Genomic DNA, 72089 nt, shown 5'->3' on the forward strand with positions numbered 1-72089 from the left:
GAAGTAAACAAAAGGGAAGGGCAGTCACCTATTGTGGGGAACAGTGCTACAAGGTAGTGAGTTTGTCTCCCAAATAAAAATGGTGTCAACAGATCATTTGGATCCATTTTCCCTAACTGACATGTAGAGCAGCTGGAAAAGAAGTGCATCTAGTGGGTATGACCATGTAATCTAGTTTTTAGAACCCCTATTCCTGTGTCTAGTCATTTAGATGAACATTCTATTAGGCCAGAAAGGGCTGATCTTTTATATACACTCATACCTCATCAACAAAATGCAGGTTGGGATTTTGAAGAGTGCCTATACGAGGAAAGTTCTCTTTAACAAAAATGGTCACAACAGCTATTTAGCTCTCCATGTCTCCATTTATAATCTGTAGAGTGCTGCTTTGTTAATTTGGTTACAAGTGTATTTTCTGTGTAAATATTCACAGCAAATAATGCTTTGCATAGAAATTCCTATTATTATCACTCTCCAACTCTAAAAAAAGTGCCTAATGGCAGACTTATATGTTGAGTGCATATAAGTACCAGTTGTTGGTGACCCTCTTTCCATTGTTAGATCTAAACGAGCAATTTTCGAACAGAATCTTTTATTCTGAAAAGAAATCTATCTGTAACAAGGCACCCTTAATTCCCTCAAACATGGTCACCTTAAATAGTTATGAACATCCAGTCTAAAAAAACTCCATCTCTAATGCCCTTTTTCCTCCTTTCCCCATCCCCATCTTCCCAACCCCCAAAACAGACGTTTGGAGCCTGGAGGAGAAAGAAGAAATTAATTTGTTTATCGGGTAGTGTTGGAAAGTAAATGGCTTTCCTTTGAGGGTTTCTTTCCTTCTTTTCAGTGCATTGAATTTAGAGTCCTTCCTCCCCTACCTCTTTTCCCACTTGTTAATGCACTGCCTCCTCCCAGGGCAGCATCAATAAAGAGACCTGGAGATCCTGTTTTGAGTTTGTTTACTCTCAGCCACAACTGGGAATATGATTTCTAGCAGTATACAATGAAATCTTGCTGTTGTAGGAGGAAGAAAAGGAGATGAAAACTGAAATGTCCTGTGGAGTTCACTGAATAAGAAGGGACTGCACCCATGTAAATGAATGCTACACCAATTTGTGTATTTATAAACTATTTTCTATATGTCCATATGGGAAGTGGGTTCAATAACATGCACAACCAATGTACTGTAGGTAAGGATAACTATAGGGATGACAATGCTAATATATTTTTGTACACACCACAACTGCTCATAGGTACTAAACTGGCATGTCTATTTTATTTTATGCACATGTTTTTCAGTGACTCATCGCTGAAAGTCAGTCAGTGAGATAAATGTTTTAGACCTACCTACAACTAACTCCTAGCTCTTTGGAAAACAAAAGACAAAAACCCTCTAAACATACTGTCTTTTCTTTTCTCTTTTTTTCTTTTTCTTTTTTCTCTCCAAGTTCATTTATTTTGAGAGGAAGAGAGAGGGAGGGGCAGAGAGAGAGGGAGAGAGAAAATCCCAAACAGACTGCATGCTTGTCAGCACAAAGCCCAATGTGGGGCTCAAACTCACAAACCATGAGATCATGACCTGAGCCATGGTTGGATACTTAATCAACAGAGCCACCCAGGAACCCTATTTCTTCTAATTAAGGCCATCAAATCACAGCTATTTTGGGGTAGATCTGGAAAGGTAAGAGATCTGATTGGTTTATACAGAACGTTTGAGGTGTCTACATGATGATTATATTCTGAATTGTCTATCTTCATCAACTAATACTCAGAATATCTAAATATTTCTAAGAGAACTACAGTTAAATTGTTTTTCAGATTTGCAGACATTATGAACTTAGCAAATCATTTCTGGAAACCTTAAAACATTAAAATATGAATATTGTAAAACTTAATACTTGGAAATCTTTTTGGAAACTTGAGAAATGTAAAAAAAATCCTCTTATGTTTCAAATTTTTATGATGATATAATAATAATACCGCTTACTGCTCTATTCCTTCTAAACCAAGGTAAAGAAGATATACCATTGTCCAAATTTCCTGTTTCCCAATCTAGTTGTAGTATCATATGTTTATAAACAGTATTCACAGAAGCTAGAATTTCTGATCTAAATGTTTTAATTTTTCTCATCAGAAATGACCCCAAGGTTATTTTAAATTAACTATTCAGAATGCATATAGCTTTAAAATGAAATTAACAGTTTTATTTAAATGCTATGAGAAAAAATACATAAGTTCAAAATATATATATATAAGTTCACACATTCTATATTAAATAAAATTCATAGAAACAAATTAACCCAGACACTCTCCAGGTATTTAAAAAAAGATACCAATATTCAGAGATAGAAACTTATAAACCTATCTATATAGATAGATAGATAGATATATATAGTCATCTATAGATATAAACATAAAACAATGCTTTATGAGAACTAATGAGAACTTTAGTTTCTTCAGTTCCTAAGAAATTATTCTTCTTAGTTTTATTCCAAATAGAAATTTCCCTTAATGGTGGCATTTAGTAAAAAACAATTCTCATCCTTTAGTCTACTAGGACATTAGTTAAAACTTTCTTTCCGTACATAGACTATGATAGACTTTCCATAGACTATCTTTCCATATTCCATAGAACTCATAATATGCTGGAAATCTTAGGTTGTTTGGCTTCTAGACTATTACATTGTTTTCAAGATATGCGATCAGAAAGAATATTTCCTATCGTTTTGTCCATAGACCACTCTAGCAGTGCAGCTTTAAAGCAACTACCAGAGCAAGATACTAACTTAATGTCAAAAACAATTGGCATGGCTATTGGTATTAGTCTGTTTATTACACTGGACATTCTAATACTCATCTATGGTAAAAACATTTAGCATGGTGATCAATAGGATTATTACGAGTTATGAAAAGTACAGAAGAAAACTTGGAAGTTCTCTCCAATTCATCTTTGGTATTTTCTGTTGTAACAATTATATTTGTTAAAATGAGATTCACTCCTGACTGCCACACTTACTTTAAAATACATCCTGTAAGGTGTGCCAGCATTTTCCCCATGCAGTTTTTTGCTTTGTTTTGTTTTGTTGGGTTTTGTTTTCTTAATTTTTCTTTTAATAATGCTCTTCCCCTGTTGGTACACTTGGCAAAACCTACTCATCCTTCAAGAACCCAGCTTTTTGTGGCCTATTGTATAAAGCCATTGTCTCTTTATGCAAATTAGCCCGCTTCCTTTTAGGTTCCACAGACCTTTGTCCCCAGTTCCCATAGAACCATGATTCTGTTGTGTATGAATTGTCTCTCTTCCAGTCTGTGTTCCTGACTAGAATATGTGCTTTGTGAGGGCAGGGATTATGTCTCAAACCATATCTGCCATATGGTAAAATGCTCCAAGGACATAGTGGTAAAGTGATAGGGAAGTTTTTATTTAAATGTGCTTTCAAGCTCTTCTTTTGTTTAGAGAGCAGTGGAGTTTCCCTGGGTGGACGTGGGGCAGGGAGGAATAAATTGCAAGCATCTGCAGGGCAAGGGACTTGCTTTTTGTCTTCTCAGAGCCTGGAATGTAAATGCTGTCTATAGTGGGTCTTTGGTGAGTGCTGTAACGAGTCACTTATCTTTAAAGCAGGTCATGTTCTCAACTGAAAATACCTTAGGCCTGTCAGTTATAAGTGTTATAATAAAGATACTCTTTATAAGTAAATTCAGTCTGATGTTAGAAAAGTAATTAAACATTATTTAAAAATGCTTTTGCTGAATTACTGGGACCTTATGAAGATAAAAATCTTCTGCACAGCAAAGGAAACAACCAACAAAACTAAAAGGCAACCAACGGAATGGGAAAAGATATTTGCAAATGACACATCGGACAAAGGGCTAGTATCCAAAATCTATAAAGAGCTCATCAAACTCCACACCCGAAAAACAAATAACCCAGTGAAGAAATGGGCAGAAAACATGAATAGACACTTCTCTAAAGAAGACATCCGGATGGCCAACAGGCACATGAAAAGATGTTCAACGTCGCTCCTTATCAGGGAAATACAAATCAAAACCACACTCAGATACCACCTCACGCCAGTCAGAGTGGCCAAAATGAAGAAATCAGGAGACTATAGATGCTGGAGAGGATGTGGAGAAACAGGAACCCTCTTGCACTGTTGGTGGGAATGCAAATTGGTGCAGCCGCTCTGGAAAGCAGTGTGGAGGTTCCTCAGAAAATTAAAAATAGACCTACCCTATGACCCAGCAATAGCACTGCTAGGAATTTATCCAAGGGATACAGGAGTACTGATGCATAGGGGCACCTGTACCCCAATGTTTATAGCGGCACTCTCAACAATAGCCAAATTATGGAAAGAGCCTAAATGTCCATCAACTGATGAATGGATAAAGAAATTGTGGTTTATATACACAATGGAATACTACGTGGCAATGAGAAAAAATGAAATATGGCCTTTTGTAGCAACATGGATGGAACTGGAGAGTGTGATGCTAAGTGAAATAAGCCATACAGAGAAAGACAGATACCATATGGTTTCACTCTTATGTGGATCCTGAGAAACATAACAGAAACCCATGGGGGAGGGGAAGGAAAAAAAAAAAAAAAGAGGTTAGAGTGGGAGAGAGCCAAAGCATAAGAGACTGTTAAAAACTGAGAACAAACTGAGGGTTGATGGGGGGTGGGAGGGAGGGCAGGGTAGGAGGGAGGGCAGGGTGGGTGATGGGTATTGAGGAGGGCACCTTTTGGGATGAGCACTGGGTGTTGTATGGAAACCAATTTGACAGTAAATTTCATATATTAAAAAATAAAAAAAATATATATATAAAAAAAAATGCTTTTGCTATAGATACTCCACAATTAAAACAAACACAGACACTAACAAAAGTAGTGTGTCTTTATTGTCTTCAGGACATTCACTTACTCATTTATATGTCCATTCATTTATTTTCTCATTCATTCAGTGATTATTGATTATATGCTATCTAGTATGTGTACACAGTACTAGTTTTCATGTGGTTTACAGGATGGCATTGAAGACAGATGTTAAAGAGGTAATCACACAAATAATGATAAAATACAACCATGAAAAGTGCTCCTTGCTACTAGAGAGGTTGTAAAGGAACCTTAATCTTGTAAGGGATGGAGGAGGTTTGGGAGGATGAAGGAAGGAATCTGAGGAAATGTCATTTAACTAAATCCAGAAGTAGGAGAGATTGCTGGTCAAAGGGCTGAAGGGAGGGAAGAAAGAAGTGAGCCTTTAAGGTAAAAGGAATGTTGAGGTAAAGTTCTAATGCATGAAGGTGTATTTTAACAGGCAAGAATAAAGTGAGTGGGGAGAGACAAGGGAAGAGTCAGGAGACAGAAATTGAGAATTCGATAGGAGTCAAAGGAAAACAAGTGTTTGTGAAGTTGTCAGTTCTTGTTTTTATTATTTTATTTTTTAAAATGGTTTTATTTATTTTTGAGAGAGAGAATCAGAGACAGAGCCCAAGTGGTGGGGGGGTGGGGCAGAGAGAGAGAGAGGGAGACACCAAATCCAAAGCAGACTCCAGACTCTGAGCTGTCAGCACAGAGTCCACTGTGGGGCTTGAACTCAAAACCCATGAGATCATGACCTGAGCCGAGGTTGGGCGCTTAACTGACTGAGCCACTCAGGCGCCTCTGTCAGTTCTTCTTTTAAACCAATATTTATATTTTTAGTATTCTGAAGGTATTTTAGGCAAGCATGAAAAATTTCTAATTTCAATGTAAAATACTTTTTAAATAATTATTCTTTATTTATATGGATTGCCAATAACTCATATTTAAGGGACATGAAATTGGAAAATATAGGAGCTGATTATGGGAGTTTGTGACTAATTGAATAGTTCTGGCTCTCATGAATAGGAAGAAAAGAGTGGGTGTGATGAACATTTAAGGAGGTAGAGCCAGGTTTAAACACTAGCTACCCCCCAGAGCACTCAGTTTTCCAGACAAAAACCATGTCTTAGATTTGCTGTTAGAAGAAAAGAATAGCTCAACCAGCTCTGGGCAAGCAGTGGTAAGGAACCCTAAGGAACCAAACGGACTGTGCAGTAAGGTTCCCAAAATAGGAATTTTCACATAAACTCTGATCCCTAGCATCTCTATGTAAATCACATAGATGACAAGCTATTGTGTTTTGCTATACTGAAATGCACAGAGACCTGTGTATCAACAGAGTCTAAAGCAGGATGTATCACTATGGCAACTATACGTCCAATCTCAAACCAGAAAATGGACATTCTATGATATGCAGAATTTTTTTGAGATAGTAGTCTCACGCAGTTCCTAGGGGTCTGCTAGCAGAGACGAGATAGGAGTAAGAAGTCAGTACATACTGTTATGTAGCTTAACAGGCAGCATCTCTCTACAGCTCATTTCCTCCAGTTTGTCCTGCCATTATTCAGAGATTGTTATCTGTCTCAAAGTATGACTTTGGCATTGTGAGGAAGAGGTTGGCCACTGACAAATGTTTCCTCGTGGCTTTGACTTTCTGTATTACCCTGAATTGATTGTAGGTGGTTTTGTACAGATTGCTAGGCATTATCATGTATTTTCTTTTCAATGTTATTCTTGAAACACTTCAGGTAAGAGATACTAAATTTTCATCTGTTCATGTTTGTCTGTATATTTGCTTATAAATAATATACTGTAGGAAATTTAAAATACCTAGAAACTAATTGTGGTATATCCCCATGCCATATTAATATGTTTACTGTGTTTGATGGATTAATGTAGAGATGATCAATACAGAACTCATATTTGTAAGTGATATGTTACTCGGAATCTTTTGGGATAAGGATTAAAGGATTAAGAGTTATACTGCTAATTACACAGCCTTCTGAAGAAGTTTATTTTTTAAAAATCTTCTGTCAAATTCAAACAAAAAATTTATGAAAAAAGAATTCTTCACTTTGAATTAGTGAATTGAATGTATCAAGACACTCGTAGCTAGAAAGCAATATTATTTTAAACCTTTCTTACATTGATAGAAAATATCAACTCTTTTTGATAGGAGAGCTTCTAAGTTGAAAAATGTGACTTTTTAATATATTCATGAACACTAATATTTTATTATTTAAAACTTGAAAGTTCTGGTCAAGCATATCAAACAGTAAGTGAGGATATTAACAACTTGGATATTCACAACAATTTAAGCATGCCCGGTTTTGTTTCTCTTTCTTTTCACATGCTTGTAGACACAAAATATCTTCAATATCAATGATTTATTCTCTCAACAACTCTGTTAAGGAGAGAAAGAAAGGTTGACACGATCAAGTTAATTCTTAAGGAAAAATGAGGGAAGAGAAATAAATCACTTTCAAATATTTTTCATGACTAGAAGGCCTCCCTTTTATTTACATTCATTTTGCACTTGACTCCTCATTAACATATGCCCTTATTCATCTTTTCATTAGCAGGGATTCATAGCAACCTAGAAAGAGACAGACAGACATTGTAAGCTTTCTTGCATGATAGGGTGGAGGACAAAGTTGTCTTGTTTGTATAACTTTAGCCTCTTTGATATTACTGAGGAGTAATAGAGCAACCTCACAAGAGCAACCCTGAATTATAGACGTTGGGATGATGAATGAGCAATTCATCCAGAGCTTCCTTTGGATAGGCAAACAGTCTTAGACCTGTGTGTGAACTACTCTCCAGGCAGCTGGGGAATAGGTCAAGTCAATGTCATTATTCCCCTGAAAGTACTTTCTGTTCTAGGCATGGGGTCTTTTCAAGGCAGCAAGAAGTATCACATAGATGACTCAGCGTCATGCACAGGTGCTGGTTGGATTCAACCCTTGGACCTGAGATTACAGCCTATCCAGATCATCAGTGAGATGTTAAAGAATTCTAGTCCAGGATCAAAAACAAAGCAACAAAGCAAGCATTCTCCTGTTTTTTTGTTCTTTTTTGTTTTTTCCCCAGTTGGTTTCCCGTGATCCTTTTTAAGTATAAATTCTATTTATTTTCCTAAAATTCATAGATTACTGCCTTAGATGATTTATTAACTGTTTAATTTTTCTTTGTGACATTACTCAACCATTTTTTTTCCGGCTTTACTCTCTTCATCCATAAAACTGAGGATACTATAACCTAATTCACAGTGCTATTTCCAGGATTATAAAGAGATAACGCATGGAAAACTCAGGCAAAAGCTTCGGTACATAGAAAGTCAGTCCTCTTCCAAACATATAAATCAGAGATTTAGCCCTCCTAAGTATCTTGTTCTCATTCTTCAACTGTTTCTGGTAGTTAGCTACTAAAGGTAAACATGTAAAACCTTAACTAATATGTCTATATGGAAAACTGGAACTCTGTTAAGGAGTTTTAGACCAGATTTTATGGTCTGATCCAGCAGTTTCCTAGTATTATATTGTGGTCCTGTCTTAGATTGGTTACCTATACATATCCTTACAAGAATGCATCAGAAACTGGAGAAGTTAGAGGCAAAGTGAAATCTCCAATTCTTTAAGTTGGAGCCTCTCTCTGTCCTTGTAGAGTTCAACTAGATTGTCCTGATTCCCTTTGACTTTTTAAAGAAAGACAATAAATGAAGTTAAGGCACTATTTCCAAATTCCTTCATGATGATGGGGAATCATTTAAAGGTGGAACAAAATGCTTTTCCATGTATTAACTCATAGTCTGTTTTAGAAATCTATAGGGAAAAAAAAACATAAAACAAATGTTTTGATTAGATAAAAGTTAGAATGTATTAGATATCTTAAAAGATTGATTTTAATTTTTTCACATAGTTAGATATTTTTTTTAAATATTTATTTTTGAGAGAGAGAGCTCCAGTGGAGAAGGGGCTGCAGGGAGGGGGACAGAGGATCTGAAGACGGCTCCACACTGACAGCAGTGAGCTTGATGCGGGGTCGAACTCATGAACTGCATGTAACATGAAGCAGAGTGTGGTCAAAATCCTTATCTCAAAACTTATCTTGAAAAATATAGCCAATAAGTTCATTTTAAAGTAGGAATAATGTTTTGATTACTATTAATAGAATATTTATTATTATTATTATTATTATTATTATTATTAAACTTAATGCTTCCTAAAATTCCACTATATCAGAAAACCCAGTATAACTTAATTTTCTCTTAATGGTTACTAGGGGTCTTGTATATCTAAATGAAATTTCATATCTAAATAGTCTATTGTAATAAAGAATGTATCAATATAATTTTAGTCGACAATATAATTTTAGAATAATCATTCTAAGATCTGGTTTAAGTTTATCCATATTGAAAGAGCAAAAAATGTACATAATAACCAAAGCATGAAAACCTTTGGTAGAGGTTTGTAGAAACAAATCTTACTTTCATATCCTAATGATTACCCAAATGCGCATATGAATCAAATTCTATTCCTTCTAATTTTTTAGTAAGTCCCAAATTTTTGTTACAATTAGTTAAATTACAGCCAAGGTTGACTCTGGACATGAAATTATAAATCATGGGGAAAATACTCTGGTTCTTTATCAAACATTGCAATGAAACAAATCATCTTAATTTCCAAGAATACATTATTATTTTTATTTTCTCTCTAATAAGATTCTCACTTCCTGAGTACAACATGTTTTGGGCAAGTAACTTTAGAGTGTACACTCTAAGACTTATTTTGGGGTTGGTTTGGGAGGAAGCTGATTAAAATTTAACTGAATCAACTTGTCATAGCATACAAAGAAAAAGGGATAAATGAGAAAACATTCTGAAAATAAAGCTTAACTTGGTAATCTTCTATATAATATCTTGCTAAAATTTCAGCTATCAAGTAATATTTAGCCAATGAAATGAATACAACATCAGCTAGATATTTCATTAATGTATAGGGTGCTATCTTAGTAACTATTATTTATTATTCATTCAACAAACATTTACCAAGCATTATAGGGTGCATTGTATCTTTTTAAAAATTTTTTTACTTAAAAAATTTGTCCTTTTTTTTAAATTTAAATTTTAGTTAGTTAACATACAATGTAATATTGGTTTCAGGAGTAGAATTCAGTGATTCATCAATTACATCCAATACCCAGTGCTCATCACAAGTGCCCTCCTTAATGCCCATCACCCAGCTAGTCCATCTCCCTCCTACCTCCCTCCATCAACCCATGGTTTGTTCTCTATTATTAGGAGTGTTTTATGATTTGTTTCCCTCTCTTCTCTTCTCCCTCCTTCCCATATGTTCATCTATTTTTAATTCCACATATGAGTGAAATCATATGGTATTTGTCTTTCTCTGATTGACTGATTTTGCTAGCTCCATCCACGTCATTGTAAATGTGTGTGTGTGTGAGTATACACACACATGTATACACACACACACACACACACACACACACACACACACACGATCTTCTTTATTCATCAGTCAATGGACATTTGGGCTTTTTCCATAGTTTGGCTATTGTTGATAATGTTGCTATAAATAGTGTGGTGCATGTATCCTTTCAAATCTGTATTTTTGTATCATTTGAGTAAATACTTAATAGTGCAATTGATGGATTGTAGGGTAGTTCTATTTTTAGTTTCTTGAGGAACCTCCGTACTGTTCTCCAGAGTGGCTGCACCACTTTGCATTCCCACCAACAGTGCAAGAGGGTTACCCTTTCTCTGAATCCCCGCCAATACCTGTTGTTTCTTGTGTTGTTGATTTTAGCCATTCTGACACGTATTTCATCATGGTTTTGATTTGTATTTCCAAGATTATGAGTGATGCTGAGCATCTTTTCATGTGTCTGTTAACCATCTGATGTCTTCTTTGCAAAAGTGTCTATTCATGTCTTCTGCCCATTTCTTAACTGGGTTACATTTTTTTTGGGTGTTGAGTTTGATAAGTCTTTACAGATTTTGGGTACTAACCCTTTATCAGATATGTTGTTTTCAGGTACCTTCTACAGTCTGTAGGATGCCTTGTAGTTTTGTTGATTGTTTCCTTCAATGTGCAGAAGTTTTTTATCTTGATGAAGTCACAGCAGTTCCTGTTTGCTTTTGTTTCCCTTGCCTTCAGCGATGTGTCTAGTGAGAAGTTGTTCCCGCCAAGGTCAAAGAGGTTGCTGCCTGTGTTCTTCTGTAGGATTTTGATGGTTTCCTGTCTCACATTTAGGTGTGTCACCCATTTTGAATTTATTCTTGTGTATGGTGTAAAATAAGTGGTCCAGTTTTATTCTTCTGCATGTCACTGTCCGGTTTTCCCAATACCATTTGTTGAAGACACTGTCTTTTTTCCATTGGATATTCTTTCCTGCTTTGTCAAAGATTCATTGACCATTGTGGGTCTGATGCATAGTGTCTTGTTAAATGTTTAAACACTTGAAATAAAATTGTGTCGGTAAAAATTTATACAAACTGGGGGGCTAGGTGGCTTAGTTAGTTAAGCATCTGACTTCGGCTCAGGTCATGATCTCATGGTTTATGAATTCGACCCCCATGTCGGTCTCTGTGCTGCCAGTTCAGAGCTGGAGCCTGCTACGGATTCTGTGTCTCATTCTCTCTCTGCCCCTCCCTCACTTGTACTCTGTCTCTCTCTATCTCTCAAAAATAAATAAATGTAAAAAAAAATAAGAAAAATTTATACAAACTGATTCACAATTCAAATCAAAGTAAAAGTACTTGATAATGACACAGGACTTCAGAGAAAGGGGAAAGTGATTTCTGAGGGAAATCCAATTAAAGATGTGCCATATAAGCAAGCAAGTGTTGAGGAGAATGGGCATGATTTGTATAGATAGACAGAGGAAGAAGATAAAAAAGCATTCTGAAATAAAGGTAACATAAATAGAAGCCTGAGATAAAAAAGGAGCATATTGTATTTAAGAGACAGGAAACTATAAAGGTCTCAATGGAATATTTATAGTAGTGTGAAATAAGGTTAGAGAAAATTTTGAAAGTGAAGCTGAGGTTTTAAAATTTATAAAATGAGCACTAGGAAATTATGAGAAGTTTTGGAAGAACAAGAACTTTGGAAAAAACCCTACCCCTGATGATGGTATTTCAGAATATTTCTGAGAATTTTCATATTCTTTGACCGAACAATGACAGTTCTAGGAATTTATCCTGAGGGGGGAAAATCAGAGGTGACTTAAAAATGAATGTTCTAGAATGCTATTAATAACATTGAGAAACTGAATTTTGCCTATATGTCCAACAACAGGAACATGGTTAAATGAATTACGATACCTCTTGGAATATGACACGCTCGTTAAACCCCAAGTTTTAAAAGAAAATCTATCACACAAAAATGTAATACTACTGAGTAAATTAGGCTAAAAAACAGATTCTGGTAATACTTAAAAGTACACAAAAATATTAACTCTGGTTATCAATGGATGAGGAATACCCTGGGTGATTATTTTGTCCTTTTTTGGATTTACAAACTTTGTACCATGGAGTTTCCATAATTTTGTAATTTTCCAAAAACATAACAATCATAAAGCAGTATGTAATAAGATACTGACATAAAGACTTATATACTTTGGAAAAAGCAATGTGTGAGAGTATAGTGGTGAGATATGGGGAGGCAGGAGGCATATATAACTGTATATGCTTGAAAGGATGATTGGAATGGAAAGAATAGGTGGGTGAAAGAAACACGATCAGGATTTGTTATCTGCTTGGATATAAGGTATGAAGGAAAAATATTGTCAAAATTTCAAGCCTGAAAATTGATTGAAATGAAAACCAGTACTTTCACTGATAAAAATCAATGATTACTTTAGTATGGAATTATGACATTTTAGGATAATAAGTACCCAGAATTTGAGGATAGAGTTTATGTGAAAAAGAAGAAGCTAAGAATATGCATTTAAAGATCACCAAGTAGTATCTTAAACTGTTAGAGATGATCAGCTAGAAAATGAAAAGACAGCAGAAAGAATGGAAGCCCCACTTGAGCCTTGGAGAATAAAATCCATAATTAGAGGAAGATAAAAAGCAAATAACCTAGGAAAAGTGCTCGATGAGCATGAAGTTGGAGAACAGAGTAATCCACAATGTCACTGGAAAACAAAGGGAGAGTGAGTGTTTCAATATGACAGTTGTTAGTGTTGTCAAATATGGTAGTGTTCTGAAAAAAATGTGTTGCAAACATAATTCACCAACATAGAACAATAAGGGGTTGGACAGAGAAAAGGCTTATGTGAGTCCTTAGCAACTGCAGAATTAAAGTTGGATTAGAAACTGTGCTGTCTAAAAATTTGGTACCAAATGGAGAAGGTGTGACTATTTGGGAGTTGTCTTTTGCTACCTGCCTATAGTCTATGTGCACAATGGTGTCCATGAATGAAGTGCATAGTGCTTTCTCTATTATTTTTGTATCAGGCAAATACTTTAGATACAATCGAGAATTTCACAACGTGTTTTCCTAAAGTTCCAATTCCATAGGATATTACTAGTGTGAGAGTTGCATAAATAAAGTTCTGGAGTAAAGTGATTTGGGGAAATACTGAATTATACAAAGCTAAGGTTTCTTTAAAGAAAGGCTTCAATAACTTTTACCATTTTTATATGTACTGTGAATTTCCAAAGAGGGGCTTTGTAAGAAAACAATTTCCAAAATTAATGGAGCATAGAATTCTTTTTTTCATGGAGCACCTCCTAGACTAGTTTTCTGTGGACTTGGTGGTTGGCAATAATGACAGATTACTATTATGAGAAGTTTGGCCTCTCTCCACCCTCAGGGATCACCTATCCTACAACTTCAGTTTTGATCCCTTTAAGCTCAGAGAAGCAGAGATGCTAATTTACTGTACATTTATGGAAATCCTCCTCATCTTTCACAGTTTTTATTTTGATTTACTTAGTAAAGGGACACCTGGTTGGTTCAGTCGGTCGAGTGTCCGACTTAGGCCTACGTCATGATCTTGCTATTCCTGAGTTCAAACCCCACATGGGGCTCTGTGCTGACAGCCCAGAGCCTGGAGCCTGCTTCAGATTCTGTGTCTCCCTCTCTCTTTACCCTCCCCCCCCTGCTCATGCTCTATCTCTCTCAAAAATAAATATTAAAAAAAATAATAATTCTAGAATAAATGAATTAATTAATGGTTCTTTCATGCATGTGTGAATTCTGAAACTATAGAAAGTGTTTGGTTATAGGAGGTTATAGAAACCTGAAATGATTTTGAAATTCAGTGTGTATTTTCACTTATTGAATCACTTCCTTTGGATTTTTCTCCACACTAGTAAGTATTCCAGAATTCAAGAGTTTTTATTTAAAGCTCTATTTTACAAATATTAAACAAGAAACTTCTCCCAATACTTCATCTCCCTTCTTCCTCCTTTTTTTTTTTTTTTCTAATTACCTTCCTTTCCTTCATCATTTAAAATGAACAGATGGGCTATTCCAAAGTTTTTGCAAATCTACTTGCTAAACATTCTTACAGACTAAGCAACAATTGAAAATGAAATCCAACAGTTGTTTTACTGCTCTTCCATCAACTGGAGCAATAAAATGATTCCACGGGAGCATTTCTGCCACTAGAAAACGCGATACTGTCATTTTCCTTTTCCTTTTCCTTTCATAAGTGATAATAGATGATTTCTTCTTGTTTCTCCCTCTCTTCTCTCTTGTCTTCTGCATATGGCCAGTGCTTTCAAATTCTTTTAGCTGCAGAAATTTTCTTTAAAAATATCTTATGTATGTTTCTAGTTACAGAAAAGTAGAATCTGTATGGCAATTGGGGAAATGTAGTAGGAGGTGAACTCCCACCTTGTTTTAAGCTTCTGCTGTGGCCTCTGTGATGTATCCATGGAACATAAATGCAAAACTCGTGGGCCAAAAGTTTAGCTTTTTTTCTAAAGAATGCAGGACTGTATAGTTGACATTTTAATCTAAAGCTTGCCCTTCTATAGCAGAACTTCCTAGGCCTCATAGTTATGGCCAATTCTTTAATACTAATAATCAATGATAGAATTTTTAAAAGTCATTCAATAAACTGAAAACACAGAATCATACTTTGACTTGTTTGTCTGTTTTATGGAGGATCATAAGCTGTGTTTTTGTCTGAAAATAAATAAATAAATAAATAAATATGGAAGAGGAAATAATAGGGGTGTAGATGATTTAGAGCATTAATCCAAATGAGACATAAAGAAATTTACCTCTAGGCTAGTAATCTGAATCTTTCCCGGAACAATAACAACTAAAAATTGTCAACCTCTGACAGCTGTTGGATGGTTGATAGAAAATGTGGTAGGACTCTCCATCTTGTTCACATTATGCAGGTGTCCACATTTAAAAAAAAAATCATAATTGGCACTAATTAAGACTATTGTTGGCAGCTTCAGCAAGAAGGCCAGACACTGAGTGGGCAGGAAGATCTGCCTGGCTTCTCAGCCCCAGACTTCCCAGGCAGGTCACTGCTGAATTGCATTAACAAAGCGAAGTTATTCTTATTCTTCTAATTCTGTAGAAAGAAAAACCTCAATTTGCTGTTACTAGCAAAATAAACAATTCCAGTACATTTATTACTACACATTTATTACATATATTGGAAGATCCAGGCTCAGGATTATCTTTGGTAATAAGAATGGGTGCCCATATCATACACCGTCCTGTATGAGAAAGCAGTGTAGCCAGACCCCTGGCACAAGATCTGCACAGTTAACATCTGCACGATTGACAGGAGAGGTGATTCTTATTAAGTGTGAGATGGGCCTGTATCAGCCGATGTCCATGAGTGTTGCTTTTAGGACTTGCTGCAGACGCCTTTGTTATGGCCTTTGTATATCAACGTACTGTGTGACTCATATTTGCCACCGAACACGTGTGACTTTTGTCTTGTTTACACATGAAAATAAAATTGGCAATTAAACGTATTGTCTTGGGATTCCCATCCTGAAGAGTATTTTTATATTTTCAGTGATGCTGAGATTGTAAGCATAGAAGATTCTTCCTTGGTTGAGGAAGAGAGTAAGGGCGCATCTCTTTGTGGGCCAATCAATGTGAAAAATGTGCTTGGGGTTGGTGTTTTGTTAAGTGTATTTACAGATTATTCAGTCTTCCAGACCCACACTCAGTTTTACATTCAGATGCAGGCCTGGGTTGGGGATGGGAGGGAAATGAGGCTCTGAAGTGGGGTACCTAATCATATGAAGGTTTGCAATTTTGTTAGGAATAATAGAGAAGCAATATTGAGAGAGCTGTGGGGTTAATGAACACGGATGTGGCTTTCATGTGCAAATTTCTTTTGATTAGATGAAACAACAATTCCCAGAGTTGAGACTGGTGTCCACACACCCAGGCCTGCATCTGCATGTAAATGGCTTCATTAGAGGCCAGATCTGTGTGCACTGATGAACTGTACAAGGCACTCACAGAGTCTTCGCTTCACGGGCTGCTTTCTTGCTGTGTCTGTTTCCTGTTCAGAAAATAAGTGATATATTTCTCCTTTCTGCCAAGCTGCTGAGGAAAGGGATAGATTGAGAACATGAAGGGGTGAGGGTAGTGTACTGTTAGCATATTTGTTCTTTTTCTTATTCGTACAGACTGCCAGTTGGAAACGTATCCTTTCATATTTCCAAGTAAAATTAAACTTCCTCAAATTTACCCGGCAGTTATCAAGGTTAGAGTTTTTGTGGTTTGCCATTCAATGCTGACAGGAGAATGGCCCTTGTGTCGAACAAGGGTATCACTGAATATACAAAGAACTTGGCTGTCTGCTCATTCTACCTAGGTTGAACCAGACCTCTAAAATGTCCTGGGTTTTTCCTTTATGATTCAGGGCTTACTGCTAAGGAGAACAGTCTCCTTTGTGAGAGAAAAGGATACAAGATGTTTTCAATGTTTGGTTAATGAAATTCTGAAGCATCATTAGTTTGGAATATTTCTAGGTAATTTTCATCAATAATCAATTAATTTATAAATTGAACTAGTTTGCTTTCAGCTATAGTCCATTGATTTTAGATGGAGCTCATTGGTACCTGTGCTTGGGTAGTGCTTTGTGGACTATGAAGTAATAAGACCTATATTCTATAATAAAAATAGTTGCCATGTTAGGGCACCAGGGTGGCTCAGTCAGGTGAGCGTCTGACTTCGGCTTAGGTCATGATCTCACAGTTGGTGAGTTCGAGCCCCCCACTGGGCTCTCTGCTCTCAGCACAGAGCCCACTTCAGATCCTCTGTCCCCCTCTCTGCCTCTCCCCCACTCATGCTCTCTCTCTCAAAATAAATAAACTTAAAAAAATAGTTGCCTTGTTATTTCTGTTCAAAAATTTTAGGGGAGCAGTTTTAATAACTTTACTGAGGTTTATTTTACAAATTATAAAATGCATAGATTTTTAAGTGCAGTGAGGAATTTTACTAAATCTGTACACAATAATCAAGATATAGAACATTTTCTGACCCCAGCAGATTTCCTTGTGCCCCTTCCTAATCCACTTTCCCCTATCCCCCTGCCTTTGATGACATTGATCTGCTTTTGATAAATGTTTTAGATTTTCTTCCCTGTAGCTTTAAATAAATGGCACCACGTGTATTCTTTTGTATCTGACTTTTTTTCTCAGCATAATGTTTTAAATATGTACCCACATCATTGTCTGTATTTGTAACTTATTCCTTTTTACTGCTGAGTAGTATTCATGTGGATACACCATGATTTGTTTACCCATTTACCTGCTGATGTTCTTTTGAGCTGTTTCCAGTTGTGGGCTGTAATGAATAAACCTGCTGTAAACATTTGTGTACAAATCTTTATTTGGACTTACATTTTTATTTCTTTTGAGTAAATACCTGTGATTGCTGGTTCATATGGTAAGATTATGCTGAACTTTATTAGAAACTTCCAAACTGTGCTAATGTGGCTATATACCATTTCGCCTTCCCACTAGCAATGTGTAAGAATTCCAGTTCCATATTCTAGCCAAAATTCAATATTGACAATCTTTTAAATTTTAGTACTTCTAGTGACTATTAAATGGTATTTCACTGTCATTTAAATTTTCATTTCCCTGGGAATCAATAACGTTGAACATTTTTTTTCCTGTTTATGTTGGCCTTGAATGTGTCTTCTTTTGTGAAGTTCGGTTCCAATTTTTGATACTTTTGCATTCTCTGTATTGATACATATGAGTTCTTTAAATATTCTGGATAGAAGCTCATTTTCAGTAATATGGATTGCAAATATTTTCTCCTGGTTAGTGTCATGCCTTTGCATTTTCCTGATCATGTCTTTCCAAGAGAATTTTTTAAATCATGAAGCTCAATTTATCGTTTATGTTATTACTTTTTATGAACTCTCTAAAAAATTGTCTTCTGTAAGGTCACAAAGAGTTGCTTCCTAGAAATTTTATAGTTTTGACTTTTATGTTTAATTCTAGGTCCATTTCAGGCTAGTTTTTGTGTATGGTGTAGGGTAAGATTTGAAAGTATTGGTCCTTTTTCTCTGATAATGATATTCAGTTATCATATCACTGGTTTTTAAAAAACACTTACCTTTTCACCATTGAATTGCTGTAGCAACTTTTCTAAAATCAAGTAGATATATATTTGTGGGTTCATTTCTGGAATCTTTCTTCTGTTTCATTGATCTGCATCTCTGTCTTATAGCCAATACCACATTGTTTTGATTATTATAGCTTTAGATTAAATCTTGAAATCAAGTGAAAATTCTTTCACTTTTGTTCTTCATCTTCAGTTTTGATTATTCTTGATCCCTTGAATTTTCACATAAATGTTCAAGTCAGCTTACTAATTCCTACCAAAAAAGAAAAAAAAAAAAACTGCTCAAGTTTTTACCATAATTGAGTAAAATCTAGAGCTCGGTTTGTATTTTAACCACACTGGATATTCATATTCATCAATATAGTATATTTATCCCTTTACTTAGATCTTAGATTTTTCTCAGAAATCTTTTAGAGTTTTCAGTGTGCAGATCTTATAAAAACTGCTAATTTATCCATAAATGTTTTATGGTTTTGGATACTGTTCTAAATGTTGATTGCTTTAATTTTGGTTTCCTTTTTTTTTCTAGGCTATAGAAATATAAATAATTTCTGCATATTGACCTAATATTCTGCAAACTGGCTAAAGTCATTTATTAGTTATTTTTTATTGAAAATATTTTATTTTTTTATCATATTGTGTGATTTTTGAATGATTATCCTTTGCCAGATACCGGGCTAAGCATAGAGCAAACATTAGTTCAGTCAATAATTAAACAATTCTTGAGATGGATTCTAGTATTATTTTTAACAGCTTCATTGAGGTATAACTGATGTACAAAAGTACTGCATGTATTTAATGTGTAGAATTTGATGAATTTTTACGTATGCAAACACTTGTAATGCAGTCCCCATAATTGAGATAACAGACCTATCCAACACCTCCTAGAGTTTTCTTGTATTCTGTTTTTTGGGGGACAGGGGTAGGAGCACAATATGACTGCTCTATTTTAAACAAATTTTGAAGTGCACAAAACTGTGTTATTAACTCTAGGCACTACTATGTGGTACAGCTGATCTCTAGAACTTACTCATATAGCGTAAGTGAAATTTTATGCCCTTTGAATAACACGTCTCCATTTCCTTCATCCCCCAGCCCTTGACAGCCACCGCTGTATTCTCTGCTTCTATGAGTTTGACTATTTTTTTTAAGTTTATTTATTTATTTTTGAGGAGAAAGCATGATCAGGGGAGGGGCAGAGAGAGAGAGGCAGAGAGAGAATCCCAAGCAGACTCCACTCTGTTGGCGCAGAGCCCAAACTCAAGATCATGACCTGAACCAAAACCAAGAGCTGGTCACTTAAATGACTGAGGCACCCAGGCACCCCTAGTTTGACTATTTTAAATACTTCATAGAAGTGAGTCATGCAGTATTTATCCTTCTGTGACTGGTTTATTTCACTAAGCATAAGAAATGTTAGAGAGGTTGTGGAGAAATTGGAACCCTTGTTTGTGGGAATGTAAAATGGTACAGCAACAGTGAAAAAATAGTGTGGATGACTCTCAAAAAATTAGAACCTGAACTATTATATGATCTAGCAATTCCCCTCTGGATATATACAGAAAATAATTAAAATCAGGATCTCAAAGAGATGTTCATTGGAACACTATTAACAATACTGAAAGAGGGAAACAACCCAAGTGCTCCTCAAAAGATGAAGTGATACAGACAACTATGGTATATACACACCATGGAATATTATTAGATGCTTAAAAAATAAGGAAATTCTGCTATTTGCAGCACCATTTATTAATTCTTGAATGGCATTTTTGCTCTTAAACCACACTTGCATTCTTGAAATACACTTCATGATGTAATATCCTTTTTATACATTGCTGGTTTTCATTTGCTAATATTTTGTGAAGGCTTTTCACATCTATGTCCATGAAGGTATTATTTTCTTATAATGTCTGCTTGATTTGGTATCTGGATAATGCTTTCTTTGTAAAATTCACCAACAACTTTTCCTTTCTTCTCAATTATTTGATAGAGTTTGTGAAAGACTGACATTAATTCTTCCTTAAACGCTTGATGAAATTGTTTAATATGGACAACCAAGCCCTGTTTTTTCTTTGTGGGAAAGTTCTTAACTAAAATTCAATTTCTTTAGTAGATATAGGAATACTCAGATTTTCAGGTTATGTCTGAATCAGTTTTGTAATATGTCTTTTAGTGAAATAGTCTATTTCATCTGAGTTTTAAAATTTATCAGCAGAGTTTTCATATAATCCTTCTATTATCCTTTTAATATCTGTAAGATGTGTAATGTCCTATATTGTATTCCCCAAATTGCTGTTTGTATCTTCTATATTTCTCGTTTTTTTATAAATTTAGCAAGTGATTTACCAATTTTATTAGTCTTTGCAAAGTTTTACTGATTTTCTCCACTCTGTTTTCTATTACATTTGTTTCTTCCTATATCCTTAATATTTTTTACCTTTTGCTTACTGTGTTCTATTTGCTCTTCCTTTTTAGTTTATTCATGCAAAAACTTAGATCATCGATCTGACACCCCTTATTTTTCCTAATCTAAACATTTAAAATTAAAACAACATTTTTCCTGCATACACTGCTTTAGCATCATCCCACACATTTTGACATATTGTATTTTCATTTTCATTTAGTACAAAATAATTTCTAATTTCTTTTACAGCTTCTTCTTTGAATCAAGAGTTATTTATACTTGTGTTTTAAACTTTTGAGATACTTGGGGCTTCTATGTATTTTTCTGTTATTGATTTCTATTTTAATTTCAGTTTGGTCAGAAAATATGCTTTTAGGATTTCAGTCTCTTTAAATTATTGAGTTTTACTTTATTGTCTTTATGAATGTTTCATATGTTCTTGGAAATAATCTGTACTCTGATGTAAGGTGGAGTATTCTATAATGTCAATTAGATCAAGTTAGTAGGCAGTGCTATTCAAGTCTTCTGTGAGGTTTCTTATTTTGTGTCAAGAGTATTAAAGTCTCCAGCTACAACAGGGAAGTTTATTTCTTCTTTCAGTTATGTCATATTTTGCTTCAAGTATTTTGAAGATTTATTACTGGGTATGTATACACTTAGAGCTTTTGGGTTGTTAAATTTAATGTTAAACTTTTTAGTTTTTTGGAGAAGGCAAGTGGGTAAGAATATATTTCCAAGACTTGTTTTGGTTGGTTAACTTTCACAAATTATGAATTAAGGTATTATTTCCAAGAGGTATGATCATTAGTTATTTCTGTCAGAAGAGGAAAGGTGACATATATTTATTATATGATACATCTAAATCACTTCTTTTTATATTCACGTTTTCTCTGGTACACAAGTCAAAACATCCATTCTCCCCCTAAATTCTGTAAAGATGCTATATCCTTTTCAATTTCTTATTTTCTAATTAAATACATGTGCTTTAATAAATGTCATTTTTAAAGTTTTAAATGGAATTATCTTACAGGGAAATTCTTTTTAACATTCTAAGAAATAAATTTGACTCTTAGAAATAACTACTTCTCAAGGTCTCATTGATGACTATATTCAATACCATTTCTTTAGTTTTATTTGCTCTAGAGGAGTTCTTTTGATGAAACAGTTCAAGTCACATAGGAATTTTCTTTCCTCTCTGTGACTGTAAGCAGCCAGTGATCCTTAGAACTCTGGGTCTTGATGAGCCATCACATCAGAGGTAGGTAATCTTTCTTCTGGAATTTGATCAAGGCATATTAATTTATTTATCAGAAATTTAAATCTCTTCTATTATTTAACTTTCATATACAATAATTTAGTAAATCATTCAATTTATTGAAAACCTTTAATGAACAAGGTCGAAAGGAGATAAAAAGGAATGAAACATGGTTTCTGCTCACTTGACAGTTAATTTGAATAGGGGAACTGCTATAGACTGAGTCCCCCCCACCCCAGATTCATCTGTTGAACTCCTATTCCCTAGTATGATAGTATTCAGAGATGAGAACTTTGCGATGCACTTAGGCCATGAGGATGGAGCCCTAATAATGGGGTTTGTGCCCTGATAAGGAGAGACTCACGATAGCATGAGATACATGAGAGCTCTCTCTCTCTCTCTCTTTCAACCATGTGAGGAATCAATGAAAAAGTGGCCAACTACAAACCAGGACATAGACTCTCAGCAGACACCACATCTGTCACTACTTTAATCTTAGACTTTCCAGCCTCTGGAATTGTGAGAAATAAATGTTGTCTAAGTTACCCCAATCTATGGTATTTATTATAGCAGCCCAAAGTGACTAAGATAGGAGCTAAGACAGAAACATGGAAAATTCAATGGCTTTTGTTAACACATTTAGAGGTAAGAGAGAAAACTTTTGGATGGCAGTTTGAACAGCAAGATTAAAACTAGGAATAGTCAGGGTTTTGATGTACAAACTTGGCTTGAAGGACAGATTATGAGTTATGGCATTATGAACACAATCATGCTGGAAGAAATGCAGTTCATATTCTAGCAGTGGCCAGTGGTTTTGTTCTTTTTGGGTCTTAGATGTCTGTGTAGAGAAGTAGGAGTTAAAGCTGACAAGCTATATTCACAGAATATTGATTTCAGAAGGTGACTGCAAGATTATGTAGTCTAACCTAATTTTATAATTGAGGGAAATGAAGGACACAATTGTTTGCTGTACAGTGCATAGTTCAGAGTTTTTAAAATTCCATTTTACCTTTTCAGAGTGTGCTGTCCAGGGGTCATACTTCAGAAAGCCCTGATAAACTTTGCTGTGTGTTCACATTTGATTTGATAAAAAATAGTCATCACTTAAGGTTTTTGAGGAGGCAAGTAACATGATCAGAGTCATGCTAAGGAAGATTCCTCTGATAGCTCTCTGGAGGATGGATTAGGATGGAGAGAGCCTAATGATGGGAAATAAGTTATGAGGTGATTTTATAACCCAGAAGAGTAATAAAATTCTATGCTATAATGATGACAATAGTAATAAGAGGATATATATATATATATATATATATATATATATATATTTATATATATTTACATATATATTTACTACTCATATATATATGTATATGTATATATATGTACCTCTATATATACTATATAGATTATATAGTATATCTATAATACACACACATACTTTGGTTAGTGTTACCAGTTGAATATTTGTCTTCCACTAAAATTCATGTTGGAGCCCTAATCTCTAATGTGATGGTATTTGAAAGTGGAGCCTTTGGTAGATCATTAGGTGTTTCACAAAGGTGAACCACTCATGAATGAGATTAGTGACCTTATGAGAAGACACATGAGAGAAATGTGAAGATACAGCAAGAAGAATTCTTCCTACAAACCAGGAAGAGGGCCCTCACTTGACATAGAATTTGCAGGCAACTTGGTATTGGATTTCCCAGTCTCCAGTATTGTAAGAAATAAATTTTTGTTGTTTAAGCCATCCAGTCTCTGGTAATTTGTTACAGCAGCCTGAGCTAAGAGACTTAGGGTAGAAGTGGCTGGATGTATTGTCTAACTGAGTGTGGGATACCAAAATGAAGAACCAGTGGACAGTGCCTTGGAAACGTGGAGTCACGATGATCTGGAAGAAGGCAGCATTATTGCCAGAAATAGGTCAATGCACTGACCTAATAAGAATCATATGTGTACGTGCGCACATGCACACACAGGCAGACACAAAATCACTCAGAAAAACTTTATTTCCACTGTGGAGAAAGCATCTCTCAAAGAGCTGGGTCAGCTAGATGAGCTAGGAATTGGGACACGGAGACAATTCCTCTGGAGCCATTATCCAAGAGGGCTGACTGTGTGGTGGAGATTTATCAGACGACAGGTCAGACATTCAGAGGATGGAAGCCTGTCTCTCTCTCTGGACCAACCTCATGTTTTATGTAATAGGAGGAAATACAAATAAACATATATATCTTATGTCAAATGATGGCACTGAACTCATTGGTCTATAGGGTGAAATATCTTGCTCTAGAAACATGTATCCTGACTCAGTCAAATTTTCTTTGCATTGCTTTAAGGATTTTGGCTAGACACACAAAGGCTATGTGTGTCGTATCATATGAAATTATATGAAAGGTCTAGGTTAGGATTGAGAAGTTATGTTAGCTACTTGAGAACTAAATTTCTCTAGCTACATTGCAACCCCCCTTTTCTATGGTTCAAGCAAATACTTTTACTCGTTCTAGTAGCCACTGGTTATTTTTGCTAAACTCCCTATTCTCCTGTTCGAAAGGGAAAAAATAAGGCATTGTTATAGTAAAAACAGTTTGTGTGTTCTCATTCTTCCTACTTGGGAGACCAAAACTTGTAAAAGGCTGGTTTTACAGTAAAAACCTTCACTACTGTAATCATTCCAGATCTATCAGGTCAGTTCATTAGTTTTAGACCATCTGCTGCCCTCTTGTGGCCTTATAATCCACCTACCTATGCTCCAACTCCAAGCCCTTAATGGTTTTTGTCAGTTGAAATGGTTTCATCAGTCATATAGAAACTGACATGTCAAACTGTAATTAACCTCCTTCTTACAGTACTTTATTACACCTTTGTATTTTGTGTCAATTTGGCTATAAAATATATAGGTATTATATAATGTTCACGATCATTTTAAAGAAAACAAACCCTAATACATTATGGATTGAGTATGTCTTCTGGGAAATTTGGAAGTAAGGCCTTCTTTAACTTTCTCAAGTGGAGTGTTAGATTAGCCATTTTATATTAGCAAATAATGTTCAAATATAGAACAACACTTGCCACATAGTAAAATACATAAAGTTGTAAAAATGCTGTAAGAAAGCCATTAGGTAAATTCTTGATCAAAGTGTTTTTCTTAAAGCATATCTTCATATAGTACCACTAGTAATAATGGAAAAAAGAAATTGTTTCAGGTAGAATTATTAATTATGTCTTTTTAATAGGTTTTGAAAATTTGGTTTTCTGAGAGTTTCTAAATTTCAATACCAAGTAATACATGAACTGATACGTTCATCTTTAAAGTCATTACACTTCATTTTATAGCCTTCTCTTTTATATCAAGATTCCACTGTTCTCTTTTGGTCAAAAGAATAAAAGCCAAAGCTAAACCAAGGATAAAGAATCCTTTTATTAAATTTGACGTGCATGTCCCTGATATTTCTCATTGCACTGCCTTTTATTTTCAGCTTCTCATTACCATTTTAAATTAGGAGCAGAGATATTTAACTTATTCAATATAATGCTTTAATGAAAACTAAAGAGCTAATTCAGAGTAGCACCATAGACTCAGCTACTCTGAATACTCAGCAAAGCTGACAATTACATTTAAGGGAAGCATTTCTTTCTTTCTTCCTTTCTTTCTTTCTTTCTTTCTTTCTTTCTTTCTTTCTCTCTTTCTGGCTGTTGTTTAAAGACTATACTAGGTAATTCAAATGTTTCTATTAAAATGATTCCTAATTAAAATATTCGAGAAGATGGAGAGAAAGGAAACAGAAATTAAACGTTAAAGTCTGTGCTGCCACTGTCGCTCTGTAACACTCAAGACACAGATCAAGGTTGTGCTTAGGGCTCAGCAAACAAGAACAGCCAATCTTTTTTGATGATTTTATACATGATTTCTTTTTAAAAAATCAAAGTCTCTATGGAAAAAACCAGAAGCACTGCAATTCCTAACACTTATTTTATGGTTTAGTACTGTTCATGGTTTGAATGTATGTGGCATACATTCTTTTTAAGTATTTGGGGTCCATAAAGGTCTTAAACTAGCTCTTATTATCATCACACCAAATGATAAAACCAATTCTTTGGAAACCTAGAATACAGAATAATGACTGAATGAGCAAAATATGGGCTGTACAAGTATTTCTTAACTAATGGCTGTCATGTTTACTTGATCATGTATTGCTGATAATTGATCACAGCCTACAGCTGTTTACCAAAGATAAGTGCCCTTTCTCTATGTGCCTTACTGTCTTCATCTCTGGAATGGGAAAGATGCCTGTGAGAGTATCTGAAGTGTGATATATATCTGATTAAATCTAAAGGTTTCTTTTCTTCAGAACTGAGGGCAGCAGGCAGACTTTTCTCCTCTGGCATAAATTTGACTACTCAGCATTTTAAGCTCTCCTATGACCTTTCCTCTTTACCACCACAGGATAATCTACCCTGGAAGATAGAGCCAAACGGGGTTGTCTTAGGTTATTTTCGAGCAAAGAATGACTCTTCTAGTTACTACTTTAAACACAGAACATTCCTCATTATCAAATAAATGCATTGAGTCTAACCTTATGTATGCAAAAACTAAGTTTTTCCCATCTGAAAGATGGTTAGTCTGTGTTTAGTGCATAAAATCTGCCCCAGTTGTTTAAACGAAATAAACGTGAGCTATCTATTTCTTTCCAGGAGATCATATTAGTTTATTATTTTAGCATTCCAGTCACTGAACCTACATGCACCCCTGACCTAAAAGAAAATATTTTTCTTTACGAGGTATTTGTTTTGAAGAAATAAGCAAACAAAGAAACATTAAGCAGGGAAGATTCTGGCCTGCAAACTCTAGTCTCTCCTTAATAAGCACCTCTAGTCTGAATATATGCATGATACCAAGGAGTCAAGCTTTATGTGTGTAAAAATGAACCGTAGATATTTTTCTTCCAATGCAAAGAATAGATGTTATTTCTCACTGCCTTTCCTCAGGGTTTCATGGGACAAGGAAACAAGCAGTTAAAAACAATTACATGTGTAAAGTAACGTGGTATGAGTTGTCCCAAAGGTTAAACAAGAACCTGGATCATTGAAAGTTGGATTAAAAATTGTGTTACAAACTTGCATTATAAAGTTGGAACTCCCTAACTCGTTGTGTTGCTCACTTTAAAAATTCATAAAATGAGAAAGGTGCCGTGCCTTCATTAGAAATTTAGTGTGATTATTTGGAAATAAAAATTTAAATTATGAATCACATGAAACCTTTCAAATGCAGTATGGGGGGGTAGGGGACTTTATGCACCAAATCAGAAAGACAATGTCTCAAAGACAAGATTTTTAAAAAGCAATTAATTTGGATCAAATACAAATATATGGCAGTAGAAATATCAGACACATGTTTATCATTCAGTATGCATTAGAGATTAGTTCTTATTCGATTTTTATTAAGCATGTATTTATTAAATAATAAGATTATTTTTATGTTCAACTCATGCTCTTTTCTATGAATGAACCATGATTTGTTATCAGAAAGATTTAGCTGGAACTGTGCTGTTTTAAAAAACCAAACAAATCACCTCCCTGCGTCCCTCTCTCCCCACTTCCTCCCCTTCTCCTTCCCTTGCTTTCTTCCTCCTTCCTTCCCTTTCTTCGTTCTTTCCTTCTTTCATCCCACTTGTCTCCTTTTCTTTTCCTTTCTGTATTCCCATGAAATGCCCATGTGCACAAGCAGGACGGATGCCTTATCCTGTGAATAAACTGGCAGTGTTGATCTACAGCTGTATGCAGACCACATCTTTCTTCCAAAGCTGCAAGGCGCACATTTAAACTCAAATCTCAGAGATTGCAGCACCTAGATTGCAGTACAAATTGGTATGACCAACCAGACCCAGCAACCATCGATCTTCATTCTTTCTGCCACCCTGGAAACTGAAACCTTTTGTAGCAAGAGGTAACTAAAATTCTGAAGTCGACTTGCAATAAAGGGAAGCAACAACTTTAAGATTGGACTGAAATATCTGACAGCTCTCTGAAACAAAACAAAAACAAAATGTACCCAGGTTTCAGTTACGCTCTATTTGGTTTCTTTTCTTGTTAAATAAGCGCTGGCATATAACTCATTAGACACCTTGTGGGCAGCCCCACAAAGATGTGGGCAGTTCAATTTAGAGTAAGTGGGAAGTGTATAATTCAGCATTTATGCTTCCGGATAAATCAGGCTTCAGCATGTGAGACTTTTGCCATACGCTTCAAATATTCTTATTTCCCTAGCTGCTGGCTCAAATTTGAATTTAAACAGGCACATAAACAATACATGGTGGGAAAAATAAACAACTTTTTCTAAAACAATTTCCATTAATAATGAAACCTTTGAGGCAGTAAACTGAGAGAACTTTCTCTGATTTGTTCCTTCAGTTTGGATGTGGATAGGAAGATTGTGTCCAGGAAGCCAAAACCAGAAGATCATCTGTTTAATCCACTCCCAGGTAGTTCTAAAATATTTTTACCTAGCCTTAGAAACATTAACTGTTGCTCAGAGAATGTATTTTTAACAGAGGCTTCAGTGTATTCTGTCTGCTTGGTATCCCATCATTTCTGCCCTGCTGAGGGCCTTTCCAAACATAGACAATATGCCCAGACCAATGGTCACATGTCTCTAAGGATGAATTGACCTAAATCCCTTAAATGGTCAGACAGGGGACCAGACATGATTGTGGATTTTCCTTCTATAAAGAAAAACAAAGACAACAAACAAACAAACAGAAACTGGAGTGTCTCTTATTTGAGAATCATCCCTTCTCCCATGAAGATGATTAGAATGTTGTAGAATGTGGTTTCCACAGTTATCAAAATGAAGTTCCTTACTAAGCTTCAACAACCAAAATAAAACAGCAACATACTGTTATTTCCCAACCAAATTTCCAAATATTTACAAATCAATAACTGATTTACCCAATGCTAGTGATGGTTGCTAAGGTACTGGCATTGCTACTTGGCGTAGACTATTAGCAAAAAATGGCAGGAGCTATTCTCCTATCTGAAGACACACCCCTGGTGTGTTTGCAATTCCTCTCATGAAGGGGTGGACTCTACTTGCCCTCCTCTTGAATCAGGGCTGGCTTTGTGACCTTGCTTTGACCAATGGAATGCAATAGAAGTGATGTTTGTACTGAACATACATATTTTTTTATGTCTGTGTAGGAAATCCTGGAAGGCTTTCTTTCTCTTCAATCCTTGGCATCGAAGAGAATCACCTGCCACTTCCTCCAAAGATCACTAGTCATTACCTTACTGAGATGGAGTCTATTATTAAACCCATTCTCATCATTCTGATCCAGGTTAAGGATTCAGGTTTCTCCTATCCTCCCTCAGAGAGACTGGTGTCTATTACTTAATTAATTACTTAATTTCATGAGAAATCAGCATGGGCCTGGATGTTGTAACGATGTTGTAAGACTCTTTAGAACATTATTCCAAGGCCTGCAGCTTAATAGGTAGGTGAGCAAATGTCCCTTTCCCCGCTGTGTACTGTATCAATGATTTCTAAGGATAATTTAGTCTAACACTCTGCAAGAGATTTAGAGTCTTTGCCAATGGTTCTGTTTTCTAGAAAAGAATTATAAGTTTCCGAGCACAGCATTCCATCAATTATTTAGAATTAGTATTTGGCATTAAAAAACAGACCATTTTAACCTGAATATGACTTTGAGTAGCCTCCTGATATCTGTAATCATTTCTCCAAAATTCTTTATAATAGGAGCACCTGGGTGGCTCAGCCGGTTAAGCATCTGACTGTTGATTTCGGCTCAGATCTCAGGGTTTAGGAGATCTAGGCCTGTGTTGGGCTCCATTCGTGCTGCATAGTGCAAAGCCTGCTTGGGATTCTCTCTCTCTCCTTATCTTCCTGCCCCTCCCACTTTGTATGCGCTCTCTCTCAAAAACAAGTAAATAAACTATATTTATTTGCTTTTGAGGGAGAGTGTGAGCTCTTTATTTTATTTTATATTATATATAGGATCAATCAGACTACATTTAGACTACATTTGGACTTTTGTTTATTTGTTTGTTTTTGCTGTTTCAGAAATCACTGAGCTCGTTCTATGCACCCATTCAGAATATTGGGGTGAGGGATGATGACTTCCCTAGGGTAAAATCAGAATGCCAGTGTCCAACCTTTATTTATTCCTTTGAATAATAATGTCCCCTATATCCTGGGATCCAGGACAAATGGCTTGATATGCTTGACTTTTAAATTATAGGTATTCTTTAAAAGGAGAGAATACATAATGGAAAGCATTTAGGGTTGAGATTATGCCATAAAGATGAGCTGTTGGCTTTTGGAAGCAACATCTGGAGACTTGATGCTCAGGATTTGTATATGCCTCTGTTTAGAATTTGAGAAGCAAACACAGCCCATAGAAATCTTTGGTGGAATTGCTATCCAGAGCTGAAATATAAGGTTTATTTATAGCTCTAACATATTAAATATTAATTTCTAATATCAAAGAAATAATCATTCACTCAAAAAACATGTTTTAGGTTTCTAGTTTTATTCAGGCTTAATGGCAATTGCCTAGAAATACTAAAATAGGCTGAAATATGTCTTTGAAGGGTAAGAATTTGGGAGGATAAATTTGGGAATCTAAAACACCACTGTAGTGAGATATATTTTAGTGAGTTTTAAAACAGGAGTACACATTTGTCAGGCAGATAAATAGGGATGGTGATGATCCATGATTAGAGGGGTTAATTCCAAGTAGACATTGGGAAAGGCAAGGGGTGATGCAGTATATACTGTGTACAATGAATTATAACAATGACTGTGGGGTAATACTCAAGCAGAGGTGGAGATAAATACTCAAGATGAAAAGAGAGTAGAGACCCCTATATAAAGGATATTCTAAAGCTTATGATGGAGTTTTTAAGTCAGTCATTTGTGTATCATTTTTACAACTATAACTTATGTCTATAGTCCATGGGCTATTTCCTTTGATATTTTCTTTAAGTCAATCCATTTTTTAATTGCATGATCTTACATTTTAAATCTTACATTTGTCCTATAAATATAAAATCAGGACCTCTTTCTGCAAGTTATAAATGGAAAGTAATATCTCAAAACTTTTTAAAAAAAATATCCTTAAAGGCTAATCAAATACAGTTAACTGCCACTTAGAGTTTTATGGTTGTAGGTGCCATTCACTGAATTAGCTTAGGATGGTAAGAGAAGTCAATATTGTGAAGATTAGGAGGTCAGCTTTCAGTATGACACCTTTGAAAGGGCAGTGTGTGGGGACTCAGAAAGACGTTCAGAATTAAAGATAGTCCTAGAAGTTTAACTCAGAGGCACATTAACCTGCAGGAGGAAGTTGATGCTCTAAGAGTGAATGACCCCAAAGGTTTACAAGGGTTTAATTAGTCAATGAACAGATTAATAACAGATTCATCTAGGTAATCAGTATTACCTGGACTGGAAACAAATTAAGAATACTGGTTTTCCATTTTTGCTTTTCTCCTCCCCCTCCTGCTCCCCTCCCCCCCTTGTTGTTATCCTCCTCCTCCTCCTCCTTCTTTTTCTTCTTCTTCTTCTTCTTCTTCTTCTTCTTCTTCTTCTTCTTCTTCTCCTTCTCCTTCTCCTTCTCCTTCTCCTTCTCCTTCTCCTTCTCCTTCTCCTTCTCCTTCTCCTTCTCCTTCTCCTTCTCCTTCTCCTTCTCCTTCTCCTTCTCCTTCTCCTTCTCCTTCTCCTTCTCCTTCTCCTTCTTCTTCTTCTTCTTCTTCTTCTTCTTCTTCTTCTTCTTCTTCTTCTTTTCCCACCTGTATTCCAATCCAAAAGTAACTAAAATTGTCTTCCATCACCCAAGGACAGAATTGATAAGAAAGATAACTTTTATCTTTGGGGCATGCCCTCCTAATGTTCAACTTCTATATCATGGTGATAACTTTCTTTTCATTCTTCCTTTCCTCCTTGATGCCTAAATGTTCATGGCTAGACTCTGGCCTAGGACTCTCATGCTCTTTCTGAGTTGCCCTGCTTTACCTACATGTTGAAGTTGCCCTCATGTGCAACTCCTACCCCCACGGATTCCTCCCTTGTGTCACCTTTGAAATGACTTTTGCCTGTATTGTATATTTTTGAGGACTCAGTCCCTCTGATTAATAAATTGATACTAGATGCAATAAGTATTAGAGAAGCATGGTAATATTATATTAGTATAAAAAACACTTCTTAGATCAGCAAAAACAGGAATATTTTAACAATGACTTTCTGGAAAGAGTATCTTTATTCTTCTACTCTAACCTACCACTGACACTGAATTTCAGTGAATTTCAAACCAAATGTGGGAGAGGTCACATTCTGCATTTTCAGTCCATGGTGGCAGAGAATTTCAGCCCAATGTGGTACCCATCTGAATTGTAAGATGTTTCTCTTGATGAAGGTAGGAGTTAGTATGTTGGGTCTGTTTGTGATACCCATAAACCATTTGAGACTTGCAACAACACAGTGACAATGGAATGAAAGCTTGCTAGATTGAGAAAGACAATTCAGGGAATTAATCTTCCAGGCTAAAGTCAAGATTGTCAGAGAATGTGGAAGCAGTATCATCAGGCAGTCCAGTGGGCTTACAGCAGGACTTACAGCAGGGTAAACATGTAGCCCACACAGTATCTAACAAAACGCAGACAACTCTTATGGTAATAGAAGAACTTGATGCTGGAGGGATTAGGCCTGATAAGAGTGCAGTAGTATAGGAAGTCTCATATGCATTCTGTCCCTTCTATACCCTACACTATTTTAATTTTGAATTTGATTTGCCCTCATTCATAGGGTGCATTGCAAAGGGCTCCAAATCCTTTTCCTCATTGGAATATCTTTACCTCATGTTCTAAAATACTCTTTCCAAAGGCACAACTTTTTCCAAAGGTTCCTTCTTTTGTGTCTCCCCTGCAGCATTTGACCCACTGCCTTGTACATAGACTGCACCCAGTAAATTGTGGTGGCTGATGATTTAAGTATTTTTTTTAAATAAAGTTCTAAAAAGTTCTAGAATACACTAAGTAGGAATGTGGATGTGAAGGAATTAGATTGACAATAGCCAAAGCCTATAATAGACAGTGTGCTATTAAAAAGTAATGTCATTGAGTTTAAAATAAATTGGGTGAAATAATTCATCTTTATGATGGATTAAGACAGTTCTGCTAATGAGACATGCAAATGTTGATGCCATATCTTCTAAAATGTGATTGGATAAGGTAATAGAGTTGGTCAATAAATCAGTTTTGAACAAAGAAGCATAACCATAAAAATTCAGTACAACATAAATTAATATATCTGTTATTGAAAAGATTAATTCTGAGATTATGATTAATATAATTAATTGTTAGATTTCAATATAATGGGGGATTTTATCCTCATTATTCTGGGATTAGACAATGGAGTGAGTAAAATACATTTTTTTTTGTCCCAAGCAATGATGCTGCAACATGATATCAAAAGTAAAAATGCAGGGTCAGAGCTAAATAATAAGAATTTACAAAGGCAAGAGACCTAGAGGCTAGTTCCCATTCTATTTCCAAGTTGTATGAGGCAAATCATCTTTGGGGTGGGGGGGGTTCAGATCAGTCTCTAATTTAACAATTCAGAAAGATTTGTTGAGCTCCAACTTCATTCCAAGCATTTTTGAGGCAGGTGCCCATCAACCTGAAATGTTTTTTATCCTTAAAAGTCCCTTTTCCATATCTACATTTTATGATTTTACTACCTATAACTGTGCTTTGTAATATTTCAACCTGCTGAAGCTGTGTTTTAAACAAATGTGACACAGAATCAGATATATACCCACATCAAAGCAGTGATTCAGGTGTGGAGGACTCATTCTCCATCTGCTTGATAATCCCTTCCAAACTTTCTCTTACCCTACTCCCGAAGAACTCTATGGTATATAGTCAATTACAATTTAATGTGAACTTGACTGACCTAGACTAAACTCATCAACATTAGTTTAATAGAGAGAAAAAGTAAATAAAGTACCTGTAATATGTGAAGATATACATCTTTCCCTTGCTCCAAATATATCAATGTTTTCATACTTTGGCGATACTTATTCTCATCTTTTTTTCCTGGTTCTTAATTTGGGTTTACTTTCTCTGTGTTAGTCGAATTTTCTACTACTCCTCCGCATAATGCTGAAATAATTAGACTGATTTTCTTTGTCTTAAGAACTCAGCACTGATTCTTGCCACAATACATCTATTAAGGTGAATCCATTGTTTTATGAAGTCATCTCCATTCTTTTCCTAATTCTTTCTCAGAATTAAGTAGCTGTCCTTGACTGAATTCTTCCAACTCAATTTATTTAAAGTCTTATGAATTAAGCACTAAATTGTATATTGCTTTGTATTATTTTCTATTATTTTATGTCTAGCTCTTTTGGCTCCCAAACTATTCTCTTGATAGCCATGTGTAATCAACATGAGAAAAACCCTTAATTTTTTCTGTCCTTCTTTAACAAATTTGTCCACCTAATCAAAGGCCTTGAAAGTTGCCAGAATTTAATTTACATAGTGCTCAAGGCTTGGTGGTGCCTCCATTTTGAATAATGTAACTTTTCACAGATTTTCCAACTGACCCCAAGTCATGAAGACCGTGACATGACTTAGAAATATCTGCTTCAGCACTGTTCACATTATCATTGCCTTAAATGCCATAGTCGTACTTCTTTCTGGAATATAGGCTAAGCTATGAAATCCCTAAATTTATAGGGATATTCCAGTTTTATTCATACTTTATACACATTATGCCTAATTTTAGAGAAAATCTAGGTCTCCAAATCATGATGTCAAACAGGCATACATTTGATGGAATATAGTGCTGACATCTAAGGGAATCAGATTTGATGGCTTGGTCCTAAGAATGGGAGTTTCGGGGGTTATGTCGGTGCTCTCAAATCAGAAAGAGAGCAGGTGGGGATGATACTCATCTAAAAAGGGTGGAGATGGTTGAGACCTTAAGAATTGGAAGGTGACAAGGGCCAGGCAAATGTCTAGGTCTCTAAAAACTAGCCAGGTTTTATCCCCTAAAAAAGTGATTAAATACCAATCAGTAATGAGGGCAGAAATCCATACATTTTGACTAGGAAAGGGAAACAGAGATGTAAAAAGGGGCTGTGGATCTAGAGGCCAAAGGGGAATTCAGGACTCAGATCCAGGATCTTCAACCCTGAGTTTATAGTGGGATAACAAATTTAAATCACCAGGAACAATATCTTTCTTACACATTTTATAAATAGTAGAGTGTCTCGGAGCATGTAATAAGCACTTGATGATTAATGACATGTGATTGCACTGTTAGAATCTTAAATTAAACCAGCCAATATTATTTTTAATTTCTATCTTCTCTATCGTGTTTATCCTTTAAAAGGATATTTGTATTTTCATCTTAAACATAGAAAATAGCATCATTATTTTATTTCTTCTTCCACAAAGCAGAATTTTTTCAATCTCTATGTTTAGAAAATAGTATGGATAATAATTCAGCACATTTTTCATCCATGAAAGTCTATGTACTGAATGCAATAGAATAAAATCTTACAAGTGATGAAGTGAATATATTTTTTTACATTCAATGATTATCACACTAAAATAAGTCTAGAATAAAAGAGCTTCTGAAATATATGTGTCATTTACTTCAATTTATTAATACAGAAATCTTTAGGTAGGGAGAGGACAATGACTCTGCAGCAGATTTAAGTAATAATATTTTAATCTCTCAGTGTTTTGTTTATTCAGAAAAAGTGTGTGATATATTGCTGAAACATATCTTATGTAGGAAATAAGTAGTAATGAAGTAATTTTGAAAAAACAGAACTTTTGTTTCCTAAACATTTGTGGAATATTATGCATTAGCATGGTTAAGAAGGCTATTACTAATGGTGTCAATGTTATGGCAATTTCATTTCAGACCAATTCTATGTGAGTGCAGACAAAATGTGTTCCGTAACACAGAGATTTTTTTTTTAATTTATTTCATTTTATTTTTGAGAGAGACAGAATGTGAGCTGGGGAGTGGCAGAGAGAGAGAGGCAGACAGAATCTGAAGCAGGTTTCAGGCTCTGAGCTGTCAGTGCAGAACCCGACATGGGGCTAGAACTCACAGACTGTGAGATCATGACCTGAGCTGAAGTCAGATGCCCAACCAACTGAGCCACCCAGGCACCCTATGCAGAGATGTTTTGAAGTCATAGTTGACCTTCTAAGAGTTACAGCACTGATAGAAATGGTGGAAATCCTTTATTTTCTAGACAGAAGAATGGTCTGTTTATAGGGTCCTTTAAAATATGTAAGGCACTTTCATTGTGTTTTTGTATCCAAACTGGAGAAAAATCTGGGGTAATGCTTTGTACTTATCATAGTAGTACAGAAACTGAGCTTCAGCAATTTAACTGACTTGTTTCAAGGCATACAAAATTGCAGAGCCTAGCCTCAAACAAACTCAAGTTTTCAACTCCTAAACATTACTGTCCTCTCTCCTAATAGTCTCTGTCCTCTGTCATAATAGTCTTTGTCAGAATGTTGCAGATGTAATTGGATGAAGCCTTGTGCTATGGAAAAACATGCCAACAGTTTTCTAAGTTTTTAAATAGATTTTTCAGACCAACACCATATTTTCAGTTTACCATTTTCACTTAGAGAACACAACTTGTCAAAACCATAGGTGGTGTGTGCTTCACAGGACCTCGACGGGAACATGAGGGGTGCTCTGTGTGATGGTTAGACAGGTGTTTTCAGACTGTGAAAAATCCATTAAAATTCACTATCATCTGTGCTTTTGCTGTATGTGTACCATATTGTAATAAAACTTTAAAGTGTCATTCAGTTTAATATATTTGAAAGGCAATGGGATTTATGAACATTGTATTATGCAGATTTTAGGGTTTGGAATTTTATAAGATATTGGAGCAGAAACCGTATTTGTTGTATGGTTATTTGACTCTTAAATATATTTAAAATACCTACCTCCCTCACAAGTCACTCATGCTCACACACACGCACACAGTGAAATAAAAATAATAAAAATATTATACACAGTATCAAAAAGACTTAGAATTGTTCTTGGGAGAGCACATAACTATACATCATGGACAAATCAAGAAGTAAATGCCAGAGAAATTAATGTTAGATAGAAAATTCCCAAGTTGAGCTACAAATACAAATTCAAAGGATGACGTTGAGTTCCTAACCTGAGACATGAGATGAAACATTCAGAATAAATGCCTTAAATGTTGTAATAGACATAGTTGTTCTACACCTCCAAGGATGATTTAAAATGCATTCACATATTACTGAGATATTATCTATCACATATAAGAAATTTAAGCCAAAATACCTTACTTACCAAAAAATACCTTTTGTGACAAATGTGAAACTAATGTGACAATTCAAGGTCTCAAGAAGATTTTCCCCAGTAATGAGATACTTTGATACCATCTACTGAAAAAAAAAAAAGGTAGAAAAGAAATTGCCTCAGGGTTTGAAGGCCAATCTTATTAAGAAAGAATATATATAAGATGGGCAAAACTTGTTAATTGTAGTCCTGATCTGAGATTATAATTTTAATATCACTGTTACTGACAATAAAAATTACCTTGCCTACATAGTGGTTTTGGAAATGGATGTGGTATTCAGGTTGAGGTAAAACACATGATAAAACATAGCATTTTATTTTAAATAAGAAGCAATCGTATGCATAAAGCAAAACTTGGTGCACTTGCAAAAAAGGCGATGGTCTTTTTGGTAATTCTGACCTTGTTTAGAACTGTGAGGGAAAAACATGTGGGCACAAAGCAAGCAATGAACAAATAAATATTATAAACAATATGGAAAGGTAGACCTCATTGTTTCTGGTCAATTTGAGAAGAGGAAAACTTTGTGTGAGCTCTACAGTTGAATGAGGCTAGAAAGAAATCTGAAGACCTGGTTATAGTTTTGGGGATCTTTCTTTGCTCATTTATAAATAAAGGTATCATATCACAAGGTTGTCCTAGTCTACCTAAAAGCAGAGGCTGAAAAGAATAGAAATTACAGGATCACAAGGATGTGACCAGCTTATTTTGTTCACTCTTTACTCCATCATAAATTCTTTCTAAGAAAGACATACTAAATTCAGTTGATACTATTAAGAACCAAAGTTAAGATGTGATTATTGCTATTGATGTTAGATGAGCAATGAAAGCAAAATGTCCGAGTGTCTCCAAACAACAACATCCAAGGTTACTAAATGAGATACTTTGAGTTCCTTATGCTAAGGAAACCAACAAGGTATGGACCTTGTGTCAACTTTCATATTTTCTGGAGATTAATTACTAAACGTTATGTTTCTTGCTAATGTAATATGTTTAAAAAGGAAACTAGGGGTGCCTGGGTGGCTCAGTAGGTTAACTGTCTGACTTCAGCTCAGGTCATAATCTCACAGTTTGTCAGTTCAAGACCCTGGTCGGGCTCTGTGCTGACAGCTTGGAGCCCGGAGCTAGCTTCTGATTCTGTGTCTCCCTCTCTCTCTCTCTCTCTCTCTCTCTCTCTCTCTGCCCCTCCACCACTCATGCTCTGTCTCTCTCTCTCTCTCAAAAATAAATAAACATTAAAAAAATCTTTAAAACTAAAAAAAAGAAAAAGAAAAAGAAAACTAAATTTAAACCTAAGACTATCTTTAAAAATAAACCTATTATAAAAAAAAAAGTGATGGTAAGACACATAAAAGGACTGGTATCTAAAATATACACGGAGAAATGAAAACTCAACAGAAGTAAACAACCCAATTAAAAAATAGCAAAATACTTGAACAGATACCTCATCAGCGAAGATACACAGATGACAAAGCATATGAAAAGATGATCATCATAACTGCTCATCAGGGAATTGAAAATGAAAACAAAAATGGGATGTCACTACATACCTATTAGAATAGCTAAATTCAAATATCTGACAATACAAATGCTAATAAGGATACAGAGCAACAGGAACTGTCATTCATTATTAGTGAGAATTTGAAATAGTGCAACTTCTTGGTATTTACCCAAATGAGCTGACAACTTGTGTCCACACAAAAACCTACATATGAATGCTTGTGGCGGCTTTATTCATGATTTCCAAATTTGGAAGCATTCAATAATTCAGTAAGTGAATGGACAAAAGGTGACAGATTCAAACAGTGAAATATTCTTCAGCAATAAAAAGAAATGAGCTATCCAGCCATGAAAAGATATGGAGGGATCTTAAATACATATTTCTAAGTGAAAGAAGGTAAGATGTTTTTTATTTTGTTTTTGTTTTTTGAAAAGGCTAAATAGTGTATCATTCTAACCATATATTCCAGAAAAAGCAAAACTGTGGAGACAGCAAAAATATCAATGATTGCCAGAAGTTTGGGGAAAGGGAAGGAGAAATGAAAAGGTAGAGGACAGGGGATATTTAGGGCAGGGTAACTACTCTGTATAATACTTTAATGGTGGATACATGTGATCTGTCAAAACTCATAGAACATATAGAGTGAATCCTAATGCAAACTATGGACTTTAATAATAATGTATCAGTATTGTTTCACCAGTTATAACACATTTATCACACTAATGGAACATGTTAGTTAGATGGGAAACTGTGTATGTGTGCATGGGAAGAGAGGTATATGGACCTACTGATCAATTTTTCTGTAATCCTAAAATTTCTCTAAAAAACAGTCTATTAATTTTTAAAAAGTGAGTTTTGTTATTAATAATTTGTTTCCACTATCAATTACCTCTTCCAATATTATTGACTTCACAGTTGCACAATGAACCACTCATCTGGGAGTTTTTATCAAGTCTTAAGTGGAAACTTTGGCTGAATACATTAAATATAAGCCTTAGGATATGAATTGCTGAGAAGAATATTCTAAATTATGAAGATATATTTTCTAAATTAGCAAAAGTTAAAGGGATTTTGCTTCGCCATTTTGCATGTCTCTCAAAATCATCAGTTCCACGGAAATAATATAACAATGCAAAATAATATAACAATGCAAATAGTTTTTATATCATAGCAGCTTTTGAATCATGTTTATCTTGTGTAAAGGTGAAGAGATCTATGTTATATATCTATAAATCATACACTATTGGTATTTTTATCTTTAACCATGTTGATGAAATCATTTGTATTTCCATCTAATTATAATCTTGAGGCTACATGTAAGCCTAATTTCCTCCAACACTTTTCTTCTACCAACATGTATAATAAAACATCTCGTACTTGAATATGAAGCTCTGTAGTCCACTATACATAGGGTCATAGGGAAGATATGAAGTTTCAGGCAAAGACTAGAGGTTATTTGCTGAAGGGCCTATAGCTAATAAGTGATGGCCTCAGAGCTGATATCCAAGAGGGTCTTAACTGCTATGTTCATCAGAGAGGAGGGGTTGGGCCATTACAGAGAGTGTATGGAAAGAAGGAATAGGAATGAGCTTGCGATTTCAATTAAGCGGATACAAAGGATGGAGTACATTCCTGTTTCAAAGTAGAGGTAAGACTTGTTTCGAAGGAGAGCAAGTCTAAGTTAAATTAGGAGATAATGTTAGCATCTGAAAGCGAGGAGTGCTTCAGCCTTCCCCTTCAGCCTCTTCAGCCTGGTTAGCATGTGTGTTATATTTTCTTCTTCTGTCAGCTCTTGGAGTGTAGCAAACAAAAAGAAAGACAGGAATTGTTAAAAAGCCTTTTCCAAATTCTTTCTCACCTCTATCCCAAACTGTCCAGATCTATATTCGAATTTATTGATTCTCATTTCCTTGCATGACCTCATTTTTCCTGACAGGTTTTCAGTGGTCTAAGAGGTGCTCTCAAAGAGCAAGATTATTCAAGTCACACCATAGTAGCGATATTAAAATTTATTGAACACTTAGAAATTGCTAGAACTTCTAACAGTTCTTTTACATGAATAGTTTCATTTAATTATATTACCTCTTATTACTCTCATTTGATATTTGAAGGAAATGGGGTATATGAAATGGTCACATCTCTGGCTGAAGTCAGACAACTAGTGAGAAAAATTTGGATTCAAACCTAGGTGGATTATTTGAGTTCACATGCTTAACTGATAAATGAAGCTTCTGCACCCTAGTACCATATTTTGTCTGTGGGTTTTTTTGTCTTTGTTTTTTGTTTTTTTGTTTTTTTGTTTTATTTTTTTGTTTTGTTTTGTTTGTTGTTGTTGTTTTACCTCCTGTAGTCCACTTGTCTGCAAGACCTTGCTCCATTATGCCTACCAGTGCTGAATCGGTTAAACTGGCGTTATCAAGTCTCCTAACTATGAATGTAGAAGAAAAATCTGAGGAGAGAACCTGCATTAGTTTTATCGATCTGCTTTTGCAGAATTGAAAACAAAAAGCTATCTTGAAGCACATCAATAGAATTATGGTTTCCCCTGTGAGAATTTACTGCATTGGCGTTCTGATTTGTTCTCTTCTAAAGAAGGAGCACAGAAAAAAATTATTGGGTGCTAAAATAGGCTGGCCCTGATGAATTGCTGACAGTTCCACATATCTTTCTAGTGTTTTGCTTTCCTCAACTCATGCTAACATTACTCATCCAGCACTTTAACAAATTATAAAGGGTTTATTCAGATTGACTTTTTTTTTTTTTTTTTAAAGATTAAGGCCCTGGGACATCAAAGCAGCATACAAATTGCAAGTCATTAAATGAAGTTCTGGGATTAATATATATTTTATAGTATAGCATTTCTTTTCTTTTATCTCTTCTACCTTAAATCCATCTCTGTTCATGAGGGCATTGATATGGCTATTACAAATCCTGGTTATGCAATGATAAAATTGAGTCAATAATGGTGAAATGTTACTGCTTTCAAGGAACTTTCTGGGATGTAAAATTATATATATATTCCATGCACAAAATATATATATGTGAATTACACATAGAATCCATATATATGTGACATACATGTTCATATATATATATATATACACACACACACAGACATACGCGTGCACATATGTGCACGAGAGAGATTTTAGAGTCTAATCTCATGCTTGTCATAGGTCAAATGTCTTTATGCAACTCAGTTTTAGTCAGGTTTTTTTTGCTAAAAAATTAGTTTTGGAAAGGTAACAATTCCAATTCCCACATGTTGATACCAGTTAGATCATCTATAAGATGTATCTTTCTCAAAACGATTTGAAGAAGACATATCCTGTACATTAGAAGCAATAACAGCAACCAAATGATTGTATCCTAAGCATTTTTCTCTGTTGTGATCTGCTCTTTTGAGAGCACCATTCAGTTTGTTTCTGACATTGCTCTGTGGAAGAAAAGTTAGAAGACTTGTTTGCAGACAGTTTGGTTCCTCTTCAGTCACTTGACTTCAATAAAATTCACCTTACATGCTCATCTGCACAGCTTGCACAGCTTTCTGGCTACCATGGAGCATTAGTTCTCTACCTAGATTCTGGAAGCCATCATTCCCATTGGCAACAAAAGACTGAGCTCACAGACAGTGCAACCACTGACTGAGGACCACCGACATTGAAGCTAAACAGCACTGCTTTTCCCACTGGATGGGGCACAGAGATGCTGAAGAGAAGTGGAGGAAGCATCATAGCTTGATTAGAAAGTATTGAGAAGACATGAGATTTGGAAGTTTTATAGCACAGGATTTCTTTCAAGGTTTGAATTTCTATTTGAAATGTATTTAACCCTTGGTGTCAAATCAACCACTCTGTTTTAAGCATTAGAATAGAATTGGGAATCTTTGCTTCCTTAACTTTTTCTCTTTTCAAAAGTGCCTTATTGACTACAGAGAATGTTTTTGAGAAGAGGCTGTGAAACCACAAGTCCTTCTGGGTTGACCTTTTTGGTGAAGCAGTGATCTGATGCCACTGAGTGAGAGTAAAACGGTTTATGCTTCGTGCTTTTAAAATGGGTTATAAACGACATGAGGTTGCCTTTATTAAATTACCTTTTCTTTTTTAACAAACACCATCTGTTTGGGCTTGGCAAATCTCCCACAGGAAAAAGAAAAAAAAATAATGATATCCTGAAATAGAAAAGAGAGTATAACTTTTTCCTTCATAATTGACCCTGGTAATTTACTGAGGTGAGGTTATGCTGGTTCAGAAACGCAGCTTTATAAGTTTGCAGTACTAATTTAGTTACTTAGATTTAGTTACTTGGTGCAAAAGTTTGACAGATATTTAAGAAAATATTTTAAAATCCATTTCTTGTTGATTATCTTATTTATTTTTCCCCAAAGAGATGAGGGATTAATGACTTTAATATTCTGTCCTCCCATTTCATAGGTTGGGAAATAGAGACAGGGATGTTGCAGCTTTTTAAAAGATGATATGGCAAACAAATGATAAGGCTACGTGTCAAATTTAAGTTTTCTGGCTACCAATTCCATATGATTTCCATTGCCCTCTAGGTCTAGACAAGCAGAAATGACATGAGCTTTATTGGACACCATAAAGATATGAACTCCGTGAGGGCAGTGTCGAAGTAAGAAGCATCAGCCGCTCCATAACTCTGGGCTGCACAGTACTTTTTGTTATGTCATGAGGGTACAGGTAGCAATGGTGAAGAGAAAATGACTAAGCAGGCTGCCTCCAAATAGAAAGTTGCTGAGACTACTTGATGGAAAGAGTCCAACCATTTTGGAATGTTTGACCAATAGCCTGGATAATGGCCGATACAAGAGAGTCAGCAAATGTAAAAAACACAGCTGCTCAGGGTTTTGATGAGATCACTTCTTTCAGCATCATCAGTTATTGGGGATGATCAGACTTAAATTCTGAAAGAAATGAGGCTAAAACCAAAGGAAATTAAGATAGGCGAAAGAAGAGTTAAGATGAAAGGAATAATCCATGGTGTTATTGCGATCTTGGTGACTGCTTGCTCCGTGTATTCTTTTTTCAACTTTGTAAACAGTGTAAAGTAATTGTCAATGACTCTGCCTAAGGGGCTTACAACAGAGCTATTCCTGGCCAGAGTTCATTCACTACTACTGACCTGGAGGGTTTCTGTCTCTGGATCTAAAAAAATCTCTTGGAGACACAGTGAGGGCAGCCTCAGGCCAAGGATTCTGTACCTGTGTTGGGTAAACATTAGAGTTCTGCTTTCTATAGATAGGACTAGAGAATTCAAAGATCCACTGGCATCCTAACTGACATCGTGCTGATTCCTAATAAATTCTCTTTAAATTAAAATTGTGGCAGTATTTGAAATTAAATTTTTCATTTGCCTTTCTGAGTGCTGATCCTGGAATAATTTAAACATGACTGAGATGGAAGTGCTGGGTGACCAGAGTATGGACCATTCATAGGGAAGACACATTCTGTCTGAGTCTGCTGAACATCTTCAGTTGGCTATGGCTACATCTCTCGAGCATCCATAAAATAATCTTTCTTTAACTCCTTTGCTCCTTGTTCTAAATTCCTTAATGAGCAACACAGATCTCTGTAATAGTGCTTGAAATAGCCCAAGAGGAAGTAAAATGGTTTATATGAGTACAGTCTCAGCTTCAAGGACAAAAGTATATTAATTAATAGGAACGTATTTCAGAGTTCACTTCTAAAGTTTGTCATTTCATTACTGTCTTGGCCAAAGTACAAAGTGATGATGATCTTTATTATTTAACTCCAATGGAGTCTCCATACCTTCTTTCTGAAATTCTTTTTTTTTTTTTTTAAAGTAGATTATCTTGCATTTTTTTTTCAGTCTGCCACTTTGAAAGACAATATGCTACCCTTCTTTTCTGCTGTTCAGTCTCTGGTCCTTCTTTCTCTATGCCCATTCTCCCTCCTTTTTCTTCTACCCTTAATCTCCTCACACACACTCTCCGCCACCTCACCTTTTTTCACCCTCTGATGTTCCCTTTCTTCTTTATATCTTTGTAATATTTATTGTATACGATTTGGGATCTAGAAAAGAAAATGTTTTTAAATAATTAAAATATGAACTGGAAAATAGTCATAAAAAAAAGCATACAGAATGCAGTGCATATTCAGAGGGAAGAGCAATGCACTTTAGCTTGCTGGTGGGGAAAAGATCAGTAAAATTTGATGGATGGATGTTCTCTGAGTTGAGTGTTAAAGCACAGGTCGAATTTGGCCATGCGGGAGTGTCAGGACAAAGGAAGGGAGGTAAGAAAAGATTGAGTAGTTGTAGTAGTTCTGTTTGTTCCGTTTACTGTTAAATGAAGAGAATAGGAAATGTAAGGTCAGAATCAGACAATGAAGAATTTTAAATGCTACACTGAATAATTTGAAATTTATTTATTAGGTAAAGGGAACTTGAATTTTTGGAGAAAATCAGTGTTGTGGCTCATGAAGATTAACATGGCAGTGATGTAAAGGATGGTTTGAAAGTGGCTGCTTGTAATAACTCCTGTTAGATTAACAAGGTCTTCTTTTCCACTTAATGATTGTTGTATGTTTGGTTTCCGGGGAAGTGATTTGGAGATAAAGATAAGCACACAGAGGTTTCTTAGGGCATGCTCCTGGGAACAATCCCTTGAAAGGAAAGGGAAAGAAGCACAATTGAAAAGAGAGAGAAATCTCCAAAAAAGATCTCAGATGACCCCAAAGGGAGTTCTCCAGCTAGTATGACTCTTTTGAATTGGGTTTGTCATTGAATGTGGGCTGCCCTAGGAAGGAGCAATGGCCTCAGGTAAGATGACTCCTTAGTGGAGGTAATTCCTGAAAGAAATTTGACCTCTGAATTCCGACAACAGTGCTCCGTATAGCTAAAGGAATAAGTCTTTCAGTTTTGGCAGGAAAGTTACACAAAACATCACAGCATCTACTACAATTGACTTGTTTATATCTAAACGTCTAAGGTGTGTTCCAAGAGAACCTTGAATATCTTCTTTCAAAACACATCATATTCAACAGTTATTAAAGGCTTACTTATTTGTCTTTGCAACTGAAAGGTAATTTTTGTGTCGGCAAGAATTGTGTCCTATGGTTCTTTGTATTCATAGCATCTAGGATGGTAAGAAATAGGTGTTCAAGAGATAATTTTGAAAGAAAGAATGAAAGAATGAACTGCTTTAATAAAATCATGCTTTATCCAAATTAAGTGTTTTGAAAATACAATAACAGCTGTGCCTGGGTGCCTCAGTCAGTTAAGCATCTGAGTCTTGATTTCAGCTCAGTGCATGATCTCACGGTTCATGAGCTAGAGCCCCACAGCTCAGAGCCAGCTTGGGATTCTCTCTCTCCTTCTTTCTCTGCTCCTCCCCCACTTGTGTGCATTCTCTCTCTCTCTTTCAAAATAAATAAGTAAACATGAAAGAAAGAAAATGCAAAAACAATTCAATGATTCTTTAATACCTCAAATCAATTGTGTCTCAAATCAAACACAGGGGAAATATTCCCCCTCAAGATGAATGATAGATTCCAACCCTCCGTTGTTTGTTTGTTTTTTTAATATACTTTATTGTCAAATTGGCTAACATACAGTGTGTAAAGTGTGCTCTTGGTTTTGGGGGTAGATTCCCATGATTCATCACTTACATACAACACCTAGTGCTCATCCCAACAAGTGCCCTCCTCAATGCCCATCACCCATTTTCCTCTTTCCCCCACCCCCCCACCCACCCTCAGTTTGTTCTTTGTTAAGAGTCTCTTATGGTTTGCCTCCCTCTCTGTTTGAAACTATTTTTCCCTTTCCCTTCCCCAATGGTCTTCTATTAGCCATTCTGAAAAACAGCGTGGAGGTTCCTCAAAAAGTTAAAAATAGAACCCTCCATTGTTTTGAGTTTGCATTCATTTTAAGCATCTGATAAGAAAAAAATCAATATTTTCACATTCTAAAGCTAATGAATACTTTAGTTCCTTTATGAATTACAGTCTTGTGGCCTGTTAAATAAAAATAATAATTTCTCCATTTTTAATATTTTTAGGGTGAGTCTTGGTTTAGGCAGGCTATCTTGAAATGTACACTGGTATCCATCGTGTATTTCCTAATCTCTGAAGCTGGTGCTCATTTATAAAGTTGTTATCCATTGTTGCCAATGACTATGTGCTTTCATTTTAAGATACTGCTAAATATTCAAGCTTATTGAATGAATCAGCAAAGTGCAGAGTCCCATGGTGGAAATTATTTGAAGACACAAATGAAGGAAGATATGATTCTTGTATTTTTGAGTTTATAATATTCTTGATAGATAACACTTAAAAAGTTTAATCTACTCAGGAATAACCAAAAGCAATGTACAGTGAATACTAAGTAATGCTGAATAATTAAGGGAGAGAGGTACATGAAAAAGAGTGATCAAAGTGACAATAGTTAATTGAAAAAAGATGTTGCATTTAAAAATAAGGCCTCACCTCAACATTCTTAAACTCTTCTTGCAAAGAAAGATGGGATTTATGTCTTCTTCCTTTGAACCTGGACAATTTTATGACTATTTGATACAAGAAAGTATAGCTAAAGTGCCTGCCCACTAGGTGACTTCTGAAGCTATGTCAGAAAAACTCATGTAGCTTCCACACAGTTCTCGTGAAACACTAGCTCCATGCAGGTTCCATTTTAGGCGACTCTGTCAGAACCCAGCCACCATGCTGTAAGGAGTCCAAACCACATGGAGAAGCCATGTTTTAATGCTCTGATCAATAGTCCCAATTGAGCCACGCTTATAAATGAAGAAGACATCTTGTAAATGACACAGAAACAGATCTTACAGTATCCCATAATTTGAGTCTTTCTAGTTGATATCCAGATACTGTGAGGCAGAAAGTCAATTCTATCATACCTTTCTAGATACCCAACCTACTAATTTTGTAAGCATAATTAAATAGGGTTGTTTTATGCCACTGACTTTGGAGTGACTCATTAAACAGTAAATATAAGAGTAACAAAATCCTTCATGAAGAATTGTATTTTTAAAAATTGTTCTTATTGTGTTCTTAAACACTATTTAAGTTGCTTTATTCTGGAAATATCATACGTTTTATCATACATTTTATATATGTTTACTTCATATCATAGTGAAGTAGATGATTGTGATGGAGTGAGTTACTCAAGCACAACTTCTTCATAATGGTAGATACCAAAACTGGCAATTATTATAATTAATCACAAATTTAGTGACATAATTTGAGAGCTTCCTTTGTGTCAGGTATTGTACCAGCAGCCTTATATGAATTATTAATTTATTTTCAAGTCTCCATCTTATTCCTCTAAAGTAGGAGCTATCATTATATTTTACATATGAATATAATGAGATTTAAATACTACATAAGTAATTGGCCCAAGGACATTCATTCTTTCCATTCCAAGAGAGCCTGGAAGTGATTTAGGTTGGGTTAACATGAAAATCCAAAGTCTTAACAGCAGTGAAATAGGGCTTTTATTCTTGAGATAAGGTAAAGAAATATACAAGAGGAAGATAGTATAAAATGGCTTCTGGTAATGCTTCCTGTGTATGGGAAAATAATGATTGTGCTATAATATCTTAATACCTTTTCATACTTAAATGCAAAATTTGGTGCAGAAAACTCTGTCTTGGACTCTCTTCCACAATATTTAGTAAGAGGAGGACCTTCAATTACTATAAGTGTTGCATAAATTCGAGAGGATTATCTGAAAAGAATTCAACCAAGCATTGGCCCTTGAAGATAAAGATTTCTCATAAAGTAAAACGAATTATTGTCCTTGCCCATTTCACTAAAACTCTAATATGACAGTAACCAGAAAGCTGAAAAAAAAATCATTTCAAGTAGGCCTGTTTTGTGGCCTGGCCCTACAGATTCATTTTATATGCAGGTTTAGCACTCGGCAGCTGCCAAAAGCCATCAGTGCAATAGCCCATTCAAAGGAACACAAAATTTGAAAAGAGGACAGCCGGCAAGGACATGCTGTAAAAGGCAAAGGACAGATATGAAAAAGATCTGCTGGCCCATGCTCTCGATTTGGACATTTACAGTATCTAAAAAGAGAAGAGAAGACAGAGGAAAGTTTAATACCAACTTTAAACATATGAAATAGAGATCATCTGTTCATGAAATCTTATGTATTTCCATGAGAACTTGGGGTTGAAGAGAACTAGCTGAAATTGTGTCATTTTAAGTAAGAAATCCCATTTAGTGTGGAGATAATGAGATTCCAGGAACTAAATATATATGTGAAGTGATGAGATCCCACAACAGTTTGAATATAGCCCTCTTTTAGAGAGGACTTGAGTGTGGCAGGGAAGCAGTAGGTGATGACGATGATCACTGGGGATGATTTTAACACCATTGTCTTGTGTTGAGATGTTATAAAGTTAGGGTGTTTACTTTAAGAATTATGAACTACCAGTATTAAGAGGACACTATAATCTTACCTTGGAATCTAACAGGGATTTCACAACCATTAAATACAACATTCTTGTGTGGATTTATGTCTCTTAATTCTCAAAGTAGCTTTGTATGTATCTCTAGAAAAGACCTATTTTTAAGATGGAATCTACCATGAGATAAACATAGATTTAGATGCCAAATTTTGAAAGTAATGGAAACCTGAATACATAATTATTCACACTTTCATTTCTATAATTCAGAAGGAATATCCCCTGATATTGCTGGTTTTATTTAACAAGACATCAGTGATAGCTTTGAGAAGAGATAATTCAAACCAACTGAAGTTCAAGATAATAAAGGACTTAGCATGTAACTGAGCAGAGTGCCAGTGCACTGACCAGGGCCATGTGATGCTGGAGCATGGACCACTTTCTGTGATGGGTCTGATGTTCACAATATGGCATCCTGGTAGTATACTAAAGTGGCATTAGGGAAGGGACTGTGGAGCCTCTGATACGGCTTGGATCCCACTGTGCTCTGCAGGCTTCAGTAAAGCTTGACAAAGCATGCTGTCTGCATGCAGGTTCAGATGTGCTTAAAGATCTAAGTAGTGTGAGCTCTGAGTGACTCTGTAGCAAGGTGAAGTGGGAATTACAACTAACTTTTTAGTGATTTCTTGTTTGAAATTGTTTTATGGTATCTATCTGCTTGCTGCCAATAAATTCAAATTCATCTTAGAAGGCCAATAAGACATCCAAATATTTGAATCAATACAGTTCTTTGAATAATTACAGTACTTTCCAAAGGAAGGTGAACATTGTGGATTTGGGGTGGTAACTTTAAACAATATACAATACTCGTGGGGTGGTGGCAAGATATTATAATAAGGGAAGCCTCCAGAAGAAATATTAAGCTCAACAGCTTTATTTTTATTACAATTCTAGATCAAGGCAAGAGAAAAATCTGAGAGCAGAGTGATGCATTCTAAGACTGGTTTTATCAAATATGTGCCTATCTGGTTATTAGAATGACCCTTTTAAACATTTGACCGCAGGTGGACCTGATTTCCCCTCAGAGCTTTCTTAATTTTAGTTTAGCAATAAGCAAAACAAAAATGTGCTTGCCCAGTGTCTGACAACTCTGTGAAGTGATAAGCTGACTGATTTAGAGGCTTCTCACCAGTGACATTTTTTTCTTGTCTTTGTTAATACTATAAGTGATTGGGATGTTAATCCCTATTGCACTGAATTGAAGCTGTGTCAATTTCATATAACTTACTATGCATGGTATTTTAGCTGATTTTAGCATTCAAGAAAGCTATGTTGTACTATTGAACAGGGAAACCATTTTTAACACCCTTATAGATTTCCTTTGGAAAGAGTTGAGTTTATAGGGAATTCACTTCAAGTAGTCACTTCAATACCCCTTGTTTGTCGTCAGTGCTTTGGAAACAAGGCTTAATAACCTTTCCTTAAAAATTTAAGAGTTCATGATTTACCTTAGTAATCTTCTCTTCTGTGTTAAAATTTCGATAGACAAGATACCTTTTCTGGAAACCTTTACCTACAATTTCAGTCCCTTTCTCTCCCTTTTTTCTTTCTTTTTTCTTATATCCTTAGAAATAGAGAAAAATTTGTCTGCTACCATTTATACAAAATCTTATACTCTACCTAAAGAGAAAATACACTTCGGGGGCTAAAGAAGCTGAGTTAGAGCTCTAGGTCACAAAACTATTTCTCAACCCATATACACTTCTGTTTTCCATATATTTATTTTTGTGTTCATATTGTGAGACTCTTGACTAAATACAACCTACTTAAAGGATTAATCAATATTGAAGAAGGTGTTTAGACAATACATTTTATTTTATTTATTCACACGTGTACCCATATTTATTTCCTTAAATGAAAATTACTTTAAAAATCTCAGCCTTGAAAACTACTATATGCTGACTAGGATTATAGTTTAGAAATCCTGATATGACATGGGGAGAGTGTTGTCAGCTTATACTTTGGAAATGTTCACACACTTAGCAACTACATGATTAAGTTTCTTGTTACTGTGTGTCTTCATTCATGCCATTCTTGTTTGTAATGTTCTCACCATTTTCTTTTTGCCTACACAAATCCTACAGTCCGTTTCTAATTAGCAAAATATCTATTAACTTTCTCTTCCCCTGAAATTCTGCCAGTAAGCCTTTAATTATGCAAGGTGTTTTGTTGTTTTCTTAAGGTATTTATTTCATATGCGTTTCCAAATAAACTCTTACACTCTGTGAGAGTTAAGACTATGTCTTAAACTTGTATATTCACAGCAATTAGCATAATGTTAAGCACATTGTACTAGGTGCTTATGAACATTTGATCGAGTCGCACAATCAATTGCTATTGGAGTCCCACAGTTGATTTTTGCAGTTGAATAGCATGAGACAGAATTAATGTTACTTGGAGCTTCAGAAACTCCTTGTCAGAATTCAGACCAAGTCGCATTTAGGCTTTGGAGGATAGATTCTGTCAACCTCAACTTGTGGTTCTCTGTTTTATACAAGCAAACAAACAAACAAATAAACAAAAGATACCACTATCTTTTCAGGCTTTCATACCCAAATTCTGACTATAAAATGTTAGCAAACCAAACTTGCTAAACAATTTCATAGAATGATCTGAAAATTTTTATCATTACATTAGCATCTGTACTATTTGGGAATTATATTTTCTTTGACATAATAACACTCTTGCCTTCCAAATGTTTCTTTTGCTCCTTAAAATTGGAAGATGCTGAAGAACCATATTACTACTTAAACATTCTGGTGCTGGGAGAGTCTATGTCAAGTCATTTATTTCATTCAGTTTTTCTGATTGCAAATAATTTGAATCTGAACAAAACTGAAGTATTGAATAAAGGCTGTCCCACTTAACGACACAAGCACTAGATTAGAAATTTTTAACGCTCATGCTTTGAGGCGGAATGCAAGCTTCAAGGACAAGGCTTTCAGGTTTTATGGTGTTCTGTCTCCACTGCTTAGACAGTCCCAGAAATAACATGAACATTCATTTCATGAATATGTTTACTTGTATTTCTTTGAGATTGCAATTAGGTTCTGACTTAGTGATTTTGTTAAGCAGAAACAGAGCCAAAGAATCTTGGGAGGGATTACCTCCTGCTTTAAACTGATCTCAGCAATATTTTTTACTTCAATTCTCTCTTCCAATCTTGGATATTGCCTTTGAACAACTAACGCTTTTCTAAATAATGTAATTTTGAGATTATTTTGAATCTTATGCCCAGCTAATTTTATATTTTATATTGAAAATAAAGTTGTGGTTTTGAGTTACCTGCATTGTAATGTGTAATCTTCCACCAATATTACTTTCCATTCTGTTAACACTTGTGCTATAGGCTGATGTCATTAAAGGCCAGTATAATGCCTACTGAAGGCCAACAAATTCCAAATGTTGTACTGTAATGAAACTACAGTAATTAACAAATGCCTTCAATGCTCTTGGTAGAACTTCATGGAACTTAGCAGCTGTCTTTTAAGTTGGTCCTCTTCAGAATTAATGACTTTGCTTTTGAAAAACAGTATATAGTTTCTTCTTCTGCTTTAAACTCTTACTGGAATAGAAAATGCATCACACCAAGAGAAGAATTGGAAGAATCTCAACATTCCCATATTCTCCTTACCTACTGTAACCAAGACATGTCAATTAAAAAGTATACTCTAAATAAAAAGAGTACACTTACTGTGCAACTGTAGTTTCAAAACACATTTTTTAAAATTTTTATTTATTTTGAGACAGAGAGAGAGAGAGGAGAGAGAGACCATGAATGGGGGAGGGTCAGAGAGAGAAAGACAAAGAGAGAGAGGGAGTCCTAAGCAGGCTTCTTGCTGTCAGCATGGAGCCAAAGCAGGACTTGATCCCATGAACCATGAGGTGAAATTAAGAGTCAGAAGCTCAGTGGACTGAGCCAACCAGAAGCCCCATCAAAACACATTTTTTTTTTAGAACTCCTCTTATAACTAGATTTCTCTAAGCTCTTCTTATTTAGGAGTTCTGGAGTTTCCAGTGGGAAGTATCTATAGAGATTATGCAGTCATTGATTTCTAATAATAGTAATAATAATAATAATCACCATGTACTAAATTTTATGAAAAATAGATAGTATATATGATCACATTTAATTTTTACAGGGACATTTAGAGATAGGTATTATTTTCCCATTTTCAACAGTATAAACAAGGTAGGAAGGTAAAGTAACTTGCCTTAGGTCATAGAATTGTTGTGTAATAACTAATGGCGGGAATTGGAAACCAATCTGTTTTACAGTAATCTGTGCATCTTGCTCAGCAATACCATATCGCCTCTCTCTGCTCTGGGCAGTTATTTTACACATCACTAAGAAGGAGTTGCAAAAATATATATATTGCTTAATTTACTTGATTGGAGAAGGCAATTAAGTAGACAATATCCTTAAAAGAGAAGAGACATTTACTACTTTTATCTCTCAAAAAATTTATCCAGCTTAACAATAAAAGGCAATTTGCATGCTAGAATTGATTGAAGAGATTTTGGAGAGTGGAAAAATATTATAGTCATTTATTCAGTCATTCAGTCAGTAGATAACTTGAGTGACTCCTAGATGCCACCATTGAAATAAGGCACTGGACATACAGTAGTAGGATATGCTCAAAGCAAAGGTTTCTTTAGTGAAAATTATGCAGAAGTCATAAAAAGCAACACATCACAGATTTAATGATAGGGACTTTAATGGAAATGCTGCATTAAAGCTTTCATTTCAATTTATACAACAGTATGGGATTATGTATTGCTAGTGACAGACAATACATTGACTATATCATGTATTATCACTGAACTTATTGTTCTCACAGTGTAATATCAATATACACTTTGTTACGTGTATTTATTTGTATGTTTTCAAATTTTATGGCCAATCTTCATATTCAAAATTTTTTCTAAATACACTTAAGTCTAAAATTTGACTGTAGATCCTTTTGAATTTTGAAATATGCAATTATGTTGTTTGATATCATGAGAGTTTTAAATCTTATTTTCAAATTCTTATATCTTTTATTCCTGCACTTCTACAGTGACCAGGACATCCAGTACTATTTTCAATAAAAGGGATAAGAACAGACATTGTTGTTCCTTTCCCAATCTCAGAAGTATAATTTGTAATGTTTCACCTTTAACTAAAATATTTGCTTTGGGATATCTGTAGATACCACTTATGAGATCAACAAAGAAGTTCCCCTCTATTCCTTCACTCAGTTTTAATCAATGAACCATTTTTTAAATTTCATCCATTTTTTCTATTGTATTGATCACATCTTTGTTTTCTATTTTATTAATGTGGATGACTAGCATGCTTGGAACATACTGGACTTTTTGTGGTGCTATTTCCTGTTTATTTTCTGGGATTCAGTTTGCTAACATTCAATTTATTTTTTAAATGTCTTTACTAGAAATATATTTGAATTGTAACATTGTGTAAATTTAAGGTGTATAACATGTTTATTTGATACATTTATATATTTATAAGATAATTTCCATTGTATTGATAATTAGCACCTCTATCACATCACATAGTTATCATTTCCTTTTAGTGTTTGGAATAATTAAGATCCAGTCTCTTAGAAAGTTTAATGATTGTAATATTGTAGTCTGTATTCATTATACTGTGCATTAGAACTGTAGGACTTATTTAATACGCATTGCAAGTTTCTACCCTTTAACATTTCTCCTATCCCCCACCTCCTGGCCCCTGGTAACCATCATTTTATTCCCTGTTTTACACGTTTGGATTTTTTAGATTCCACATCTAAGTGTCGCCGCACAGTATTTGTCTTTCTTTGACCTACCTCACTTAGCAGAATGTGCTAAAGGTCAATCTATGTTGTTACAAATGGAAGGATGTCCTTCCTTCTCATAGCTGAGTAATATGGGTGTGTGTGCATATATACTTATATATATGGATAACATATATATACACATATATGTATACCTATATATGTATATGTATGTGTGTATATATATGTATGTACATATATGTGTGTGTATATATATTTATACATATACATATGTGTGTGCATATATGTGTGTGTATATATATATATATATATATATACTCACATACATACATATATATATCACATCTTCTTTATTTATTTATTCATTGATAGACATTTAGGTAGTTGTTTCCCTATCTTGGCTATTGGGAACAATGCTGCAGTAAACACGGGAGTGCAGATATCTCTTCAGTATTCTGTTTTTATTTACTGTGGGTATATACACATGAGTGGAATTTCTGGATCATATGGTAGTTCTATTTTTAATTTTTTGAGAAACTACCGTATTGTTTTCCACAGTAGCTGAGTCAATTTGCATTCCCACCAATAGTGTACAAGGGTTCCCTTTTCTCTACATCCTTGGCAATGCTTGTTGAATTACAACCTTGTAGGTGTAAGATGAATAAGGTCTGAGGATAATGCAAAACATGGTGACTATAGGTGGTAATATTGTATTATATGATTGGAAATTTGCTGAGAGAACAGAACTTAAATGTCCTTACAAAAAAAAAAAAGGGAAAAAAAGGTATGTGAGGTTATGGATGTGTTAATTGCAAGGTGGGAATTCTTCCACAATTTATACAAATGTCAAATCACTATAAGGTATGTATACTTTAAATATCTTACAGTTTTATTTGCCAATTATACCTCAGAAATGCTGGGGGAGAAAAAAAAAACTCAATAAGTGATTTTAGAGCAGAGAACACAATTAGTGAACTATAAGAACAATAGAAAATTATCTTAATGAAAACAGAAAATATAATGGGAAATAAAGGAAAGGCATGTAAGACACATGTGGGATTTCCATTGTCCAACACAATAGTAATTAGAATTCCAGAGCTAGAGGCAATAGAGAGAGGTGCAAAACAGTATTTAGGAAGATACAAATTTTAAGCCTTTTATCCTGCTCTTCATTTTTTTGTTCTTTATTTCTCTGTAGCTCCTTCCTTTCCTTCTTTGGTTATAACCAAGTATTTTCCAAATTCCACTTTATCTTTTTGTTTTACATCTCGTATCTTTGTTTTTAAGTATAGTTGACACACAATGTTACATTACTTTCAGGCCTAGTATCAGGCATTGATTCATTCACTAAGTTCTTATAGAACTGGAGAAGATTATTTATATTTATGTATGTACATAAAGATTGTATATATATATATATATATATATATATATATACACATATATACATATATATATTATATGGTAGATGAAAAATAAAGATGAACTTAAAATAGCAACAATAATCATTACGTATCTAGAGAAAATACAGGAAAGTAAGTTTTGGAATTCTACACTGGAAACTACAAAGCTAATTAAGGGAAATTAAAGAAGATCTAAATAATTGAAGAGATGATACAATTTTATAAAGATGTCAATTTTTCCAAAATCTATATATAGTTTAACTATACTACCGTCCACAGATTTTTATCAGCTCTACATTTAAAACATATCTATAATCTGCCTTCTTATTACCACCTGCTCTGCTAGTACATCTTAGTTGAGCCCACCATTATATTTTGCGTGGACTGCTTCATTGACTTCTTCAGCTGGTCTTGTCCCTTCTGCTCTTGTTCGGCATTCTATTCTCATTATAGAGACTACAGTGACACATGTCACCTTGTATAAAACACTCCAGTACTTGCCAAATTGTTCAGAGTAAAAACCAGTATTGATAAGAATCCACAATGTCTTTTTTGATCTACCCCATCCCTACTATCTCAGATCTTCATGTTCTATTGCCTTCTCCCTATTTAACCTACAATGACCCAGTTGCCCTCTATCTGTATCTCAAACATTCTTGGCACCTGCCATATCCTTTTTCTAGATGGTTTTTCCCCAGTTAGCTACAAGCTTACACCTTACTTCCTTCAAGTATTTAGGGTCTTCAGGCCTGCCTGATAACAACATTTAAAAATACAACCTCTCAACACCAACATTTAGAACAGGGCCTGACACACACAGTAAATGCTCAATAGCATTCATTCTTTAATATATTCAGTAGATGATTGGTAAACATTTCTGATATACTAATACTATGGCTTGAAGAATGCCAACATTGATAAGATTCAATATTTGCTTCAAAGAAAGTGTCAAGTGGGGTTGTAAGTATAACATAACAACTAACATTTATAAAGGATCTACAATTTACAAAACACATTTACATATTTCTTTCATTTGAGCCTCACAAACAACAGTGTTGTGGAGAGAGCAGGTGTTTCACAGATGTAAACTTGGAGAGGTTAAATAATTTGCCCAAATGGGAAAGCTATGTCTCAAAGCCTGGCTTCCTGACTTTGAACCTTTTTTTTTTTTTTCCTTTAGTCACACAAGACTGCATTCTCTTTGGACTTTGGGGAATACAATAGAAGAGTAAAATAAAGTCTATGCCTATAATAAATTTGAAATCTTTGTGGGTCAAAGCTGTGGCATGAGAAACAAAATGAATCCCATGACAGTCCATTTCCTCAGGTTAGTTTATAATCTGTAAAATGGAAATCATGCATACACAATTGCCTTTGGAGACATAGAGAAGATTAATGAGGCTATGTTTATGAAAAATCTTTAAATTATATAGAGCAAAGCATTATCTTCAGAAAATGAACTATTATTAATACATATTTTTATACATAAGCTTAGCATATGACTTTGTGAAAGAAAATCCATGACTTTTTGTTCTCACTTTGAAACTTATTATTATTTAAACAGTAGTATATGATTTGATAATCTAAATATTGCTTAAGTTCTTTAACAAAAAAAGGAAGGACAAACATTTTCCAATGCAGTTCAAATTTATAGACCATCCATTCTACTGTTATGAGACTGAAAAAATTAAGAACCTCTAGTTCTTAAACTCTGTGGCAGTTGAACTTTTGAAAGAAAAATATAAAAGATATCAGGAAGAAAATTTAGAACAACATTGGACAAAAAATTACAAGAGAACTATTTTGGGGGGGGTCACTTTTTTTTTCTCTTTAAACAAAAGAGAACTATTTTATTTCCAATCTCAAGTGGAGAAATTGTAAGGTTAAAAAACATTGTTAATATGTGAGAAATGGCATTTAATTAACAAAAACTATATTTTCATTTTTTAAAGTTTATTTATTTATTTTAAAAGAGAAAGAGAAAGCACGTGAGCCAAGGAGGGGCAGAGAGAAAGTGAGAAGGAGAATCCCAAGCAGGTTCTGCGCTGTCAGCATAGAGCCCAGTACGGGGCTTGAACTCATGAACCAAACCCTGAGATCATGATGGGAGCCTAAACCAAGAGTTGGACTCTTAACCGGACTCTTAACCAACTGAGCCACCCAAGATTCCCTCCTTTTTTTTTTTTTTTAATTTAACAAAGACTATAAAGTGACTGAGAAATCAGTCTTCTCAGGAACATTAATTTTATAAAGACTATGCCTTTTTATAAGTAGATTTGTAAAAAGCTATAAAGCAGTAATTATATAAAAAAGAAAAAGCATATTTTCTAAAACTATACTGCTACATAAAGTACTAGGGAAAAATTCACTGAAGTAACTCTTACCAGTTTAAAATAATAGTAATTAAAATACAAGTATTGGCTTCAGAGCTTACTAAAATATGTGGGTTTTGTTAAAAAAATTGATTTAACTATGCATTCAAAATAGAAGTTTCATATATAGCCACTGAAATTTACTTTTGTAAAATGGACGAAAAAATGCAAAAATTATAGAATAAATGCTCAGCATTAGGATTTTTTTTTTTTTTTTTGCAAATTTAAATTAGCTTTTGAGGGTATTTTTTAATACATATGTTAATTTACCTCTCCTAAGGAGTTTTATCAGATTTTTTGCTTGGAAAATATTGCAAATAATTTTTCATTTTGATGCATTTTCTTAAAATAAAATTTAATAGTAATACTTAATATTCTTAGATATTTTGGAAATGGAGTCATACTCAGAATTCATATTTCTCCAAATATTTTGTAGTACTATATTTTTATTTTTATTATTTTTTATAGAACTTTGTGTTTCATAATAGATAATGATGCAATACAATTCAAATGAAATAGGTTTCTGGTCATTTGAAATGGCAAAAAGGAATTGTAACGAATGAAAATGTGATAGTTAAGTTTGTGTGTCAACTTGACTAGGCTATGGTGGCCAATTATTTTTAGTCAAAGGCCACTCTACATGTTGTTGTGAAGTCATTATTTAGACATGATTTAAATTTAAATCAATAGACTTTGAATAAAGTAGATTACCATCCATTATGTGGGTGGGCTTTATGCAGTCAACTGAAGGCCTTAAGAGAAAAACCTGAGGTCCACTGAAGAAGAAGGAATTCTGCATGAAGATCACCCTGGACTTGAGACCGAAACATCAACTCTTACCCAAATTTCTAGCCGGCGGCCTGCCCTGCAAATTTCCAACTTGTCAGCTCCCCAAATCGTATAAGTCAATTCTTTAAACACACACACATTTATATACACACACTCATATATCCTACTGTTTCTATTTGGAGAACCCTGACTAATACAGAAAATACCCACCCATACCCACCCCCCAAAACAAACAAGCAAGCACTAAATTCTATAGTAACCATGCTAGCATAAGAACAACAAACTTTAGAGGGAATAAAGGAAACAGTGGAGAAAGGCACACAGCTGTTTTCCATTCCTGAATTTTGTTTTTAACTGGAGTAAAAGCTTTGATATAATATGCCTTGAAATTTTACTTGAAAAATTAATTGGATTTGGCTGGGATGAAAAACAACCACATTATCAGTGCTAAAAACTGGCTTAAGACCATAATTCAAAGCAGAAAAAACCATCACAATATACTCTTAATGACTTAGATACAGAGAATTAGAACATTTAGAACAGAAAAGAGACTGAAAGTCAATGGTATTTTTGTATGAGTAAAATCTGATATTAGCTCTCAGGAAGGGAGGTAATAAATCCTTTCAACATGATTTCAGAAATAAATAGTTGGAATCCTATAAATGTTTATGTAAAATGAAAGGTGGTGTTCTAAGCAGAATGAATATGGACTGGGTTTTATGACTTGAAGGTTATTGTATTGAGAACAGCTTTGATTAAATATTCTTTACTCTTCCACACTAAGGAGAAATATAAAAGTCTATAGACAGCCCTTGACAAAAAGGATGTTGAAACTATAAGTTCTCTAGGTTTCTGACATGGCATCTCAATATCAGTCTTTTTGTTCCCTCTTGAAGATAACCACTCAAGAATAAACTTAAAGAGTATTCAGCTTCTATAGCCAATCAAATAAAAAAGGTCACCAAATGCACATTATAACTGAAGAGATACTGTGAAAAGGACGATGGCCAAATCAGTGAACATTAGAAAATGTGATCAGACTACAAGTTAAGTATTTTGTTTTTGTCATAAGCATAGACATTTTTCAGAACTGTTCCTGGCTATGAATGCTTTGGAACAAGTAAGAAGGTGTATGAGCTGATATTTATGGACTTTTAAAATTTTGTTTCTTGTCATTCCTGTGTTAGTTATTTGCCTGTTTGGTTGGTAGTCTATTTCTCCCATTCTCTTGCTTTGCTGTGTATCACAGATTTTCATGTCTATTGACTTGTGGTTACATTCAGCAAGTTTCAGGCATTGATGAGTGTGAAAAAAGAATAAATTAGGGCATTTCCCCTACTCTTTCTCTGCCCATAGTGGCTTTCTGAGCAGTGACTATGTATCTATATGGGTTTTTGCACCTGCTAGACAGACTGCCAGTGTCCCATTGTTCCTGCTTCTGCCTGCCAAGCAGTAGATTCTAATGCCCCTTAGACAACCCTACCTTCTTGCTCTTCTTATACTATTCCCTCATTATCCCCTTTTGCCGTAGGATTAGTTGGTGTCTTCCTGATGTTGCTAGTATTTGTCATGTTTCATGATACTCAGTGTGGCTCTCAACTTTTTTTTTTTTTTTTTTTTTCCATCACTTGTTTAATCAACTCTCCATGATGGGTGCCTGGGTGGGTCAGCTGGTTAAGCGTTCAACTTCAGCTCAGGTCACGATCTCATGGTTCGTGAGTTCAAGCCCCGTGTGGGGCTCTGTGCTGACAGCCCAGAGCCTGGAGCTTGCTTTGAATTCTGTGTCTCCCTCTCTCTCTGCCCCTTTCCCCACTCCCACACCGTCTCTCTCCCTCAAAAATAAATAAACATAAAAAAAATTTAAAAATCAATTCTCCATGTTAAATTTCCTCTGTATGAAAAACTAAATGGGTTCCTATTTTTCTTCATACAGTTCTTAAAAGTGATCACACAATTCTCTGGTAAGAGAACAGAATTTCTGCGAAGTCAATTTAGGTATTGTTTCATACGAAGACAGAAAATTAAGGTTTTTGGATTTGTCAGTATCTCTCCAAGAATTACCATGACATGTTGCACTTTTGGTTGTTAAGTACAATGCAAAGAGCTCATATTCTTATTGTTGTTCATGACATTTTATATTCCATCACTTCTTTAAAAAATATGTTAAGATTGCTCCCACCCAAATACTTTTTTTTTTAATTTGAGTTTTAAATAGGGGGTTTAAAAATGTATTGTTGTTGATGAAGTGGAATGACAACTGGGACCTTTTTATTTGTGCTATAGATCTTAGCCATTTTAGAACTAATTGTATTTTTTGGTGTAACTAATTACTTAGGGAATATCTCTAGGCTGGGTGTAAATGCCAGTGTTTAGAAGAAAATTTATAAAGACATTGCATCTTCCAGTTGAGTTCTATTAAGCAATATTTACTAGACACTAAGTGATTACATTACAGATTCCTTACTGCACTGTACTTGATATCCTTGCCATGGGCCCATATTGTAAGTAAGACTGGAAAACAGTAACTATATTCTCATAACTAAGTCATTTGAATTACTTCGAGTTATTTAAATGGTTTACTTAGAGGACATGTGTACAGAAAGGCTTTTTTTAAATTGTGAAGTTCTATTATTTATTCCTGTGATCTGTGGCTCAGTACCCATATTTTAAACATTAATGTAGTCCACAATAGCCTCAAGAGTATAAGAAATCTGGCCATTGTGCTGAGCTGGACTTTGAGTGTAACCCAGTTAGACCCCAGGGACAGTGTGAATATTAAAAGCATCATGCACTAAAAAAGAACTCCATTGGGAGACGAGCAACATTCTGTTCTGCCTGGATCTGAGCTCGGTGACCCAGATGCAGCTGAGTGACCTTAGAGCTCCCAAAACAATTCCTTAACTTCCAGAGTGAATGGCAGTTGGGACTTCAAACTCAGAAAATCATAGTTTACATGTGTGGAAACTGCTGAAATCACATAAGGAATGGATGTAATAATGCTTAATGAATGTTCTTGTACACATGTTTGAAAAATTAAAACAATTAATGTATAATATGAAAAGAAATCATGTATGTATGTATATATGCATATATTCCTCTATAGAGAGACAGACATCTTATCGTGTTTAGGCCAATTTACCTGTGAGTTAATCTCAGTATATTCTCAGTATTTGAGAATTCTCTCAATCTTTTTTATGATATAAACTCAGATTCTACAACCAAATATAGTATATATTGGAAAGCCATAAGCTGCTTCAAGATGAAATTCGAAGGAAATGAAAGATTTCTCTACATGTTTTTCTCCAAATGGTCAGAGTTCTTTTGGTACTTATTATTGACTCTTTATTCAGCATTAGAATTCTTCTCAACGAAGTAGCTGAGAATCTCTAGACTTTTTATAAAAGAAAGTTCTTCAGATATGATATTTCTTTTATAACACAAAAAGAATCAATAAGAGTCAGCTCTTTAGGATTAGAAGATTCACCAAATACTGGAGGGATTTAAAGGAGAGATTTTGTTCCATTCTGCCTGCCAGAAGGTCAGGTTCAATATGATGCCACACTTTTGTTTTTGTGGTTATCTTAAAGCTTTCACATAGTTGTAACTCAGAAGTGGAATTCCAAACAGCAAAGGAATAGGGAAAAAAAAAAGTTCACAGAGTTCTAAAGGCTTCTATGAAGAAAGACTTTTCAAAAAAATAAAATAAAATAAAATAAAAAAAATAATAAATAAAAAGTGAAACTAGGGCAAGGGAGTCTTAGAAGTTTTGGCTTTTGAATTACAAGCACCACAGGAAAAAAAATATTTTGTCAATCTTGATCTAAATTTAACAGGCAATATGCAGGTGGGTAACTACCTGTGGGTAATGAGGCATCTCTTGCCTACATATGAGTTTGCAGATCTCTAATTATATGCCAGAAATTCTGTACCTGAATTGGAACTAATATTCTGTTATTTTCCTTGTTATCAGTGATAGTTCAGTAACTAAATCTTAAGGAGGATTTAACCTACATTTTAAAAAGTGAAATACAATTGTTAAAGTTGTTGTTGTTTTTAATAATAGCCAAGTAATACAAAATCAGATAATTTCCTTGTTACAGGGGTTTATTTAGTGTTTCTATTGACCCCTTAGGAATTATACATCATGTGATATGAAGAGATTTCAATAACAGTGCTTAGATTTGATGTTGTTTAAAACTCCATTTCTATAACAGCCATATGGCATGACTGTCCCTAGGGAAGTAGTTCTCTCTCTAATTCCTTTATGAATTGCTATAGTTTAGTGATAATGAAATAATATTACAGTTCTCAGTGCATTCAGCAAAAGTCAAGATGTCCTATTGAGTCAAACAATAATTTAGTTGTATCTAGATTTATCATTTGTCAGGGTCAACCTTGCTCTACACAGCAGCAATGTTCTGAGATCTTCCTGTAATGATAGCAAAATGTACCACAGAGATTGTTTCACTTGCCTCAAATCTCACATGTTCAAAATAAAAGTTGCTCTCTTTCTCAAACAATTACTCCATCCTCTGTAGCACAGGGGCTGAGAACACGGCCGCCCCAGAGCCACACAGCCTGAATTTGAATGCTGGTCCTGCCAAGAGCTAACCAGGTGACCTTGGGCAAATTATTTGGCCTCTTGCAACCTCAGTTTTCTTACCAGTAAAATAGGAATACTGTTGCAAGCCATCTTCTACAATTGTTACGAGGATTAAATTAGTTAATATATTCAAACTAGTGCTGCTACTGAGGGAATAATGGCAGTGGTATGTACCTTGTCCTTCAAGCCAGTGACTTAGGGTCTTCTATCTCCCTCCCTTATCAAATCATGATCAGGTTACTACTAAATTCTTGTCCTACTTCCTTTCTTTCATCCCCCCCCCCCTTTTTTTAAAATCTATTAGATTTATCTTTTTCATGGCTTCCCCCATTAACCTTGAACTTGGGCTATTACAACTGATGTCTCTGTTCCACTTTGACATTCCTGGTAAAGTATTGGTGGGATGTCCAAGCTTAAATCTGTTCACTTGTTTCCAGTTAATTATTGCAGTGGTTGTCAAATTATTCAAAAAGATTTATTTACATCTTTATACAAAGGAAATCTTTCATGGGCGTCCAATATATACAAAAAGATAAGCACTGAAATCCCCTAGTTGCAGTGGGAAGTTAAGGTAATAATCTTCCCATTCACTATATTTTACCTTTTTTTTTTTTTTTTCTTTTGGTCTCCTAGTTGCTATTAGGCTTTGTAACCGTTGTAGCTATTCACATCCCCATACTCACTACTCCCTTTGTCAAATAATCTTATCTGAGGACTCACAGAACTCATTGTATGTATAATTTATATTATTTAAATTTTATAACATTTCATCACTGGTATTCTGTGTTGCTAGTCTTTCTTTAACCGGACTCTGGAGGCCAACTTCATGGTGCTAAGGGTTCCTGGCACCGAACTGGTGATGAGGGGAGAGAAAGGTCGTTTGAGTTAGACCTGTGTGGCCGTGCGCGCTGATTCCATACGCAGGACCAATGTGGGAGTCAGGCCTCCCGGGTGTCTCTCATCAGCCCACTTGCCCAGGATGGCAAAGCTAAGGCGTTCCCAGGACTTACAGGTGCGCGCGAGATTCTAGCCTGGAGATTTCGCGAGATCTGGCCTTGTGAGTTGGCTACTACATTTTGCAGCTGGATGCACAGTGGCTGCGTCTTGTTTCCTCCGCGCTTCGCTGCCCGCGGGCCCAAGTAGCCCTAAAAGGTGAGACCCTGGGGCCAATCAAAGGAAACCATCCCGCGGTTTCCCTGAGGCCAGCTTCTCACTGACATCCGGCGCTGGGAATTCCAGGACCTCTAGGTTTGTGTGCATATGGGCCACCCCGCCCATCAGCTCCTTTTCCTGTAGTTAGGGGTTACCTGAACTGTACTTATGATGTGGAGAAGAGCAGGAGGTTTGAGTGCGCCCCAATGCAGCCTTGTGCCTGGGGGAAGTAAGGGAACCTGCGGTATTTAGGTCTCCAAGGTATCCTTCATTAGCAAACTTCCTGGCCATACTGGGACTATAAGGTTTAGGAGTTCCTGTGAGACATGGCTTTAAGGGAACTGGTAACTTGGGTTTTGGTGAGGGTTGGGTGGACCTTGGCATTCCTGTGAATCCCCAAGAAATGTCTACTGTGGACCCTGTTCATCCCGATTCCTGAACCTAAGGGTTGATATGGAGCCTAGATGTGGAGTCACAGAGGCTCACACATGTGCTTTTCATTCTTGCCACCTGCCCCGCTTTTGGCCCACACCCACTGTGGAACAGAGCCTCCCTTTGCTCACCAAGCCATCTCCCTGAGGCAGCATTTCTCATACTGATCTATTGGTGAAGGATTTGAACGATGGTTATCTTTGGACTTCTGTTTTCTTTTTTTAAGATTTTTTAAAAAATGTTTTTAATGTCTATTTTTGAGAGAGAGAGGGAGACACAGAATCTGAAGCAGGATCCAGGCTCTGAGTTGTCAGGACAGAGACCGATGTGGGGCTGGAACCCACAAACTGCGAGATCATGACCTAAGCTGAAGTTGGACTCTTAACCAACTGAGCCACCCAGGCACCTCTGGACCTCTTGGTTTTACTGGACTAAGGTCCTGTCTTTCAGTCATGATTCCCAGACCAAGATCCTTGGAGATCTGGCCCTCTGATCTCATGAGAGTTGAAGTCAGAGGAATGAGCTAGACTGTTTTGGAGCAGGATGGGCCCTTTTATCCCTGTGTGTATACTACAAGCCCCCTGCCTGTGGCTCAAATTCTCAGTACACCCCCACCTCCCCAACTAGGTGGGGGGGGGGCAGGGAGCCAGGCTGTTGATCCAGAGTGCCCTAGCATGCCCTCTTTCCTCCCTGTGCATTTCCTGCCCTCAGGCTTCTTGGATTCTAGGCCCATGTGTAGATGGGAAGCTCTAGCCCAGCAGGCTACCTTCCTGGAGTAGAGTTTTCTTCAACTGCACATGTGATGCAGTGAGGAAAAACTGTACCTTAGTTCCCTTGTGGATCTGTGCTAGGAGGAGACTCATGGCCTCTGAGACAGCTCCCCAGGTATCTCCCATTAGCAGACTTACTCGCTAAGCAGTTCCATGAGATCTGTCTTCAGTGGAAAAGGAAATATGTTTTGGAGTAGGGTGACCCTTGGCAAAAAAAAAAATAAAATAAAATAAAAAAATAAAAAAAAATAAATAAAAGCAAACAAAAACTAGATTCTGCATTTGAGAACATACATGGAGTTTACCTTTTGTATGTTCCTTAAAACTTCTAGCATACAATGATGTTTACAACAGATGCCTAATAATATGTGAACAATAGATCTGTTATGCTTCATGTCTGTTTTCTGTTCTTAGAGTCACCCTATGTCTCTTTCATGACCCGTACTCTCCCTTGTGTTCTTGGCCTCAATATGTCTTCCAGGGTAGTAACCCACCTGGTCTGCCTTTCATTCTTCGAGGCTGAGTTCCTAGGAATAACTTCAGTCTAACATTAAACAGCTTAATGCCCGATACGTTGGTTTTCTATGGTTGCTGTGGCAAATTACTGTAAGTTTAGGGACTTAAAACAATCCTATTTAGTATCTTATAGTTCTGTAGTTTAGCAGTCCAAAGTCAGTCTCAGTGTGCTAAATCCAAGGTAAAGACTACATTCCCTCATGGAGCTTCCAGGAGAGAGTCTGTTTCTGTGCTTTGTAGCTTCTAGAGGCCATCCACAGACTCATAGACTCATGACTCTTTTTCCTCACCTTGAAAGCCAGAGTTAGTGGGTGAGCCCCTCTCACATCTCATCATGCTGATTTCTTCTGTTTCCTTCTTCTATTATGAAGGACTCCTAGATTGGGATCACTCAGATAATCTGAGATACTCTCCCCATAGCATACTCCTTGATTGAAACATACCTGCAAAACCCCTTTTGTAATGTAAGTAACATATTCATAGGTTCCAGGGATTAGGATGTGGGCATCTTTGGGGGCCACGACTTTGCCCTCTGCCAGTGGGACTGTACTAGAATGATGTTTGCCAATAATACTTTGCACTCTCATAATATGTGTACCATTTTAATAAAAATTCCTTTTCTTATTTCATTTGGTCTGCACAATATTTGGCAAGGGTATTTCTCACATAATTTTCCTTACATTGATCTTACAAACATTATATAGTTTGTATATAAAGTCCAGATCTTTATATATCTAGTATCATAGAGGTAGTTTTAAATATATGAGTCTCCATGATATCATAACTTGAAGGTATTGGTTATATTTTGTTCATCTCCAGATAACCTGTGGCTCATAGTTTGTTTTCATTAGTTAGTGAGTGAAGAAACTGATGTTGATAGAGGTTGTGTGACTTATCCAAACTCAGGTTTAAAATTATTGAAGCTACAGCTAGTACTCAGAGCTTTTGAATTATAAACCAGAGTTCCTTCCGATTTACCCCAATGCCGACAATTTATCAGTTGACCACATAGCTTCTCTTCTTCATGGTATTGTTATAGAGACCTGAAAAGGCATACGTATGAACACATTGGGAAGTATGTAGTGATATAGGCTGCATACTATTATTGTAATTTTAATGTAAATTTCCCAGGGTTGAAAATTTTCCCAGAAAGAAATGAAGGTGTTTGATACGAGGGAGGTAAAAACCTCAACACAAAAATCATTGCAGATTGCTTCAGAATAGATTCTATTTCTGTCAGCATCAAATGTACTGAAGTAGTGTTCATTTAGGCATAAAAATATCTGATGTAAGTAAATAAGTAGTCAAGAAAATGAAGGATTCAGAAGTTTTTTGTTCTATCTAATAATTTGGTGCTGTTGAAGAAATAAGTAATTTAATGTTGGGGAAATTTGGAGTCTTAAGGAAGAATGTAGATTTAGAAAAATTGAGGATGAGATGGTTTTAGTACATTTACTGGAGCTGACGTTTGAGAAGCAAGAAACCTTCATATTAAGGATATTATTTCCATATAATCTTTGTGTGTACACATTCCTGAATTCGGAGCTAAAGAAGGCATAATTTGAGGTGCGAAACTTGTGAAGAAGGTCTGGATTAGAATGATAAGACCTTTGGTATTAGTAACTGCACGGTCACTTGGAACTAGCTGGTTACTATATGTTTTATGTTGTCTTTATCTCATTTTCAATCACACAGAACCGTCACACTATCAAGAGGTGTGTGCTTTTTCTGCAGACAAATAAGACTAGACTTCGTTCTAGGGATATTTGTCTCTGGAGCTTCATTGAACCGTGTTTTTTATCAGGATGCTATGAAGACCTATTAGGGTCTAGTATACAACAACTTGGGCATAATGACTTCAGGCTCTGCTGCTTGCAGCAAGGAAATGGCTCTGTGTTCACCTGTTGGGAAGGATAAAATGTCTTTGGTGTTTAAAGAAAAGAAAAAAAAACCCTCTTAAGTTTGCATAGTATACCAGTAAAACAGAGTGATAGAATATCTTCAATTGGCTATACACACATTCTTTGCCTGACTTTTATTGACTTTGTACCTTCAAGATTATCGAATTCAACTTTACTTGTTCCCTGATTCTGCCAGTGCAAAAGAGTTCCTTCTCAGTGAGGTTTTCTGAGTCCCTAAATCTCTTGGGGAATTTTATATCTAATAAGTAAGAATATCCAGTAAATGTATTTAATACAAGTCTGTAGTTACAGTATGGTTGATAAAGCACAATTTTTTTTCTGTCTTCAGGAAATGATCTAAGATTGACACAAAGTAGCTCCCCAGGGTTAATCTTTAGGGAAGTTCCGGGAGACTAGGAGAGGACTTCATCAAAGATAGTATACCATTAGGATATGACTTTAATAGAATAACCATAATTGAAAAGCCATTGTCTTAGTATCTTTAGGACATACCAAGGCATTGCAAGCTTCTTTCTATTTTTCTTTTGTGCCTAGAGATGGCATATAAATCTGCACAGGCCTCTGCAGATCATTTTCAAAAGAAACAATATGGAGGGACACATATCAAGCAGAATTTAAGATCCAGGAATGCCACTTTTTTGAATTTCGTAATGTCATCATTTGTTTGAAACCAAGTTGTTCATTTTCTGTTGCATAGATTTTATTCTGACCTTAATGAGAAAATAGCATATTCCTCTGTGTGTGTGTGTTTTCTTCTCTGAAGCTGTAATATAAAAAAAGCATAAATCAAAGCTGTTTTGACAGATGAACAACACAATTTTGTAACAGGATAGAAATTAAAAAAAAAAAAAAAAGACTGAATAGCTGATAAAAGATGAGTTGAACTAGGAGGATTGATGTTAGAGCTGAAGGCACCATTAGAGATTAGATGCTCATTGGCTTTTCAGCAAGCCTGGTGACTCATTCTACATAAATGAAGTTTGTGATATGTAATGAAAAGCTTTCTATCTTCACTGCAAGCAAATTAGCAGGTATTTTGTGGCAGGAATGTTAATGTTATCTTGCATTTGTTTCTGAGCAGGAACACATTAACAGAGCAGGTTTGAAAAGAATTTCACTTTTATAACATCAGGTGCCGAAGGTATTAGAACAAGGTCACCTCTGTAAAGTAATGAGGGAAAATTAGGTTATAAACATGCAGTGCCTAAAAATATATTCAGTCTTCTCTGCAGAGTGAATGCAATATAGGATCGCCCCATTTTGCTAATTTTCTCTTACTTCAAATTACACTCAGACCCCAAAGCAAATCCAAAGAGTTAAATAATAAAGCAAGACAGGGTAGGCTCAAATTGGGCAACCAATCCAAAGCAATAGTGTCCAAATATCTGGATATATGCTTCATAATTTATAAATCAGGACATTTGGAATATTTATGTAATAAGCCACAGAGGTCCACATTATCTGTTTGGGAGAAATAGTAGAAAAAGGCAAATGAAAGAGAAAAATAAAATATTGCCCATTTTGGATGGCATTAAAGCTTAAAAGGAAGTTGAGTGGTTGTTGGGAATACTATCAAGATTAAGAGAGATGGGCTACAAGATAAAATGACAGGTTCTCAAAAAGTGGGGTAATAGGAGTATGAATGATTCTATTCTTTTTATGAGTACATAAAGAGACAGGGTGGGTAGTGTGTATGCAGAAGGCCCACCAGATCTGGATAATCTGGATAGGATATCATGTTCTAGGATGGACCATTATAGCCCCAAAGACCTGAGTTTCACGATTTGGGTAATCATACCTGCAGGTTTTCCTGGACTAGAAGCAGACATGCTGATGTAGTTCCTCATCTTGTCCTAAATATCCACCCACTTGCCTAACCTCCTATCTTCTGCCTTATTATTCATTTCTGCAACTAAATTAAAGCTTGTCATGATCCACCTCATTCTGCCCAAATATCGTGAGACTATAGGGTGATTAAAATATAAGAAACCAACACTGGCCTCTAACTACAAAAATCCTTTAGACTAATATAGCAACTTAATTACTTAATTAAGCAATTAACTATAAAGCAGAAAGATGAAAGAATGAGTGTTTGGAATAGCAGTTAATAAAATTTTTGTGCAATTAAAATTTTATTTTAGTAAGAATTTAACTGTAAATGAAAATGCATTGCTGGTTATGATAGCCACTTCTTAAAAAGTCATGAACCAGGGCCAGTGACTGGTTGATATTTATTGTGTCCAATCTGGACTTAGTGTGTCTGGAATTTAGTTTATAAAATTTGTTGGTCTAATAAAGGATTGAAATATCTCATCTAACCTCCAAATCTGAGATCTGGAAGGATGAAATGACGTGCCCAAATTCACAAGGTAATTACTGGAAGATCCACTTGAACCTAGGGCCTTTAGATTCTTGTTTTGTTAAAAACCAAACCAAGCAACCAACCAACCAACCAAACAAGCAAACAAACAAGCAAAAACAAGTTTATTGACTTGTGCAGCATACTTTTCAAGCCTGACTGATTGTTGGTATCACTAATGTCCAGGCACTACTCCAGGACAATATCTGGGAGTAAGGTACACCATGCATATTTTTGTAACTCTTCTCAAGTGATGCAATGCAAAACCAGGGTTGAGAAACAAGTGGGCAATTTGGAGATTCCATTAGAAAATGGTGCAATTCCTTTAGTCCAGGACTACAGTGCTATTTTACCCAAGGTAATTTTGAGAGGAAAAAGATAGAAGGGACTATTTAATGTTTAGCATAGGAAGTGCCCTATGTATGTCTTTAATGTTTCTGACATGTATTCGGTTAACAGCAGGGCATGTATCAAGGAAAGAGCCAGTGTTAAGGTAACATGGACCTCAT

General features: G+C 35.4%; 2 long non-coding RNA genes across 2 annotated transcripts; one reads left to right on the forward strand and one right to left on the reverse strand.

Annotated features, from left to right (window-relative positions):
- Positions 1 to 7398: 7398 nt before the first annotated feature.
- On the reverse strand, positions 7399 to 34316 carry LOC122222414. The gene is made up of 3 exons (XR_006203742.1): positions 34144 to 34316; positions 18454 to 18715; positions 7399 to 7454 (listed from the first exon to the last, which is right to left on the reverse strand). It is a non-coding gene; the product is annotated as an uncharacterized LOC122222414 (long non-coding RNA).
- Positions 27858 to 29449, forward strand: LOC122222412. Its single transcript, XR_006203740.1, has 3 exons — positions 27858 to 28068; positions 28533 to 28603; positions 29319 to 29449. It is a non-coding gene; the product is annotated as an uncharacterized LOC122222412 (long non-coding RNA).
- Positions 34317 to 72089: the final 37773 nt, after the last annotated feature.

The sequence above is a fragment of the Panthera leo genome, chromosome B3 (assembly GCF_018350215.1).
Source record: "Panthera leo isolate Ple1 chromosome B3, P.leo_Ple1_pat1.1, whole genome shotgun sequence".
Lineage (NCBI taxonomy): Eukaryota > Metazoa > Chordata > Mammalia > Carnivora > Felidae > Panthera > Panthera leo.